Source organism: Lampris incognitus, chromosome 3 (genome assembly GCF_029633865.1).
Source record: "Lampris incognitus isolate fLamInc1 chromosome 3, fLamInc1.hap2, whole genome shotgun sequence".
NCBI classification, from domain to species: domain Eukaryota; kingdom Metazoa; phylum Chordata; class Actinopteri; order Lampriformes; family Lampridae; genus Lampris; species Lampris incognitus.
Genome location: NC_079213.1, coordinates 61,382,168 through 61,438,390, shown reverse-complemented (window position 1 = coordinate 61,438,390; position 56,223 = coordinate 61,382,168). Strand labels below are relative to the sequence as shown.

Here is a 56,223-nt window from a genome sequence, read left to right as displayed (position 1 = left end):
CGCCTTGTCGTGGACTGCATCCCACACAAACTCACTGTCCTGTTTCAGAAGCTGTCTGAGGGGTGAGTTTATCTGTGAGAGGTGTGGAGCGAATCTGGCGAGGTAGTTGATCATGCCGAGGACTGTCTCCAGCTCTGCTTTGTTCTGTGGGGGTTGCATGTCCTTGACCGCCTTCACCTTGTGTGGGTCTGGTTTGATGCCTTCGTGTGAGAGCGTGTGGCCGAAGTAGCGTACCTCGGACACGCATATGTGACACTTGTCGGGGTTGAGCCTCACCCCTCGCTCCCTTGTGCGCTTCAGCATCGCTCTGAGACGCTGGTCATGTTCCTCTTTAGTCTTGCCGAACACCAGTATGTCGTCCACTATGGCAGTCACACCGTCCAATCCTTCATATGTTTCTTCCACGCGTCTCTGGAACTCATCTTGAGCGGACACGATTCCGAATGGCAGTCTGAGGAAACGATACCTGCCAAACACTGTGTTAAATGTCGTCAACATTGAGGATTCAGTGCTCAGTTTGATGGCCCAATAGCCTGACCGCGCGTCTAACACGCTAAAGTACTCAGCTCCAGCGAGCTTTGTGGTGGCGTCCTCCAGCGTGGGGAGGGGGTAGTGAGGTCGTTGTATCACTTTGTTAAGAGCTCTGGGGTCTAAACACACTCTAAGTTTGCCTGTCTTTGGCTTCTCAACAATGACGAGTGCGTTCACCGATTCTGTGGGTTCTGTTAACTTACAGATTATGCCGCCTTTCTCCATGCTGTCAAGCTCGTCCCTCAGTTTGCTGCGTAGGGCGATGGGGATTCTGCGTGGCGGGCAGACGACCGGCGTTGCATCTGGTGTGACGCGGAAGGTGCACTCGCCTGGGAACTCTCCTATTCCCTGGAAAACATCTGCATACTCATCCATTATGCTCTGTGATGTGACATTGTTTTCCTCGCTCACAGCCATCACTATTTTTACCAAGTTTAGGTCACGGCATGTTTTCATTGCCATGACTGGTGGGGCGTTTGTGTCAATGACGTAAAAGTCCAGCATCATTGCATTGTCTCCGTACTTACATTTGAGTTTGCATGTGCCTTTCACGCTCAGCGCGCCTCCTCCATATTCAGTGAGTCTGTGTATTGCTGGTTTCAGTGTCACATTTTTGAACAGCGCCTGGAACAGGTTGGTGGGAATAGTATTGGCCTGTGCCCCAGTGTCTAGTTTAAACTTTACCTTCTGTGGAGGTGTGCCAATTCCAACCTCTACGTAAGCCTGCTCGTTGCTTTTTCCGTTGTTCTCTATTGAGATGCAGTCTATGTACAGCTCTGTCTGTTCTCCCACAGCGGTGCTCTCCACTGTAATGTTGTCGAAGTACAGTTCTTCCTGCTCTCTGTCAGTGGTGTACTCTTCTGGGTTCTCTCCGACGGCATGTACTGTGCCGCGGTAGTACTTTGTCTGTCCCTGGGAGCTAGACTTGCATACTTTAGCAAAATGATTGAGCTTCTTGCATTTAATGCATTGTTTACCCTTAGCTGGGCAAGTGGCTTTAGCGCCGTGTAGCCCTCCACAATAGCTACACGCCCTAGCGGCGGTGCTAACGTTACCTTCCCTTTGTCTGAAGTTAGCGTTAGCTGCTTTGGGTGCGTTCGGTTTGTAAGTCTTTCTGCCTATTGCGTGCACCGTTTCATGTGTGCTGCCCTGGCCCATAAACTTTAGCTGTTGCTTTGCTAGCTCGTGTGAGCGGGCTACATCTATGGCTTTTTTTAGCGTTAGCTCAGCTCCCTGGCTAAGTAGCTTTTCTCTCACTCTGGGTGAGTTGGTGGCAAACACGATGCGGTCCCTGACCATCTCGTCGGCATTTGGGTAGCCACAGTCTTTGACTAGTAGCTTTAGCTCAGTTACAAATCGTTCGAAGGATTCACTCTCTCCCTGCATCTTTTCATGAAATTTATATCTGGCATAAATCGGGTTTGCTTTGGGGGTGATGTACTCAGTGTACTTATCGTAGTACGTTTCTAGCTTCTTGGCTTGTTCTCCGCTGAGTGTCCAAGTGTTGTGCACATCGCGCCCTTTTTCCCCTATCCAGAGCAGGAGGTAGCTGCATTTCTCCTCTTCGTTCTTCCCGCGCAGGGGGCCCTTGAACATTAGCTCCGTTGTTTGTCGAAATCGTCTCCATGCTTCAGGTAAGTTCGCCGATTCCCAGTCCATCCGTGGAGCTGGAACGCCGTACGAATCCATATTGGGTATTTAAACTCCGCTACTCTGACACCATGTAATGATCTGTGCCCTCTGGCTATGTTAACTTATAACATTAATAAAGCAAGGACGACTTCTCTCGTGCTGGGTGTTTATTCACCGACCGGATTCCCACTGACCTTGTTACGTACATCACGTGACTTTGTTGTGGCGCTACGGAAAGCCGTAAGGGACATTAGCAAATCAAATATTACTAGCAAATATTACAGTGGAAGCCATGTCTAGTCAGTCAACGACGTTTTTTATTCTGTGGTCTCAATACAAACACAGTAACACAACAGCAAAGTTACAGTGCCGCCTAGCAGTCACACTGAGTACTGCACTTCTTATTCAAATACACTACATCGGCAATAGATTTCGCAGTATAGCAGACCCCATGGCCAGCTTAATCCATCCAAAATCAACAAAAATACCTGTCTGCTCCAAGCTAAGCTTGCTACTAGCTTGCTACTAGCTGATAACGACTCCAAAGAGGATAAATATCTGAGTCTCATCACCAGCCAGTCAGACTAGCTTGGTCTAGTCAGAAAGGCACGAACTGAGGAAGCCTCTTGGATGAGAGGCGAAACATCTTCACGGATATATACCAAGTCCAGTTGCACTTGATTCAACTCCTTTGGATAACCATGACCTGGATGAATGAGAACATTCACAGACACCTTGCTAGCAGCCATTATTGATAGCTAATACAGCTAACGTATTATTACTGTTACTTTTACCCAAACAATGATTATTACCATTATTAACATATCAACGTATTACTAACAAAATAACATTATTAATGTACCTGATGAACGTAACCAGCTTAGTCTGTGGCCAGAGATACCTAATTTAATGACAGCTAATGATAGCTAGCCCACTAACATAGCTTTGTTATGCTAGTCACAGGTTAGCCAGGTTCCACCTTTCATTTCAGAGCATCAAGACCCGCGGGGAGGGTCGGCTGGGATGGTCTCTGGCCAGTCTGACCTCCTCATATCCGGCCTATTTTAAACGCTTCTCCCCCTCTGGGAGCTCCAGGTGGAGACCGGTCGTTCGGAAAAGTCATACCGCCCGCGGGGGCATCTCGTTTGCCTTATTTTGTTGAACATACCAGTTCTGGTCGGAAGGTAAAAAAAAAAAATCATGTGGCGGTTCCCCCGGCCCCGGGGCATGTCCCTGGCCGCCCATACAGAACCCCCGAAAAAGCCTGGATAAAAGAACGGTATGGGGAACGTTGGCCAAAATCAACACTATAATACGGTGATGTTGACAATGGATTATCAAAAATATACCAATAATAGCTGAAATATGTAACTTACCCTACAGGGCAAGAGCACAACTGGTCCACAATGTGTTTCAGAATTAGTTGATGGGGTTTCTCATTCTTTGATTGCGACCGGTAAGCTTTACCCTCCATTACAGTCGCCCCCTGCAGCCCTGAGTCCACGCAAGTCAGTTTTACTTTTAATATTCTGAATGTGTCCCGCCACCGCATACTGTAGCCCCTTCTGCCTTTCACGGGGTGATATTAAGGCTGAATTACTCCAAAATACATCACTTATTTTCTCTGGGAATGCGCTGATTTCTTCCTTCATGTTTTGGTGTTTTCCGGCTACTTCCTCGACGGTTCTGAAATGCTTGAAGGGCATAGCAACAGTAACTAAGGGGGGCGGGACTTTGCGAAAGGTCAATTACAGGGCTAGATCCTAGGGTGTGCAACTTGGGTGGGTTGTTTGTATGTTGTAAATTGTGCTTGTTCGGCCAGAGCAGGTGGCAGACAGGGGTGATGAAATTGTAGGCTTCTCAATAAAGAGCATGACAAATGATAACTTATATTATTATTATTATTATTATTATTCAGGTTCAGGTTCAGATTCAGATTCACGCAACTTTAATTATCCCAGGAGGGCAATTCAGTAGTTCCGTCAGTTTTTATTATTATTATTGTTATTATTATTATTATTATAGAAATTATATATGGTATAGACTTTCTATATTAAATGATATTTTTTTAATAATTCATATGAATTTCTTACATTTGAAATATGCCTGTATTTGATCACGTTTTATGCCTGCGTTATATCGCCCCACTATGGTTTCAACCATTATACATTTCAGTAGGGGTTTTGACTTTTTTTGTATATATTTCGTTTATATCTATAAACGTATACACGGTCATCACGTTAATTTTCAATAATTTATATATTACAATCTATCTTAATTTGGGGAAACTCTTGAAAATTTGGTATATAGGTCATTTCTATCATTTTTTTGTAAATGTGTTGTCCCCTGGTGGCGTGGTTTCGTCATCAAGGGTCTGACCGGAAGACTCGGTGTTTACAGCGCTCCCTGGTCAACGCCGGAGTGATTTTGTTAGCAGGCTCAACGTTGTTGCTCATAAATCGCTGCTGTGGCGAACAGTCTTACTGTTTGTCCAGATTGTACGAACAATATCCGCATGTCGTTGCCGCTGATATGAATATTTCTACGCAATAGGGCTGCCGACAAGCGTTACGATGACATGCTTCCCAACGTAGAGACGAGGTTAGCCGGCTAGTGCTAGCTAGCTAACTTGTCTCTTGGTGATCCTAACGCCGTCGTGAAACAGGTAGCTGATATGACGTCATACTTGTGCGGGTAGTTTTGTCTTTGTTGAATGTCGGAAACCTCGTAGTGTTAAACGTCACGTCTGTATGCCCCCCCCCCGCCCCTTCCCCCGTCCCTCTCTCAGGTCCGTGGGTAAACCGTATCCAGGGAACCGCTATGGGCGCAGAGAGCAGCTCCTTACAGAGCTGCACCCTGGAGGAGCCTCTCCTCACCCTGCCCTCTGGACTGACCATGTACCCGGCGGTGCTGCAGGATGGAAAATCCGCTTCCGTGTTTGTTCATAAACAAGGCAACGAAGACAAAGTCAACAAAGCTGCTAAAGTAAGGGGAAAGGGCTGATGCTGAGTAGAAGGCGCTCTGCGTCGATATACCCTTAAAGGGGCAGTTCACCTCAAAATCAAAATGACACGTTTTTCCTCGTACCTGCAGTGCTTTTTATCCAGCTAGGTCGTTTTGATGTGAGTTGCCAAGTTTTTAAAATATCGGCCGTAAAGGTGTCTGCCTTCTTTCAAATGCAATGGAACTTGTTGGCATTTGACTTGTGTTGCTTTGAGCAAAATAAATAAATAATATGTTTGCCAGAACCAAACCACAGCAATGCCGCGTGGGCCACATGTTTGCCAAAGGTGGCCCATATTTGTTTTGTGATATTTGGGCCATATTCACCATTTACCACGGGGTCACATCCAGATTACATGTTGCCGAGAGCACCCCATCTTTGCCAAAAAAGGTCCGCATTTGATTTGGCATATTTGGGCCATATTTGCAATTATATTGTGAGCCACTTCAGGCTCACATCCATTCTGTCAGGGCCAGAAGAAGGTCATCAGTGCCGCATCATTTCCTGAATTGGCCCACATCTGGATGCTATCTGGGATGTCTCGTTCCAGAACTCATGACCTGGTTACTCAAGATAACCCACAGACCTTGTGAGTAGTTTCACGTAGGAACTATTTTCTTAGACCGAACTAAACCTACACGAAACTGCTCACAACAAGGTCTGTAGATTATCTTGAATAACCAGGTTATGATTTCAGGAAAGAGAAATTCTTGTTGAGTTTTTCAGATGCATTTTTTGCCACTTTGAACAACACCAGCTGAGTGCCATCCAGTTCCATTGTATTCGAGAGAAGGCAGACTTCTCTATGGCCGATGTCTCCAAAACTCGGGAACTCACACCAAAATGACCTAAATGGGTAACTAGCACGACAGGTAAGAGGAAAAAAATGTATTTTTGATTTGAAATAATCGAACCTTTAAGCTTTCTGCAAGCATGCATTGCCTACAGAAAGCTTAAAGGTTCAATTATTTCAATGCTTTTGTCAGACGCTGAGCCATGCTTAAGATGGTTATTCAAAATCTTTAATTAAATTGAATTCTAGTGTCAATAATAGTTAAAAAATGCTAAACAGAGAATAAATTATTTAATAACTAATAAATATACTACTACTACTACTACAAACCAGGTAAAACCCATTATATTCCCAAATGTGAGATGTTACTTTTTTCTTTGACACCAAGCTCAAGTTATCCATGCTGGCATTTATTCTGGTGTGCTATGACGTAACCCCCCGCCCCCCATCCCCTCCTACTCCCATCGGCTGCTGGCGATTGACTTTCCTATCTGTGATCTCAAGTAGCCACAATTAGACAGTATGAAAATAGAAACGATCACCCAACCCTAATTTCATTGCAATATCACAATGTGTCTTAGTTTCCATTAGTGGTGTTTCAAACGTTTTGCTTCCTGAAAAAAATGAGAGATTATGATAGACAATGTCAAGCTGAACACAAAAAATAATGTCATATTTGCTGTTTCATGTAGGAATTTGGACAAACTTTAAAATAACTTCTATTGTTTTAACATGTGTAATCGCATAATGATGCTGACACATTGTGTTAGTTCAACCGAGGTTAAAATGTTTTGCAGCTGATTTTTGTTGGCACTCAGCATCTGATGCCTCTCCTGTCAGTGTCCAACAATAGTCGGCCAGCAGTGATGGATTCCAGTTGCCCTGATACCTCTTTTTCATGGTCGCAATGTCCTGGTGAAACCTTTCACCATGTTCGTCACTGACTGCACCAAGATGAGCAGGGAAGAAATCCCAAGTGTGAATGCAGAAAATGAATTTTCAATGACATGTTGCACTTCATGGTTTTGTGTGCTTTAAGCATGTTCTCAAGCAGGTCAATGTAGTTTGGTGCTCTGTAGTTGCCAAGAAAATTCTCAACAACATCCTTAAATGTCTTCCATGCTATTTTCTCTGGTCCCACTAGCAGTTCTTCTAACTCCCTGTCATTGATCTGATTTGTGGACCAACAAAAATGCCTTCCTTGATCTTGGCATCAGTTATTCTTGGAAACATCTGTGTCTCAAGTCTGTGAATGTTCTCATTCATCCGGGTCATGGTTATCCAAAGGAATTGAATCCAGTGCAACTGGACTTGGTATATATCCGTGAAGACGTTTCGCCTCTCATCCAAGAGGCTTCATCAGTTCGTGTCTTTCTGACTAGACCAAGCTCGATTCAATTCCTTTGGATATCTGTGTCTCACATAGTGAAATCTACCACCTTCTTAGTTCATTGCTTTCACAAAAATTTTCATCATTCAGAGTTTTGTATGAAGAGGAGGCAGAAATATCTTTGTTGGGTCAACAAGTGGTTTACGCGCCACACTTTTCTGCCCTGGGACGAAATGCTTATGGAGCGCCTAGTTCCTTTTAATGTAACGTGACTCTTCAGCACGGCTATCCCGTTCACACAGGAAACAACAGTACTTTGTATATCCAAGCTGTATTCCTGGTAGCAGTGCCAACACTTTTACATCACAGATATTCTAGTTGTAATTGTTGTACTGTATGTGTTTCAACAACTGTTCCATGTTATTGTAGGTTTCTTTCATGTATACTGCATAGCCAATGGGTACTGAAGGGTGGACATTGCCATTGTGTAACAGGACAGCTTTCAGGCTTAACTTTGACGAATCTATAGAAAGATGCCATTGTTGTGGGTCATGCACACAACCCAAAGCCATGAACAATCCATCAATGTCAGTGCAGAAACAGAGGTTGTCAACCTGCCTGAAGAAGTTTGTCAAATGTTCTTGAGGGTTCCAAAAGATAGAGAAATGTTTGTACCTGGTGACAGCAAACCCCATCCTTGCAATCTCAAACCAAGTACTTCTGCTTTAGCTTTTGACAAATTGAAGTACCCGACCAGGTCATTTAATTCTGGCTGTGTTATCAGATGAGGATAACCAGGCATAAAGGATTCAGCATCTAGATCAGTGTTCCACATCTGTTTCATGCGTTGTGGCATCTTCATCTGCCTCATCTAGGCTCTATGGCTCTGGTGGCTCCGGTACTGGCAAACTGTCATCATGTGGCACTGGTCTCATGGCAGGCAGATTGGGGTATTCAGTAGATTTCTTATTTTCAGTAGAGAAGCCAAATACATTGGTCAGACAGAAGTAGCAGTCTGTCATGTGACCCTTCTGTTCTTGCCATATCACTGGTACTGCAAATGGCATTGACTTCCGAGTACCTCTGAGCCAAGCTCTCAGGTTGACTGCGCATGTTGCGCAACAAATGTGAGGTGCCCAGGGTTTCTCTTTGTCACCAATTTTACATCCAAAGTAGAGCTCATAGTTTTTCTTAATAAGTGCAGTCTTGGTGTGTCTTTGAGTCTTAAGCGTATACTCGCCACAGATGTAACAGAATGCATCACAGCTGTTGCAACATTGGCGAGACATTTCTGCTGTATTAAATCTTCCTGAAGACAATGAATCCTATTGTTAAGTATACTCACTATGCTATTAACTGAAGAACATTCGCATCAACATGCGTCCAAACAGCATCTGTAAATGTGAGCAGCTTTTATAGCCTGTCTGCCAGCATCTAACCTGACTAAACATGCCCAGGCTGCCCAAGACAGCATCTTCGTAGCACCTACACTGAGTGTATGCCCAGGCATACTTAGGCTGACCAAAACAGCTTGCTTTGTGAGTGAGCAATATATTAGAAGACTTAAAATATGACGGGAAATCACAAAAATAGGTGATATCTAGAAAACAGTATGTGATAAGACAATTTTAAGGTGATTTTCATGATCAGCAGCCCCAAATCCATAAAGTACACTCAAAAGTGTTCAGGAAGTAAATTATTGAGTTGTCATAATGAAGCAACATATTCGACATAATTTCGATGTCAGTCCTGATATCAGTAACAATAATAAAAGTAATAATAATGGCAATATTACACTTTTCTTAACAATGTTACAAAGTGCTTTACAGAAAACCAGACAAGGAAAAAATGAAAATAAGACCAAAGGATATGAGCAAAGAGGAGTTAACAATAAATGAATAAGACCAAATGAATAAGAATAAAAATAGAAACAGTATAAATAAATAAAAATAAATATCAAACATTCCCAAAAGCTTTCACAAAGAGAAACGTTTTAAGAAGAGATTTAAAAGAAGCTAGAGACTTAGTGTGTCTGAGTTCAGTAGGAAGACTGTTCCATGGTGTGGGGGCTCTAACCATGAAAGCCCGATCACCCTTTGTGACAAACCGTGACCTGGAATAACCAGCAGGGCTCCATCTGCAGATCTTAATGGTTGAGAGGGCGCATACCAGGTCAATCAATCAGAGATGTATTTAGGAGCAAGACCGTTTAAGGCCTTAAAAGTGAGCAATAAAATTTTAAAATCAATTCGAAATCTAACAGGAAGCCAGTGTAGGGAGGCAAGCACAGGGTTGATATGATCATGCCTCTTCGTCCCGGTAATGAGTTGAGCAGCCGCGTTTTATACCAACTACAGACAGTGGAGGGAGCCCTGGCTGATGCCCGAGTAAGGTGCATTGCAGTAATCAAGCAGAGAATAGATAAAAGCATGTACAATTTTTTGTAGATCAGCAATTGATAAAAATTACGTAATTTTGGAGATTATCTTGAGCTGGAGAAAACATGACTGAACAACATGTTTGACTTGATTATCAAAACAGAGGTTAGCATTGAATATTACCCCAAGATTCTTAGCAGCCTGCTTAAGACTATTTGTCAGACCACAAAGATTAGTACCAAAAGTGCTGATAGAATTTGGGGGACAAAACAGAATTACCTCAGACTTATCATTAAATTTAAGAAAATTTTGGGACATCCAGGATTTAATATCAGAGAGGCAAGTTGTGAGATTTATTAGGCTGCTAGGATCTGGGGGTTTTGTGGCATATATAACTGAGGGTCATCAGCATAAAAATGGTAAAACACATCATTATTTTGAATAACCTGGCCAGGAGGCAGCATGTATATAGAAAACGGGCCAAGAACTGCGCCTTGAGGGACACCACCACTCAGCTGAGCCATCGAGGGAGTAGAGTTACCCAGAACAACAGAAAAAGTTCTGTTAGAGAAGTATGAGTAATAAACTAAGAGCCGAGCCCTTGTTGCCTACCCAAGTCTCCAAGCAATGTAAGAGGATACTGTGATTGGCTGTGTCAAAGGCAGCACTTAAGTCTAAAAGAACTAAAATCGAGCAGTCACCTCTATCTTCAGTTAGCAGTAGGTCATTAGTAACCTAAACTAGAGCTGTCTTGGTACTATGAAGTGTTCTAAAACCAGACTGGAAACATTTAAAAACACTATGAGTATTGATAAAAGGTATCTGCAAAACCTGTGGTTAAAACAGTGAAGAAATTGTCCAGCGAAGCAAAGCAGGAATTGCAAGACTGTTTTGATGCAACGATTTAAATGTTTTTGAATCTGCAACTGGCAACCTGAACGAACTGACACTATGACATCTTACATGCCTACTAAGACCTTATGCACATACAATAACAAGCCATGTTTCACAGCCACACTAAGACAACTTCGGCAGGCCAAACAGGATGCCTACAGCAGTGGCGATAGAGTCCTGTACCAGCAGGCCAAAGCTCACTGATAAAGGAGTTCAACATGGCTAAAACAAGCTACACTGAAAAGCTGAAAAACAAGTTTTCAGCCAATGACCCTGCGTAAGTGTGGAGGGGCCTGCAGGACATCACAAACTAGAGAAGACCATCCCCTGATGCTGAGGCCAAGACCTGGCTGATGACCTGAATGTCTTCTAGTGCAGGTTTGAGAGGGACAAATTCACACCTCTCACCCACTACAGCCAAACGACAACAGCCCCATCAAAACCTCTGACAGCTCCTCTTCACAGTCTGTCGTGATCTTACAATGCTGTGAGTGGAACTGTTCCCCAATCCTCCATGAATAATACGCAGGGCCATTGTAACTAGTTAATGGTCACGGTAATTTGCATATGAAACCAATCATTGGTTTCGGTCGTTACGCAACTGTGCTGTATATAAGAGTGAGGATACCTGCAGTCAGTTGAGACTGAAGAAGTCATTTAGATGAGTGATGAAAGGTTTCCCAGGTCGTCCTCAGTGTGGAGTTTGCGTCTTCTCCCTGTGTCTACGTGGGTTTCCTCCAGGGGCTCCGGTGTCCTCCCACAGTCCAAAGACATGTAGATCAGGTGAATCGACCATAGTAAATTGTCCCTAGGTGTGAATGTGTCGGACCTGTGATGGACTGGCGACCTGTCCTGGGTGTTTCCCCTCCTGCTGCCCAATGACTGCTGGGATAGGCTCCAGCATCACTGCGACCCCAATTGGTATAAGTGGCTTAGATAATAGATGGATGGATGGATGAAATGTTTCATCGATCGCTCAAACGCTCATTATCACAGGAAGTTGAATCAGTCCAGATGAACTGATTCAACTTCCTGTAGTAATGAGCATATTCATAATAACCATGCCAAATCAAATTACTTTTGAGCTCAGTTTATTTTTAAATGGTGTCATGTAATGACTATCATGAAGGCATTAACTAAGGGTGTCACTTTCCTTGCAGCATTTGAAGACCCTGAGGCACCCATGTCTGCTGCGCTTTCTGTCATGCTCAGTGCAAAATGGCAGCATCCATCTGGTGACTGAACGAGTGCAGCCCCTGGAGCTGTTGTTAGACAGTCTTTCTCCGGAAGAAATCTGCGCAGGCATCTATGACCTCCTTCAGGCACTTGTTTTCCTGCACGAGAGGGTGAGGAGGAAGGGGGGGGGGTGTAAGAAAGTACATGTGTTGCTCTGGGTGGTAGTGTGATAGTTAGACGCTCCTGCAAGCTTATTAGATCGCATGAGATTAAAGGGCAAAGAGTAGAAAGAGAGGTTACCCAGAGGGTAGGGATCGCGAAAAGTTCTGTTCATGAGAAAATAATGAGTTTAGTTTTACATGTCTGTGATCTTTACACTTCTCTCTCACAAGAATTTGCCTCTAAGCATTGTGAGTACTCTGCAGGTATGCATAGTACTCACACTTCTATTTCAACACACATAATAATACATATTTAATACTTATATTCTAATATGCATACTCCTGTATATTTTTTTAAGTTTTCATCTTTCTTCACACTACAGGGCAAATCAAGCCACAACAATGTGTGTATGTCGTCTGTGTTTGTCAGTGAAGACGGTCACTGGAAACTAGGAGGGATGGAGACGGTCTGCAAGTTCTCTGAGGCTACCCCTGAAGTAAGTGGTAGAAGCACACCTTGTCTTTTAAAACTGACATCACTACAAAAATAGCTTTTTAATTCTGAAACCTGCAGACAGTGCTATGAACTTTTTGAGATCTGCGTGTTGAGCATTTGATATTTTCCCCTGTCATTTTTTGCCACGAGTAAGAAATATCTCAGTTGTTTGTATTTGTTTCACCCACCTTCTACTGAACATGTGTTCTACCTATGTATAATGTAGAGCCAAACAGTGATGCTCCTCCCTTCAGTTTATATATTTCTCTTGATCTCCTCAGTTTCTCAGCAGCATCCAGAGTGTTAGAAAGACCAACTCTGTGCCACCAGAAGAGCGGGTAAAGTGGAGACAAGCTGCTAGTGATGTGCGGGTCAGGGTTTTTTAATACCTGCACCTGCCCGACCTGTTAGGAAAGCCAATCTGCCCTGCCCGACCAGCTAAAACGTGTTAATTACCCACCCAGACCCGCAAACCTCCAAATTTAGCTTAGGCTACAGCAGAGTTAGCAGTGTTGCCCAGCATGATACACTGACTACAAGGTGTAGGCTGTTGTGTATCAGAGCCGCCAACTTTGGTAAGCTGGCTGGAGTGAGATTTTGCACGCTTTCATTCATTGCTTTCATTCTTCTCTCTGCCATGCGGATAGCGTTAGACAGCTAACAGAAGCTAGCTGGCTGTTTACGGAGCATGTGTTCAGCATGGAGATGAGCGTCGCACACCAATCGGAGAGTAAATTTAAGATGTGTCTCCATGGAAACACCCCATTAGAGAACCAGTTTTCAAATACCCAGCTGTCTTGTAGAGTCAGTCGTTCGTTCGGTTTAACCGGTACTGTACCAGGAAGACTTGCATTCACCTGTTCATCTCCATTGCTGTCACAGTGTTTCGGCGTGAGATTTGCCGTGGTGTCGTGAGAGCATGAGCCAGATCCTGAAAGCGTGACACTCACGCCAGATGCTTGAAAGCTGGCAACCCTGTGTATATTAGCCTAGCAGCGATTGGGTCTAGGCTTCTAAACAAACAGACGGATTGTTTCAGACGGTGTTCTTTATTGCTGAATAGCAGCAAAACAAGTACGCCTTCACAAGTACACCTTCATTAAAGACATGAACTCTGTCTCTCTCGCTCACACACACATACACACACAAGCTTCTTCTTTCCGACAAAAAAAAATCACTTTGGAAGTATAAACAAAAGCTACAGTTACCAGGTAGGGAAAAAACTCCTAGGTGAAGCCTCAGCACTCTAAAACACATGCACTGACCAAAACCACAGTCGTAGTTTGGTGAAGAAGCTGTGTGCATGCGGTGTTTGAATGGGCGAGACAGGGGGGAGATAAGGTGGCCATGCATGGCTAGGCAGTCATGCACTGCCTAGCCTATTGCATGTAGTGTTTCTGTAAATTATTTGCTGCTTTGTCACTTTTTGACCCGCCCGCCTGTCTGAACCCATGATATTCTCTAGTAAGCTTACCCAAAACGGCCCAACCCGCGAGTTGTGGGTTGATCCGCGCATCACTACAAGCCGTGATGAAAACATACTATACAAAAGTTGTGTTTTTGGATTTGTGGAAGTGTGCTGATATGAAACGTTGTTTGTAGGTTGACGGTTTTCAGACACTGCCTGATAAACATGCTCACTCTCGAGACTGTTTCTCCTTCGGAATGATGGTGGAGACCCTCATCCCGCTTCTTAATGGCTATGGTGAGTGCAGCTTGTTGGAATCTTAGTGTCCAGATGTGATTTTCTCGTTGTATTGTTGTTGTAAAGCATCACCATGTAGCTTGTTTTGCTTTAACATATCATTTAATTCATTTTGGTGGCATGGTGCGATAGCTATGGGAGAATGACACAATCAACCCTCATATCAGTTCCCTAGAAGCCTTATTTTCATTATGCATTTTGTCTGCCACTGCACACAAAACATCCCAAAAAATAAAGGGGTTGCATTATGGCGATTATTTCCTGTTTCCAAAGTCAGTAAGTGATCAATATCAAAGTAGAATCATTTTACTTTACCACATCTGTGAACGAAGCCCCTTTCCTTTCGCAGTAGTCTTTTTAGCGATGGCTTGAAAATAAGTGCATGTTTCTAATTGCTATGCTATGAAGGGAAAAAAGCGCCTTGGTAGTCGGTTGAGGTAAAAGATGATGCCGAAATTCAAAAAGTTACCTGGTCCAGCTTTAAATGGAAGATCGAAAATCTGTTGAGAAGTTGTGCTGTTTAATTTAGGTGGCTTCATATCGACATTATTTGATGCAGTCTTAGGAAACATTGTCAAGTTTAGTCCAAACTAGTCCAAACAGTTTGCCAGAAGTTGGGGGTCTGGGTCCACTTTCATTAGGGCTGTAGTGTGGTCCATTTCTGGTGTGAAAGCAAGGTCTAAGCCAATATGAAGAAATACTCAGTGGCAGGATGTTTGATTGATTCATTGATTTATTTTTTTTCTTTTCATTTTTATATGGTTTCCAGCCCATATGGTCAAGATTAGGGGTCGACCGATTATCGGCCTGGCCGATTATTGGATTCAATATAGCATTTTTGCTATTATCAGAATCGTTTTTTTTTTTCTCAATCCGATTGCCGATAAAATAGATTAATTTAAAACTGCGCTGCTTTGGCTCTGATGCAGCCACCTCTCTCTGTCTGTAGTCACCACTCTGTGGTCTCGAGCAATGTCCCGCCCACAGCGCTATCTGATTGGTTACATGTCACGAGTAATAGCCTATCAACACTGAAGGCTGAACGCGTTTGCGGACTGGAGCAGCTCCGGTGAGCGAGCGGAGCTGTGTTTCCAAGGTAAGGCAGCAGACATTGCCGAAGTTGCCATAAACATCACAATCCTCTACGTTGAAGTTGCAAAAACACCACAATCTTAGGATCTATTTCTATGATGGCAATCATGCCCAGTTTCCCAGTAAATGCCTGAATAATGCATTTTGTTGCAGTGATACACAGTTAAGTATTACGACATAATAGAGTTTACTTATAAGTAAGGATGGCGCCATATCTCTGAGTAGCGTTGGTGCCAGTGCAGCTGCAACTTATTTTAGCTGCCATACTGCGAACGTAACATTACCCGCCCGCATGAGCAGGGCCGACGGAAGAGCTGGGCAAACTGGGCAATTAGGGCGCCAAACCACTAGGGGGCGCCGCACCATGACCCGTTAGGCACATTTAACAGGCCTGTGCCTGTTTACTGTGCCATTAACTGTGGCAGCAGAAGGGAGAAGTTTTTGGAGTCCGCAGTGGTGTAGCGGTATAAGCATCGGCTTTGTGTCGATGCAGTTGCCCACTGGGGACCGGGGTTCACCCCTCGGTCTCGTCACATCCGACTGTGGCCGCTGTCTTCGGGAGGGGGGCGGAGTCGGCTTGTGTTCGTCACATGAGTGTGTCTCTGTGTGTGTGGGGGAAAAAGCAGTGGTTCGGCCTGGATTCGCCTTGTCACGGAAGTGGGGAGGCGTCTCCTTCGAGACTGCCGGCCGGAGAGATGCAGTTGGCGAACACATGCAGTACGAGGGTGGGAGTTTGAACTAGAATAGGGATCGATTGGCCACTAAATTGGGAGAAAAAGGGAAAAATCAGAAATAAATTCAAAAAATTTTTACAAGTTTTTAGTGTTTTAAACTTATAAAGAAGTATTTGCGATCGACAGTGTCACGAGGTCGAGTGAATGGATTGGCCGAAATTTCAATTGAGCACCAAATCTGTTGCAAATTGAATTATTCCAAGATAATTTAAAAGTTCGCAGCAGCCAAAGCAAGAAAGGGCCTCGTTTAAATGGCGAGTCAGCGGTATTAATTTCTTACACCTGTCTTAAGTATAGGGGGTATGTGATTTGTGAATATAATGTGATAAATTGGGCGGCAGCCCAGTGACTGCTGGGATAGGCTCCAGCATCCCTGCAACCCTGAGAGCAGGATGAGCCATTCGGATAATGGATGGATGGATGGATGGATGCGATAAATTGGCTATTTTTTTCTCTCTCTTAAAAATTTGAACATAGGGGGCGGCATATTCCTATCTTGCCCAGAGTGCTGGATTGTCTTCCGCCAGCCCTGCATGTGAGCGGGTGTTTCTACATGCAGGTAGTCGATGGTCGTAATAACGTAAGCCAGTGTTGAGTCTTGCAGAACTCACTTGAATGCGATCGTGAATGATGACTTAAGATGAAGATAAAAAGTTCTCTTTGAGTTAAACATATGCTTAAAGGCATTCCAACTGAGTTTTGTGTTGGAAGTTTGTGTTACTCTAAATTTTGACACCCAAGATTTTCATTTTTACCGCAAATGTATATCGGGTCCCTGTATCGGTTATCGGTCTCCTTGATTGCTACTAATCGGTATCGGTCCTGAAGAAACCTTATCGGTCGACCCCGAGTCAAGATGCATTTCACCTCTTTCTTGTGTTTTGTGAACATATGAGTTGTGGTAGTATATCCTGCCCGGTGTCACACTCTTTGTGCTGTGTGGCTAGTTAGCAGGCCGCAGCTGACAAATACTTTTTACTGCGAACACATTGCACTCATGTCACAGTTATTGTGTAATTGTGTGAAACAAATAGTGTCAGTACAGTGGTACAACATGAAGGACTAGCCTGGACTTTTTAAAGAGCGTTACGTGTAAAATGGTTCTAGCCTGGGTATGAAGTATGATGTTAACTGATGAGTTATATAGTATTAAAGTATTAGATATTGTAGTATAGTATTTTTGTCCCTCAACCTTCTTTCTCCTCCCGTTTGTTTCTGTGTTTACCCAGTGTCTGAGGAGTTGTCTGATAGTCTGAAGAGGACCCTACAGGCTGGTTTGATGAACTCTGACCCCCTGTCTCGGCCCGCCCTGCGCTCCCTGTTGACCCACGACTTCTTCAGGTCGGTCCAGTCATGTTAGCCACCATCACGTGACTTCTGGTATGTACCGAAAAGAGGAGAGTTTCAAACAGGAATTTTTCACACGCTTAGGAATGACTTTCTGGAAGTAGTGAATTTTCTGAAGAGCCAGACTCTGAAGACGGAAGAAGAGAAGAATGAATTTTTTAAGTGAGTCTCTCCCCCCATCTTTATCTTTTCTGATGTTTCCTACACAATGAGAGCAACATAAAAATGCAGTACATGTTACCGAGAAACAAGAGACTAGCTCGATCTGTGGGTTGTATGTGTGTGCATGTTTGTGTGTCTGTATAGGTTTCTGTTAGACCGGGTCCAGGGCCTTCCTGAGGAGCTGGTAGCTTCACGCCTTGTCCCCAGACTCCTCAACCCTCTGGTGTTTGCTGAACCCATGGCTGTCAAAAGCTTCCTGCCTCATCTGCTAAAGCCAAAGAATGGTGAGATAAGTCCTTTAAAGACCCTTTTAATTCATGCCAGAGTTGCTCTGGAGGACACCTCGACTGTGCAGGAAACAGTAAAAATCTCTTTTACATGTTTCCACCGAATACAAAGATATGTTGCATGGATCATTTCACCAGCGTTATCTGTTTGAATGAGCCTTTAACAAGCCCCCCCACACACACACACACATATGAAGACAGTGCATCTTTAAAACCTGTTCTGACTGACCTGTTTTATACTTTATTGTTCCGATATTACTGTAGCTTTATTTTTATTGCTTTTATCAGTTTGCTTAATGTGTGTGTGTTTCTTACTCAGTTTTCTTACTCCTTCTTTCATCCCAGATGCCATTTAATTATTTCACACAGTCAGTTTGTACCAGATCAGCTTTCTAGCAGTCTTGATGTTGAAAGAGCCAAAGTGTTGTGGCCAACAAGAACGGTAGCGTCATAGCTCGCTGTGACAGTAAACCCTTTTCACGTGTTGTCTCCCTGTTCTTCAGACAGCGGTGATGGAGTCAGCAGTGAGGAATGGCTGCTGTCGATGCCCCTTTACCGGAAACACGTGGTTCCTCAGCTTCTGAGGCTGTTCAAGGTTAATGAGGAGCACGTCAGGATTGTTTTGCTTGCTCACATCCATATCTACGTGGAGTACTTTTCCCACGATGAACTCAAGAGCCAAGTTCTGCCTCAGGTGAGGGATTCATCAGGGTCCCCCTTGAGATTTCTTTTTTTCTTTTTGGATTCAAGGTCTAAAAATGTTTTAAAATTTATAGAATTTTAGGAAGGAAGGCATTACATTTATTCTGGGGCAAGAACGGGGGAGTATATATCTAATACACTAGGCCGCCGGGGGCAGTGGGACTGGAAGGCAGTAGCTAGCGGGTGACAGATGAGGCGGGAAGAAAATGGGTAAATGTAAATTCAATCTAAAATGGTTGGAAGACGACAAATATCACTGGGTGGCTTAAACAATCCGGCAGCTCTTATGAGGCATGATGGGAACTTTGGCACAAAACATTCAAACTGCTGACAATGGGTTGTGACGCACTAGATTCTCATATGAAATCTGAAACGCACAAGTACTATGCTGTGCTAGTTATCGAGAAAGCACTGTGGCCACGGAGTTGTATGTTGAGGCCGTTGCTAGCTTGGCTGCTCATGGACCTTACAGCAAATGTGTCTGCTGCAAACACCTCCGCCCAACCTCCACTCACTCAACAAGAGCATTCAGCAGCTTTTCTCCAGCAGCCACGTTGAAGGCAGAGATACTGTGGGTGGTGAGTCTCATAAACAATACAGTGACTGCAGGTACCCCCACCCTTATAAACAATACAGTGTCATAATGACCCAAACCAACAACCGGTTTCATATGCAAATATGAGCGTATTTTCTTTTCAGACCCTCTGGCTCAAACAATTTGACGTTTCTTTGACTGTCTGTCAGTGGACCACATGTCTCATGACATGCGTCACAGGCCATCAGTCATCTTATCATTTCATCATCGAGCACAAGCAACTGCTCTCACAGTTCCTGCACTCACCTCCTCAGTGTGCTGGGTTTTGTTATCAGCGTTGCCATGTTTGTCTCTGCTAGTCTTGTGAGGTTGTTTGCTTGCTTTTGAAGGGTGGAGACACCTGCAGTCACTGTATTGTTTATAAGGGTGGGGATACCTGCAGTCACTGTATTGTTTATAAGGGTGGGGACACCTGCAGTCACTGTATTGTTTATAAGGGTGGAGACACCTGCAGTCACTGTGTTGTTTATAAGAGTGGGGGTACCTGCAGTCACTGTATTGTTTATAAAGGTGGAGATACCTGCGGTCACTGTATTGTTTATAAGGGTGGGGATACCTGCAGTCACTGTATTGCTTATAAGGGTGGGGGGGGGTACCTGCAGTCACTGTATTGTTTATAAGGGTGGGGACACCTGCAGTCACTGTATTGTTTATAAGGGTGGAGACACCTGCAGTCACTGTATTGTTTATAAGGGTGGGGGTACCTGCAAACACTGTATTGTTTATAAGGGTGGAGATACCTGCGGTCACTGTATTGTTTATAAGGGTGGAGGTACCTGCAGTCACTGTATTGCTTATAAGGGTGGGGGGGGGTACCTGCAGTCACTGTATTGTTTATAAGGGTGGAGGTACCTGCAGTCACTGTATTGCTTATAAGGGTGGGGGGGGTACCTGCAGTCACTGTATTGTTTATAAGGGTGGGGGTACCTGCAGTCACTGTATTGTTTATAAGGGGGGGGTACCTGCAGTCAGGTGAGACTGAAGAGGTCACGTAGATGATAATGAAACGTACCTGTCAGTAAAGGTGTCCAGATGAGCTGATTCAACCTTCTTTGACACTCGTGTTTGGTTTAGATTGTCAACTTTAGACCCGTCTCTATACTGCCCTCTCATGTGTATTTTGATAGCATTGTTTTCCATTTGAGCGGGTCTACCTCCATAGTTTTACTTTCGTCAGCTAACAAGAAGGCTTTTGTCAGCTAATTTGCACAGAAAATTGCTTTTATATCCACATTGAATGAAATTCATCAACAGTGTATACTGTCTAGTATGTCCATTTCTTTTTTATTGCCGTGGAAATGTATTTTTTTTCCATTTAAAAGTATTAAAAAGGTCTGAATAGTCATGATATTTCTGTTCAAATGGAAATGTAGGTTTTTCATGCTCCTGTGAAAGACTGATACATTTACTGGAATGTTCTACAAATTGCGGGTTGAGATTTGTGAATGGAGGAGGAGTTAAGAAGGGTGTCTCTTTATTCCCCGTTTTGTGCTGCAGGTTTTGCTGGGGATGAGAGACACGAACGATACTCTGGTTGCCATGACACTTCAAAGCCTAGCAGTGTTGGTCCCCTTACTGGGGGCCCAGGTGGTAGTGGGTGGGGAAAGAACCAAGGTCTTCAAACGCACCACACCCAACTTCACCAAGTCCACAGAGGTCACCCCAGAAAGTAAGGCCCACAGTCAGATACACCTTGTAGAGCTGGTGCTTGTTCTTTGTGGTTGTGTGTTTGTTAATGGCTCAAACTGTGGTAGGCTTTTGATTGGTGGGTTGCTGGATGAAGGGACTATAGATAGGGAAATAATTAGACGTGAATGAAACTTTTGGGTGTAGCATAGCGGTCTATTCCTTTGCCTACCAACAAGGGGCTCGCCGGTTCGAATCCCCTTGTTACATCCATCCTGGTCGGGCGTCCCTACAGACACAATTGGCTGTATCTGCGGGTGGGAAGCCGGATGTGGGTATGTGTCCTGGTTACTGCACTAGCGCCTCCTCTGGTCGGTCAGGGTGCCTGTTCGGGGGGGGAGGGGGAACTGGGGGGAATAGCGTGATCCTGGTGAAACTCCTCACTGTCAGGTGAAAAGAAGCGGCTGGTGACTCCACATGTATGGGAGGAGGCATGTGGTAGTCTGCAGCCCTCCCCGGATCAGCAGAGGGGGTGGAGCAGAGACCGGGACGGCTCGGAAGAGTGGGGTAATTGGCCAAGTACAATTGGGAGAAAAGGTGGGGGGGTGTTTAAAAAGAACAAAAAAGAAAAAGAAAACTAACACTACTAATGGTGTCTGTGAAGTGGCTTGAAAACTACTGCTACCAGTGTACTTGTCAAAGTAAATGGTAACCACCATTTACTTTGACAAGTACACTGAGTCGGGACGTGTACCTGATCTGCTGTGTAGATAAACTGACTGCGTGAGAGGCACTACATCATATCCTCTGTAGCGTTGAATCTGAAAGTTATTTTCCAGTACATCCAAACCAAGCCTATCTAGGGTGGACTCTGATGTTATTAAAGTTTGTGACATGATAAAAAAAGCCCCTATTTTGTTGAAATACTTTCAGATATTCAAACGAACCGAAGGCCATTTTTTATGAATCTGACTCTGTGACGTATGTAGATAATAATAATTTTAATACTAATAAAAACATGATAGTGATGATAGTGGTTCATAAGGTGCTTGGCGTCAAAAATACAGAGGTCTGGACTATCACTCAGTATATATATATAAAGATCCAGCTTCCTCCCACAGTCCAAAGTCCGGTGAACCGGCCATACTAAATTGTCCTTAGGTGTGAATGTGTGTGTGTGTGTGTGTGTGTGTGTGTGTGTGTGTGTGTGTGTGTGTGTGTGTGTGTGTGTGTGTGTGTGTGTGAGCCCTGTGATGGTCTGGCAGCCTGTCCAGGGTATCTCCCCGCCTGCTGCCGCCCAATGACTGCTGAGATAGGCTCCAGCATCCCCACGACCCTGAGAACAGGATAAGTGGTTTGGATGGCTGGATGGGTGGTTTTTAACCCATAGATATCAGCAGACCCCCTGAAATGGTCTGTGGTTCAGTTAATCTTTAATAAAAAGAAATAACATTTGGCTCATGCTAGTGATATGATCCTCTGTCTCTGTTGTTCAGCCTCTCCTGTACATATAGTCGGAGAGCCCCACCCCCAGATGGTACAACCCTCCAAAATCCTCAATCTGTTCCCTAAACCCGACGGGACAGGAGGTTTGCTCCTGGGGAACATCGACAGTCTGCAAAGGAGCAGGGACAACCACAGGACCTACCCACCAGCATCCAAATCAGGTAAGACAGTCAGTGAGTCATTAATGTCTCTATGTATTTTTGACACTATTAGAATCCACATGGTTACACTGTTTTTGTGTCTGTGGCACCATAACTCCCTTTGGGTGTTAATAGAGTTTCTCATAGCTGTGTCTGAAGCTCGGCCCTCTGTTGTCACCTGTGTTTCAGCTGTCAGCAGAGAGATGTCACTACCTCTCAATGGGTTCAGCCAAAATACGCAGGCGCAGTACAGCCCAGAGCAGCCAGAGAGACCAGAGAGCCAGGTAGAGGACTGGCCTGACTGGGGGGACCCTGAGGAGGGCATTAAAGACAGAAGTGGACAGCCCGTGCAGATCCACATCCAGGCGTCGAAAAGAGCGGCTTCAGTTGGAAGCACACTGTCTCTCACTCCCCAGGATGCCGAAGAGGAGCCTTGGGATGACTTTGAGGACACTGAACCAACTTCAGATTGCTCCCCTACTGCTCCCATACCTGACCCAGTTATTCTCGCCCCACCCAACAAAGGGGGCACCACTTCTTCACCTGTAAACCCTACACCCGAACGACTAAGATTGGCCTCGTCCAAGTCCCTCAAACTGAGCACGACTATGAGAGGCTGTGCTGTGAGCAAAGCCCCTTCCTCATGGGACAATGGGTGGGGTCAAGAGCAGGAGGGACTCGAGAAACCACACAACCAACTGTCGAACTCCATGCCCAAGCCCGCGGTGCCACGTAAGAACAGGGGGATAGGTGAGCTGGGGGAAGAGTTCACTATTGAGGTGAAGAGGAGGCCAGAGAAAGACCCTGAGCTAGACTTGTTTGCTGACATGGTACCGGACATCAAGCTGTCCTCTCCAGCTCTGCTGTTCCCGGGTGAGAGCAGTTTGAGCGATGCTGGACTGTTCACAGCTGTTCCTACACAGCTCACTGAGGCACTGCAGGCTGAATCATCAGTAAATACTTTAGCCCTCACTGCCAAGTTTGCAGCTGCAGAAATGACAGAGGTGAGTGGGTGTTTTGTTGGACAGTTTGTGCAGCTACCTCGACAAAGCACGGTTATCTGAAACACATTTTACTGAAGCGTTGTGCCAGGAGGGAAAAAGATTGGGGCTTACTTGAAGTGGAAGGACTCTTGGTGTTGGAAAAAACAAACCTCGTGTACAGTGAAAATTCTGGTTTCTTATTACACAAGTTTCTCCTAGTGGAATATGTCATAATACGGAGTATACCTTGCTGTGGTTTGGTTAAAAAGGGGGTGGGGTGGGGCTTTTATTGATCTTGAAGTAAACAGTAACGGGTGTCCGGGTAGCATAGCGGTCTATATGTTGCCTACCAACACGGGGATTGCCGGTTCGAATCCCCGTGTTACCTCCGGCTTGGTCGGGCGTCCCTATAGACACAATTGGCCGTGTCTGCAGGTGGGAAGCCGGGTGTGGGTATGTGTCCTGGTTGCTGCACTAGCCCCTCCTCTGGTCGGTTGGGGCACCTGTTCAGGTGGGAGGGGGAACTGGGGGGAATAGCGTTATCCTCCCACGCGCTACGTCCCCCTGGTGAAACTCCTCACTGTCAGGTAAAAAGAAGCGGCTGGTGACTCCACATGTATCGGCGGAGGAATGTGGTAGTCTGCAGCCCTCCCCGGATCGGCGGGGGGGGGGTGGAGCAGAGACCGGGACGGCTCGGAGGAGTGGGGTAATTGACCAAGTACAATTGGGGAGAAAAGGGGAAAAATAAAATGCTCTTAAAATTAAGACAGAAACGTGGCTATTGAAGGGAATTTTTGCAACCTTAAACTTTTGTCCTCCACCACTGATCCCTCACTGATCTCACCTCTTCCTCAGACTGAAACGGACGGCTGGGAAAACGGAGATGATTTAAACTGGGAGGATGACAGCGCTTGGTAATGAACTCTGACCTTACCGTCTGACACAGAGCAACATGTCAAGAGATTTATCACTGGAGCGTCTAAGCTCCTCTACAAAACCCACTTCACAGCCCGCCAGTGGACCGGAACCCGGCTCCCGTCTGAGGCTCGTCCATCACGTCACCGTGTTGCAGTCATGTACAGAAATGAATGACTTGAGGCCTCAATACTGAGATATTATACTGTGACTCACCAGATGTTTCATATCAGTGACTTCGCTCATCAAGGTAACTTTACTTTCATACTGGAAAGATGAGCTGTTTTTCGGGTGGTGGCGAGTACCAGCTAGACTGGGACACAAATGAAGCCATTGGTGATTTTTTTCTTTTTCTTTTGCCAAATTGTGAGGAAAATAGTGGATTATGGTGTAAATGGCATCTTTTGTTTGCATCTACTTCCTTAGTTTTTACTATGTCATACTTTTAAATTGCATCGGAATTTGAAAAGAGCTTCTTGGGAGGACATTGATGAACTTAATTGACGGGAGACTGGCACTTTGAATGAATGTGAAATAGATTGACATAATTTATTGATTACTTTCTAGCTATTGAAATAAAGAGCTTTATGGTATCCAAGTGACCCAGAATTCAAGTTATTTTATTTTATTGTCCATTTGTTTCAAGGGAATTTTGCCTTGTTGGCTACGTTGACCAGACTAGCAGCAGCACAGCGGCCTCTTTCTGATAATGACGTGCTACAACAGTTAGTCCCATGAAGATCATCTCTGTTACTTCTGTCAAGACCATTCAGGGACTGACAGTTCGCTGAGATTTTAAACATGAAGGCCTAATAACTCCAAGGCAGCACAGTGGCGCAGTGGTTAGCACTGCCACTTCACAGCAAGAAGGTCCCGGGTTCGAACCCTGGGGTTGTCCAACCTTGAGGGTCGTCCCAGGCTGTCCTCTGTGTGGAGTTTGCATGTTCCCCCCGTGTCTGCGGTGGGTTTTCTCTGGGTGCTCTGGTTCCCCCCACCATCCAAAAGAAACATGCAGAGCATCCGGGTAGCATAGCAGTCTAGTCCGTTGCCTACCAACATGGAGAACGCCGGTTTGAATCCCCGTGTTACCTCCGGCTTGGTCGTCGTCCCGAAGGACACAATTGGCCGTGTCTGCGGGTGGGAAGCCGGATGTGGGTGTGTCCTGGTCGCTGCACTCGCGCCTCCTCTGGTCAGTTGGGGTGCTCGTTCGGGAGGGGGGGTAGTGTGATCCACCCACATGCTATGCCCCCTTGGTGAAACTCCTCTGTCAGATGAAAAGAAGCGGCTGGTGACTCCACAAGTATCAGAGGAGACGGGGTAGTCAGCAGCCCTCCCCGGATTGGCAGAGGGGGTGAAGCGGCGACCGCGACGGCTCAGAAGAGTGGGGTAATTGGCCGGATACAATTGGAGAGAAAAAGGGGGGGAAAAAGAAACATGCATGTTAAGGGGTAGTACTCCTGTCTTTGCCCCTGACCGAGGCAATGGCAAAAGACCTGGAGTTGGTCCCCGGGTGCTGCACGGTGGCTGCCCACTGCTCCTAGCTACACAGCCAGGATGGGTTAAATACAGAGTATAATTTCCCTTCGGGGATCAATAAAGTATCTCAAATGAGCCTCAGGAAGTTCAGATACATTGGAAGGAAATAAAATCCTCAATACGAACTTCATACAGGCACCAGAAACAACAAAGCTCTGGTTGGTTCACTTTGTTCCGAATCGGGGATGAATTTCTTACATTGTTGTAGTTCCCCATGGGGTCGGTTTCATGTCATGTGGCAATACATCCAAGTGAATTGGAATGTGTTAGCAAATGATTTCCTCACTGATCCAGTTTCTGTGCAGGAACTTGACCGTCTTCTGGGATAAACACAAGCGGTCCTTTTGCATCAGGTTGGCGTCAGTTTTCCAGTTTGACAGACTGAAGGTATAACATGGAGCATCGGCACCAGCTGAGTGAACTGATCATCGTATTTGCTGTGATCTCTTATTGCATGCCTTCGGCAGTCCATCGAAAACGATGAAGACTGATGCAGCTGAAGCTCGGCAAGCACGCCTGTGGGCCATCAGGCCGCACTAGAGCGACGATATCTTCCGTTACATGCTCTCCTCGCAAGTGCTTTTCCCATCGAGCTCTCCTCACATCACGCCTTGCACAGTAGTTAAGACAGGCAGTGTCGTGCCCCCGTCGAACAGTCTCTCTGGACCTCATAACCCATTTCTAAGCGGTACACCATAGTCCAACAGGCTCAGTAGATAAAGAGGTTGCCCCGCAGTGACAGCTTACTTGTCAAGTGATGTCATCCACTGACCAACAGAGTGGTTCCTCTGCACGCCATCTGATGTTTGTGCCATTGGTCCGATAGGGCCCATGATCCTATTGGGTTCTTCTGCCGCAAACACCATCGAGCGCCCTGCTGCCAGCGCCTTCATGGATTTGAATTCGGAGTTACCTTCTCCTAGCCTTTGCCTAGAGGCAAATCTATAAGGCAGTAGAAACAGATGCAGATAGCGCCATCTACTGTCATAATGGTAGCAGCAAAGGGTGACCTGACTTGGCACTATTTAACCATCGCTGGAGGCTGGTTCATGGGCATCAGGGAGTATCCACACACCGGTGGGCCTGCGTACCGCACGTCTCCAGTATTGCGTACCAGGGTTTCAGAGTCAAGGGACAGCCTCAAACATTGTTGCGCTGCATCTCGTTGTTTGGGTCAGCACCCCGATCAGACTGTGGTCACGCACACCTGCAGGAACAGAATCCAGCGTGGAGACGGTCAAATCCAGTCAGGTGTGAAAACGCCCTGACGTCGTGTGTTTGATGAGGACATGCACGACAGTAGTTGACCACGGTCTCTGGCGCCTGTGTGTACATAAACAGTCCCTGGCGTTTTGTGCAACTGCATTCCCCACCCCCTGACTTGTAGAAATGGGTTTGGACTCCAGGATCATGAATTCAGAAATAAAAGCCATCTTTAGCTTAGTTCGGTACACACACTTAAAAGTTTAATAAACAATTGGATATGACTAAAGACTAACCATAAACTGACCCTTTGCCTACGTGTGACGTAAGAAGGGAGAGAGAAACAAATACCCGAAAGCGGAAAAAAACAAATATTCTTAGCAAAGGGGGCTGCACATTGTTCACAGGCATATCTTTAAAATCAGAACATTTACAGGCGGAAAAGAACAGCGCAGCCGTTAGGTAGCCCACTGGGCCGCGCTGATTTGTGTTATCAAAGTCTGCAGCTCCTGCAGCTTGGATTCCAACCATTGTGGAGCTGCCATGTCGGAGTCCGCCTCAGCAAGACCCAGCAGAGCTTTCAGAGCCGCCTCGGCCGTCTGGACGTGATGACTGTACTCCACCTCACTGGTCTCATGTGGCGCTGTCTTTGGACAAGGCTGAGAGGAAAGGCACGGGTGGGGTCATTATATGAGTAATCTTATGGTTCGTTGGTTTAAACACTCACTGAGAAAACACATCATCATTACATTTCATGGCTGGCAAGGTGGGAGGGCTCACTTTTGTTTTCAGCCAAACATTTTTTTGGCTTTTTTTTTTCTCCATCAGACAGCGACAGTGGAGGCAGACAGGAAATGAGGGAGAAAGAGGGGTAGACATGCATCGCTAGCTGGATTCGAACCTGCGATGATTGCAACCATGTGGCCATGTAACCATTCGGCTACGGAGGCGCCCCAAGGTCTCTCCATCCATCCATCCATTATCCAAACCAAGCTTATCCTGCTGTCAGGGATGCTGGAGCCTATCCCAGCAGGCATTGGGTGGCAGGCGGGGAGACACCCTGGACAGACCGCCAGTCCATCGCAGGGCCCACAGACACACACACACACACACACACACACACATGCACACACACACCTAGGGACAATTTAGAACGGCCGATTCACCTGACCTACATGTCTTTGGACTGTGGGAGGAAACCCACGCAGACATGGGGAGAACATGCAAACTCCACACAGAGGACGACCCGGGATGACCCCCAAGGTTGGACAACCCTGGGGTTCGCACCCCGGACATTCTTGCTATGAGGCGACCGTGCTAACCATTGCGCCACTGTGCCGCCCGCCCATAAAGTCATCAGCAATAAACAAGGAATGTGATGTCTTCATATCCTGTGGTGCGCAGGACAGCCCGTGGTTAACATTGTATTTTAGGTGGTAATAAAACTCTGATAGTGGGCTGCAGTGGAATATTTTTCAGATCGCTTTCTCATTTCCTAAGGTCCCTCTTTTCATAAAAATATCCCATTGAGCTAGAGCCCCTGGAGTACCTTTTAGTCACTGGTATTGTGCACTCGCGATGTTCAAAAGGGTTTCACGAAAACTTTTCCAAAAAAATGACACAACAGATACCGCTAACCTCTGAGTCAGTGACGGCTTTGGCAGGAGATTCGTTCATGATATTTTCCTTATTGGTCTCAAGCCTCTTGTTGTGTTGCTCAATAACAGAAGTCTCACATCTGAGCCTCTCCAGCCGCGTCTCCGCCGCTTCCCGTGCACAGACAGTCTACAGACGACAGACAGCCATAAGTCCCATTTATGTCTAGCTCGGGTTTCAGCAGGATCCTCATAGTACACGCTGGCTTTGCTTACCTTGCTGAGGTAATTCACCAATTTGGTTTTGGTCTCTTCCACAGACAAACTCTGGGAGATCACCTCCTCATGATTTGTGATCTAAAAACAACAGACCCGTTCATTAAGGTTGTATCAAGGCTCCACCAGTGCAGAGGTCTAGGCCTGTACCTTTAGTACATCACTAGACTATAACATGAGATGTGACTTCTTGCCCCACCTCTGCAAAGTTGGCAAAGGCCTCCATGGCGTGCTGATGTAGCAGCCAGGATCTCTCGGCGAGCAGGGCTCCGAACAGACTACTCAGCCTGGGCAGGACTTGGTTCTGTGGGACAAAAAAAAAGAGAATCAGGGCATCTTAAAAAGGATGACAGCTGTTATTAACTGTCACTGGAGATGCGGGGGGTCTGGGTAGCGTGGCGGTCTATTCCGTTGTGTACCAACACGGTGATCACCAGTTCAAATCCCTGTGTTACCTCCGGGCTTGGTCGGGTGTCCCTACAGACACAATTGGCCGTGTCTGTGAGTGGGAAGCCGGATGTGGGTATGTGTCCCTGGTCGCTGCATTAGCGCCTCCTCTGGTCGGTCGGGGCGCCTGTTCGGGGGGGGAGGGGTGGACTGGGGGGACTAGCGTGATCCTCCCACATGCTACGTCCCCCTGGTGAAACTCCTCACTGCCAGGTGAAAAGAAGCGGCTGGCGACTCCACATGTATGGGAAGAGGCATGTGGTAGTCTGGAGCCCTCCCCGGATCAGCAGAGGGGGTGCAGCAGAGACCTGGATGGCTTGGCGGAGTGTGGTAGTTGGCCAAGTACAATTGGGGAGAAAACGGGGGGCAAAAAAGCCACAAAAATAAAAAAAACCTCACTGGAGATGTGCGAAAGGGTGTTGGAAGTGATTTTGTTCCACCCTGGTGGAATGTCCATTTCTTAGTCTCCAAATAAAGTCATACTTGTACATTTCTGCTGACTTGCATATTTACAGGCGGTCCTCCAGAGCGACTTACAGTAAGGCGGTCCTCCGGAGCGGCTTACAGGAAGGCGGTCTTCCTGAGCGGCTTACAGGAAGGCGGTCCTGCAGAACGTCAGGCGGTCCTCCGGAGCGACTTACAGTGAGGCGGTCCTGTAGAGCGACTTACAGTGAGGCGGTCCTGCGGACAGACTTACAGTAAGGCCGTCCTGCAGAGCGACTTATAGTAAGGCGGTCCTGCGGACAGACTTACAGTAAGGCGGTCCTCCAGAGCGACTTACAGGAAGGCAGTCCTGCAGAGCGACTTACAGTAAGGCGGTCCTCTGGAGCGACTTACAGTAAGGCGGTCCTCCAGAGTGACTTACAGGAAGGCGGTCCTGAGGAGCGACTTACAGGAAGGCAGTCCTGCGAACAGACTTACAGTAAGGCGGTCCTCCAGAGTGACTTACAGGAAGGCGGTCCTGAGGAGTTACTTACAGTAAGGTGGTCCTGCAGACAGACTTACAGTAAGGCGGTCCTGCAGAGCGACTTACAGTAAGGCGGTCCTCCAGAGTGACTTACAGGAAGGCGGTCCTGAGGAGCGACTTACAATAAGGCGGTTCTGCGGACAGACTTACAGTAAGGCGGTCCTCCAGAGTGACTTACAGGAAGGCGGTCCTGAGGAGTGACTTACAGTAAGGCGGTCCTGCGGACAGACTTGAAGTAAGGCGGTCCTGCAGAGCGACTTACAGTAAGGCGGTCCTGCGGACAGACTTACAATAAGGCGGTCCTCCAGAGCGACTTACAGGAAGGCGGTCCTGCAGAACGACTTACAGTAAGGCGGTCCTCCAGAGTGACTTACAGGAAGGCGGTCCTGAGGAGCGACTTACAGGAAGGCGGTCCTGAGGAGCGACTTACAGTAAGGCGGTCCTGCAGAGCGACTTACAGTAAGGCGGTCCTCCAGAGCGTCTTACAGGAAGGCGTTCCTGTGGAGAGACTTACAGTAAGGCGGTCCTGCGGACAGACTTTCAGTAAGGCGGTCCTGCAGAGTGACTTACACTACCGTTCAAAAGTTTGGGATCACCCAAACAATTTTGTGTTTTCCATGAAAAGTCACACTTATTCACCACCATATGTTGTGAAATGAATAGAAAATAGAGTCAAGACATTGACAAGGTTAGAAATAATGATTTGTATTTGAAATAAGATTTTTTTTACATCAAACTTTGCTTTCGTCAAAGAATCCTCCATTTGCAGCAATTACAGCATTGCAGACCTTTGGCATTCTAGCTGTTAATTTGTTGAGGTAATCTGGAGAAATTGCACCCCACGCTTCCAGAAGCAGCTCCCACAAGTTGGATTGGTTGGATGGGCACTTCTTTGAGCAGATTGAGTTTCTGGAGCATCACATTTGTGGGGTCAATTAAACGCTCAAAATGGCCAGAAAAAGAGAACTTTCATCTGAAACTCGACAGTCTATTCTTGTTCTTAGAAATGAAGGCTATTCCATGCGAGAAATTGCTAAGAAATTGAAGATTTCCTACACCGGTGTGTACTACTCCCTTCAGAGGACAGCACAAACAGGCTCTAACCAGAGTAGAAAAAGAAGTGGGAGGCCGCGTTGCACAACTGAGCAAGAAGATAAGTACATTAGAGTCTCTAGTTTGAGAAACAGACGCCTCACAGGTCCCCAACTGGCATCTTCATTAAATAGTACCTGTTAGAGCCTGTTTGTGCTGTCCTCTGAAGGGAGTAGTACACACCGGTGTAGGAAATCTTCAATTTCTTAGCAATTTCTCGCATGGAATAGCCTTCATTTCTAAGAACAAGAATAGACTGTCGAGTTTCAGATGAAAGTTCTCTTTTTCTGGCCATTTTGAGCGTTTAATTGACCCCACAAATGTGATGCTCCAGAAACTCAATCTGCTCAAAGAAGTGCCCATCCAACCAATCCAACTTGTGGGAGCTGCTTCTGGAAGCGTGGGGTGCAATTTCTCCAGATTACCTCAACAAATTAACAGCTAGAATGCCAAAGGTCTGCAATGCTGTAATTGCTGCAAATGGAGGATTCTTTGACGAAAGCAAAGTTTGATGTAAAAAAAATCTTATTTCAAATACAAATCATTATTTCTAACCTTGTCAATGTCTTGACTCTATTTTCTATTCATTTCACAACATATGGTGGTGAATAAGTGTGACTTTTCATGGAAAACACGAAATTGTTTGGGTGATCCCAAACTTTTGAACGGTAGTGTACAGTAAGAGCAATGCAACAGTAAAACCTGGTTACATCAGCCACAAGTAAGAGTGCATTGCCAGGATGTGAGAGTCAAAACTACTGTAGGTGATGGTGTCGTGGTGTCAGTACCTGGCTGTCATGAGGGACAAAGACCTTCCCCAGGGATGCCAGGAAATCCAGGGCAGCCAGCACCACCTCATCAGGACACTTCTGGGAAACCAGAGCGCTCACACACGCCAGCGCCTGAATCACAGACAAGAAGAATAACATGGTCTACTCGCCACAGCGCAGGTTTTACTTGTAGGCCTCAAATTCCAGAAAAGTCTGCAGCACAACGTGCTAAAAAATCATGTCAAGTGTCTTCAACAGCATAACAGTGTTGAACCACAACAATAACATTTCAGGGAACTCTTAAGATGACGGCGCTCCATTTGTTATACCTGTTTCTCTGAAAGCCTTTAGAGCGGCTCATGGGAACTGCCGCCCAGCGGCGGCACACTGTCGCTCAGATGAAGAAAGAAAATGATTGTGGATCACAGCTCCTAACGCAGTGATTTATCGTATTTATGTGATTTTTGTATAACCAACAAAATCTGAAGGGCTTTTTACACCGCCTCGGGAACGCTGTGCCTTTAATCTGCCTCGCTGTTCTGTGGAAAACGTACACACATGGAATGGGGGGGGGGGGGGCGTTTTTGTTCCAGCGTTAAGCCAGCAGTGGAGGTAGTCACAGAGCCGAACTGACGTGTGTGTAAAGCGGACAGTCGGCAGGACGAGACAGCCGACGCTGTTGTGTTACGTCGTGACGCCCCTCCTTCCGGAACGCCGGCATGCTGTGTAAAACCACACACCGGGGCGGCGTTATGCCGCCTAGGTTTGGCTCAGTGTAAAAAAAAACAAAAAAAACAACAAACAAAGCCGGCATAAAGACAGGTCTTTATTATGGCAGCATTGTGAGATCTTGGTGTAAGAACACCAAGTAATTGATCAGTTGAATTAGTGTAAATACACCAATCAGCCAAAACATTAAAACCACTGATTATCTCGTTGCAACGGCGTCAGTCTGGGGTGGGATATATTATAGCAGCCAGCAAGTGAACAGTCAGTTCCTGAAGTTGATGTGCTGGACACAGGAAAAATGGTCAAGTGTAAGGATCCAAGTGACTTTGACAAGGGTCGGATTGTGATGGCTAGAGGATTGGCTCAGAGCATTTCCAAAACAGCAGGACTTGTGGGGTGTTCCCGGTATGCAGTGGTCAGTACCTACCAAAAGTGGTCCAAGGAAGGACAACCGGTGAACCAGCGACAGGGTCACGGGTGCCCAAGGCTCACTGATGTGCATGGGGAGTGAAGGCTAGCCCGTCTGGTCCGATCCCACAGAAGAGCTACTGTAGCTCACATTGCTGAACATTTTGATGCTGGCTATGACAGACAGGTGTCAGGGCCCAGTGCATCACAGTTTGCTGTGTATGGGGCTGTGTAGTCGCAGACCGATCAGAGTGCCCATGCTGACCCCTGTCCACCGTCAAAAACGCCTACAATGGGGACGTGAGCATCAGAACTGGACCATAGAGCAGTGGAATAAGGCAGACTGGTCTGATGAATCACGTTTTCTTTTACATCATGTGGACGGCCGGGTGCGTGTGCATCGTTTACCTGGGAAAGAGATGGCACCAGGATGCACTATATGAGACGAAGGCAACATTCTGCTGGGAAACCTTGGGTCCTGGATGTTACTTTGACACGTACCACCTACCTAAACGCTGCAGACCAGGTACACTCCTTCATGGCAACGGTATTCCATGATGGCAGTGGCCTCTTCCACCAGGAGAATGCGCCTTCCCACACTGCAAAAATGGTTCAGGAATGGTTTGAGAAACATGAGTTCAAAGTGTTGTCTTGGCCTCCAAATTCCCAGATCTCAATCCGATCAAGCATTTGTGGGATGTGCTGAAAAACAAGTCCGATCCATGGAGGCCCCACCTCACAACCTACAGGACTTAAAAGAATCTGCTGCTACCATCTTGGTGCCAGATACCAGAGGACACCTTCAGGGGTCTTGTAGAGGCCATGCCTCGACGGTTCAGAGCTATTTTGGCGGCACGAGGGGGACCTACACCATATTAGGCTGGTGGTTTTAATGTTTAGGCTGATGGGTGTACAACACACACTAGATAAATTCTATTTATGTCCATAAACCAGTTAAGACTCTGCAGAAAAACACAGGATGAACTCAGCAATCAACAAACAGGCAAATCCTAATAACAAAGTTTAGGATTTGTTTTTTGTTTTTGTTTTTTTTGGGGGGGGGGGTCACACCAAAAGCAATTAAAACATAAAAATATTCCTTCAAGAAGCTGATCGATCAATGAATAAAATGGAGAGATACCTGACAAATGACCTGAGCCTCAAGGTTTCTCACCACAGCGGCCGATATCAACAGAAGGAGCCTCAGAGTAGCTTGGAGCACAGGCTGGGTCTGGACCTGAGGTGTGTTCGGGTAAGGGGACAGCTGTCATGTGTTGGTAGTCGTGTGTTTTGTGTACAGTAGTGTCTGTGTGTGCACGTGCTTCTATCTCACCTGGCTGGGACACATACGTAGCCAGACTTGTGTGAGTATCCTCACTGCAGACAACGTATGCTGCCCTCCAGGGGAGGGGTCTTCTTTAACCACTGCTAGCAAGCACAACAGCACCTCATTCTGGAGACAAGAGGAACAGAGAAATCACACTGCTGTTCCCACACATTTTCATTTGACATGTCCGTTTCCAGACCTTAACCAGAAATTGTCTGTGTCACGTGTATGCTGACACGCCAGGACACCAGACGCCTCTCTAGCACAAGCTCCTTCACAACACACATGTAGCGGGTAACCAGGCTGGTTTATTTACGCAGATACACAACTGCCAAAGTCATGTGAAGGATGATACTCAACAATCACAAGATTGATCAATCCCTGAAAAGCATTTCAAAGAATATAGCATGTGCCATAAATATGAAATATGTTTGATATTTTTCCTGGAAATGAGTAAAATTGTAAAACTTGATCATAAACTATTTTATTAGAATTTCAAGACTCTTCAGAGCTGCTTACAAATCTTGTGAAGACACCCATTTTTGGCTTCTCTGCAGCCTCCTACAGACTGAGATTTTAGCAGTCCTGTAAGTTCACTGGAAGCCACACGGTGCGATATGGATCTAATGAACCAGGGTACGACATCAAGTGTGATGTGTGTAGACTGTACAATGATAACACTACTGAATCGCAGGCTACGACGCAACGCCACAAAAACGCCATCAGCGTGCGTGCCGCACCAGCGCACGTCATCGATCTACGCCGCCAGTAAAGCAACATGATGCCAAGCAGGACTCGAGTCCTTTCAGTAGTCACCGCAGCTCGTTGTGTTGCTCGTTGTGTTGCTCGTTGTGTTGTGTTGACTCCATGGCATTTGGGTCACAGATGCTAACAGCGTGTTTGTTTGTGTGTAGCGCCAGCAAAGATTGTGCGTGGCGTTGATCAGTGCGTAATTTCGTGCTGTATTTCTATTGGTTGGTCAGTAGGCGTAGGTCGTAGCAGCAGTCACATTGTGAGATGGTCGTCCTACATTTCTGACTCTGTCAGACTTTTGTCCCAGGTTATCTTCGGTCACAAGACTGTAATAATGGCCGTCTTTGAACCTGTCTCACAGTGCGACGTAGGACCACCGTTCTGGAGCCACGACCAAAGATATCACCACGTTTAGTCGTCTGTCATCTGAGACAGCCCACATCATACCGTCTGTAGGAGGCCTGAGGGAAAAACTCTAACCAGACCTGTCATCTTGTTTCCACATGCACAGAGGACCAGTCAAGAACAATCCAGACTATGGCAGAGAAGCTGCAGGTCAGGGAGGACTATGAGAAACTGATTTCAACAACTTTCCAAAATCTGTCCAAAATGTTCTGCCACCCAATGTAGGCCTATGTGGCCTACATCTACCAGCTGCACGGTACTTTCAACAAAATACAGGATTTTTTTTGTAAACATTATTTGATCCAGTTTGCCTCCCACCTGAACTTCTTCCATACAACGGAGTGGCTTCATTTACAACAACCTTATTCATCTGGTTTGTTCTCACCCTTGAAAACAAGCTCATCTTAACCTAACGTCATCTTAACATCACAGATAAGAGGTCACGAGCCCGCGGCCCATTTTTCTTTCAATGCACAATGGCAGGTCAGCCGACCCAAGCTGTTGCATACACAATAAGGTAACCTTGTCCTTGATGTACATGAAGTGCCCCTTTTGTCTCCCCTCTCTATTGCATGTCACACTGAATGAAGAGTTTCCTATCCAGGAGGCCAACTGTCCCACATCAGAGGTCATCCTCACCACTTTGTCCACGTGCCCAAGTTTGTAACCCCCACTCTGCCAGTCAGCCAGGGCTTTCTGAGTCAGCGAGATGACGTCTGTCGCTACTCGGGCGCAAGCATCTGGTGAGAGGGCTCTGAGGAGGACGTGATGCCAAACCGGCATGTTCTCCATCTCAGAAGGGGGGAAACGCTCAACCAGCTCCACCTAAGGAACACAAAAAAAAGGACTGCATCATGGGACAAATGAGATGACTTCAACACATAAGAAAAAGTAATTTATGGAGATTTAAACACTCATATGAAATATATGTGTACTTTCATAAGAAATACTTCTTTGTAGCCTGTTGGCATCTTCCCAGAGTATAACAACCCAAAAAGGGGAAATTAAAAATGAACTCTCAGCGTTAAAGTCCGACATATTTACGCCGTAAGTCATGAGGGATGTATTCTTTTCTTTTTTCTTTTGAGTTTGCAAAGGTGAAATGCTGAGAAACACTGTTTTCAACAGTTATTCAAACATCTGAGTGGAGACTAACTTTGTGGACAGCAGGGCTGGGTATTTGTAAGGACCCCACGATACCATACGTATCATGACACACGGCTCATGATACAACTGTATCACAATACATTGCAATACTCTACATAATTTACTGAACATTTTAAAATATAGCTGAAAATACTAATTGCTGTGTTCCACCTGGGCAGTTTCATATTTACATCACATTATATTTTGAACTGAAATATAGATGCCATATCATGTGAAAATAAAGTGCATATTAAGTATTCTTGTGTCACATAACACACTGAACCCAACTGCAATGTAGATACCATAACATTATAAAATAAAGCACACATTAAGTCTTCAAAGAAGTTTCAATCAGCTCATCTGGATACATATATTGACAGATATGACTGAAACCGGTCATTATGTAACTGTATTGTTTATAAGGGTGGGATACCTGCAGTCAGTTGAGACTGAAGATGTCACTCAGATGATGATGAAATGTATCTGTCAATAAACATTGTATCCAGATGAACTGATTTACCTTTCTTTGATTTTCTTACCTGGATTACTAAGCATGCATCAAGATATATTAAGTCTTCTTATTGTGTCAGTGAACTGACTCTGTTTAAAACATGCATAATTTATTTTTTTTTACATATCAATACAAGGGGCTGGAAAATCAAAGTATCGTGTGAAAAAAATATTGCAATATTGAGCTGTATCGGAAAATGGTGGATTGCTCCCTCCGGGTTGGGGATGAGTTGTTGCCTCAAGTGAAGCAGTTTAAGTATCTCGGGGTCTTGTTCATGAGTGAAGGTAGGATGGAGCGGGAGATTGACAGGTGGATTGGTGCAGCATCAGCAGTCATGCGGACGTTGTACCGGACTGTTGTGGTGAAGAGGGAGCTGAGCCGGGAGGCAAAGTTCTCAATTTACCAGTCAATCTTCGTTCCAACCCTCACCTATGGTCATGAGCTTTGGGTAGTGACCGAAAGGGCGAGATCGCGGATACAAGCGGCTGAAATGAGTTTCCTCTGTAGGGTGTCTGGGCTCAGCCTTAGAGATAAGGTGAGGAGCTCAGACATCCGGAGGGAGCTCAGAGTAGAGCCACTCGGAGTAGAGCCGTCATGTTGAAAGGAGCCAGTTGAGGTGGTTCGGGCATCTGATCAGGATGCCTCCTGGGCACCTTCCTTTGGAGGTTTTCTGGGCACGTCCAACTGGGAGGAGACCCCAGGGTAGACCCAGAACTCGCTGGAGGGACTACATGTCTAATCTGGCCTGGGAACACCTTGGGATCCCCCAAGAGGAGCTGGAGGGCATCGCTGAGGAGAGGGACGTCTGGAGTGCCCTACTTACCTGGCTGCCACCGTGACCCGACCCCGGAGAAGCAGCTGAAGATGAATGAATGAATGAATGAATGAATGAATGAATGAATGAATGAATGAATGAATGAATGAACTGTATCGATTTTTTTGCGCAGCCCTTGTAGACAGACGATACAGTGGTCACTGCAGGCTTTCATTAGGGTGTACCTTCTTTGATGAAGGAGTCAGGACACAGCATACATGCATGTATCAACTGAAATGCAGCTGAAAAATGTTTGAGACGCTGCCTCGAGTCACTCTGAAATTGCTTGTATACAAAGCGGAGTTTTCAGGGTTATGGGCACGTTTTCTCATTTGTATGTATTAGTAAGATTAAACATAATTCAAAATAAGAGTGTGCAGTCCACTCATCTTTAACACTTAAATTAATTTAGCCATTTGCAAAGTAGAGAGAGACAGAGAAGGGGAGGAACAAGAAAAAAGGTAGCAGGGCATGCTCTTTGGCAAGCAGTGTGAGACAAGAAATAACCACTCATCCATCTGTGACCGTGAATCACTTTCCTGCCACACTGCCAAGATTTTTCCCTTTCGCAATTCTGGTTTCAGCCGCTGGAATAGGATTTGATGTATTGCTGTTAAAGGACAAGTGTATGCCAGTTTGGCTTTAGCATGGATTCAGGGAACAGAGTACAAAATTGTGTTTTTGAGGTTGCTCTAGGTGGTGCTTTCTGGATGAAACATTCCCGTTTCAGCTCGCAGGGCTTTCTGACCTGATGGTTGGGCATCATGAGGAACAACATGCGCTTAAGCAGCAGGCCCAGGTTGGACAACTGGTAACAGTCCCGCCTGCACTTTTTCACCTGAGGGAGGAGAGGCAGGAGAGGGTCAAGAGAAAGAGAGAAGAAAGAAAATCAATTTATTTTGTCATTATAGGTTATAATGAAATTTGTTTTCTGCATTTAATCCATCCCATAGTATAGGAGCAGTGGGCAGCTGCAGCGCCCGGGGACCAACTCCAGGTCTTTTTCCTATCGCCTTGCTCAGGAGCACAGTCAGGAGTATTAACCCTAACATGCATGTCCTTTTGATGGTGGGAGGAAACCGAAGCACCCGGAGGAAACCCACGCAGACACAGGGAGAACATGCAAACTCCACACAGAAAGGACCTGGGACGCCCTGGGGTTCGAACCCAGGACCTTCTTGCTATGAGGCAACATTTGCTAACCACTGGGCCACCGTGCCGCCAATAAGATGGACTACAGAAAGTGTGAAGGCTCAGGTGGAGTGGATGCTTTCATGGAGAGAAGGAAAAAGATAAAAGAGGTTATTTTTGTGCAATTTTTGGCTTATTTATACGCCACACTGTGATGGGACTGTTTGTGGTCAGATGTTCCAGCCACCCCAGATCCAACAATACCAATCATCACCCACTATTGGGGGGCTGCAATTGGCAGGGTGAGCACTACCAATTCCTAGTTTATAGGGAATTTATAGCTCTTCAAAGGGGTGCACAGAGGTCATAAAGATACACATGACTCATGACCCCTGTGGTCTCTACCCAAGTTGGCCAGCAGCAATGCTCTAGGCAAGGATGTAAGCCAAATCCGCTCGAGTCTACACGATTACCATGTTCATGGGAATATTCTCATTTGTCTCTGTGGTGCTGTATACATTTCTGAATCAGGTAGAGAATTACAAAAAGTCTCAAATCCATTAACCCCTGTTGATCATCAACTTTAGTCTGCTGACTTGGTCTTAACCTACCAGGTGTGCTATGACGAGGACGTTATGTAGACAAAGTTCTGCTGTCCCATACCTAAGGATAGAGAAGTTACAATTAGCTGGCTCTCACTACCTCTCAGTATCTGATTTTTACTGATATGGGTCAACATGAGTCTCATAAATTCCAGACAATCACAGGAAACTGGCTTGAATTTTCAATACTAAACTCTCGGTCCCTGGTCAAATGTTCTGACCTTATCTAAATGTCCTAATGCAGTATACGCTCAACTACCCAGAACATTAATCTGGATAAAACAAATGTTTAGAATTACTCAACAATAATGTTTCACACAGACAGGTGCACAGCATCAGAAAATGTACTCCAGGTGATGACAGTTAGTAAGCTCAGTCCTTGTGTCCTCGTTCTCACCGTGCTGTGAAGCACCATACGTCTGTAGCCAGCAGGGCCGTTTGCGTATCTGGCTGCAGGACAGCCTCCAACAAACAACACTCCTGGAACAGAGAAAGGAGGTGAGGGAAATGGGAGTAAGAGGAAAAGTGATACCAAGAAATCAAAGAGAAGTGAAGAAATTGAAAGTGAAAGGCACAGGAAAATCAGCGCCAGGAAATCCTGCACAAAAACACAACAGTTTGGTGGCGTCTGATTAGACTCTGTAATGAATACCAATTCGACACCTTAGACCAGAAAAGCACAGCACCATCAGGCAACTAACCGAAGTGGAAAGTCCTTTGATAAGATCTTTTTAAACAAACGCATCGCATCTTGGCTTGCCGTCTACATACACAGAAAAGCTCACCAGAACGGGGAAGTACAGTGGGGGAAGCATGGCCACACCGGCGCAGAGCTGCACGCATACATGGTGGTGTAGAGTGACCCTGACTTGGGCGTGGCCGTTCATCATCACTCCTGGCAAAAGCACGGGCACCTTACGCTCCGTATAGCAACGCCGGAAACTATCCAACACAGCCTGGTAGAGAGGAAGCCTAGGGACATGTGGGACAGGAATGTAAAGTTCTGCACTTTGTCCAACTTCACATAGCAGACGTTTTTATCCAAGCGATGAACACCTGAGAGGTAATACAACACAAGCAAGGCTCTAGGCAGGAGATAATAATAATAATACGCATCAAAAAACTAGGGTCAGGGCATCTATTCCGTCGCCTACCAACATAGGGATTGCTGGTTCGAATCCCCGTGTTACCTCCAGCTCGGTCGGGCGTCCCAACAGACACAACTGGCCGTGTCTGCGGGTGGGAAGCGTTTTTTTTTTTTTTTTTTTTCAGATACTTTACTGATCCCTGTGGGGAAATTCTTTCTCTGCATTTAACCCATCCTTGCTGTGTAGCCAGGCGAAGTGGTCAGTCGCTGTGCAGCACCCAGGGACCAACTGCAGTTTGTCTTGCCATGCCTTGCTCAGGGGCACAGACAGCAGTATTAACCCTAACATGCATGTCTATTTGATTGTTTGATAAGTTTTTTGCATGCACAACACTTTGGGATATTTCCAGCACCCTCCTGTTTTCCTATGGACAGGATAAAAAGCTACAGAAGTAGGCGTGTACCAACTACTAAATGTACAGTAATGTGAGTGGGTAACCATGGTAGTTAACTGACAGCTGTGATAACTAATAGGAAACCGATTAACGTAAATGATAGACAGAACGAGGAAAGTTGGCCTTTTATAACAGTTTTACTACTTTATTGTTTCCGTTCTTTAGAATTCTAGACAGAAATGTGGAAGTAGGCTTATTCCTCAGGTGATTAAGACAATAACATATGAGTCTGAGGTAAGGCAGGTGATGACGGTTCATTACCTGGGTATCTCTTCAGAGAACTGACTGCCAGCGTACCAAAGCTGCAGCACCTCTTCTGGCTGGGTGGCCAACTGACCCAAGACGTTCACCAGCAGAAGGCACTGAGGAAGCTCATACTTGGGACTCAACTCTGAAAACAGAAAAAGAAAAGGGTCTCACAAAATCTCGTAGACTTTACTGTTGACACAACTAAAACTAAGCCCTGTAAGAAGTGCATCTGTTAACTAGAATCTAACGGCTTGGCTGCCAGTATGTTTCGGTGAACATTCAAGTCACTACAAAAGGTTGCCATGTGTGCAGCTAGACTGTCTGCTTATTCCAAACAAGCCGCACACTTCCTAAATCAATCCCAAACAGGTTGAGCTGATAGACTGCATGTCTCCAATGGACTCCGGACTGCTGGAGTCAGCAAACTTGTGTCCATCCAGACATGTGTGGCGGTGCAGAGAGGACACCATGAGAGAGATTATGTCACAAGGTCTCCAATGCTACAATGAGAGGTGGCTGGCCATCCATCATCCCCTCTATACTCTCTGCACCTGGGGCAAACTGAGGGCAAAATTTGGCACTCACGCTGCTCCCGTCGGAGGACAACCTCAGCAAAGGGCCGCAGGGGCAACAGCTGAGACAGGAGGGCCTCCATGGGCACCAGGGCCACCACATTCAGCTCCTCAGACAGAGGGGAGGGCAGGGCTGGGGCACCCAAACACGGACCAAACATACTGAAACAGGAGTAGATGTCATGCATCTCATAATACACATCTGGCCAATGTATGAAATCCAGAATGCTGAACCGGAGCCTACATCAGACACACACAACCAACACAAACAGAAAACAGAGTTTCATCTACCTTACGATCTGGAGGTAAAGTTGATGAAAGCGGCTGCAGTACTTTGCCAGAAAAGATTTGAATTCCTGTTCCAGGGGGTGAAGAGGAGAATCGGCGATGTTATGAAATGAAAAGCAAGATCAGGTTTTTGCTGATGCTGAATATTCAGGAAAAAAAAACCATGGCTGCGGAAGGACTCCGGTTTTTCTTACCTTTATGTAATGAACTAAAGTGTTGGCAAAGAACCTGCACATCTTCATGGTTTTCTGTAACAGTTTGTAATCTGGGCTTTGAGCATTCTCCTTAAAAAAAAAAAACAGACACAAAAAGCAGGAAAATGGGGTGATAAAGCACATCCCTGCCAGGGATGTGTTCACTTCACCTCTACCCTTCACATTATGTTGAAAACCCCGAGGCTCATCTCACCTCATGCCAAGAACAAAAGGGAGCAAAACAGGAAAACGTCTAAATTTGGCCAAAAAAATATTAAAAATTAACACTCAAGGACACAAAAATATTCACTACTGTAACGTCTCTGCTCGTCATCAAGCAAGTCACTACCATGCAGTGTTTACATTTACATGTCAATCATCTTGCCATTGTCTCTAGAGTGACATATAAGGATTTAAGCTTTTTCTGCTATGTAATGGCAGGAAGTGCAAGAGACAAAACAACAACCACCCCCCCCCCCACACACACACACACACACACACAAGAAAAGCAACAAATTAATTCTCCAACAACGGGCGCCCCTGTAGCAGGCATCTTATGAACTAATATGAACACACCGGATCAGCATTTTATCCGAGGTCAAGGTTACCGGCAGGCAGCCAGGTAAGTTTGTGCTTTAGGGATTTGTCTTGGTTGGATGCTCAAGATAAGACAGGGACGCAATGTTTCAAAAAGAGGAACTAAGCATATCTCATATCCATGAAGAATCATCAGTGTACCTAAGAATGTCCAAATATCTATACAGAGCAAATTCAACATTATGTGGGCACTTGGGGGATTGTGCAGCACTGACTCGTAGATCTTTCCTACCTGCTGGCCGGCTTGTGTTATCTGTTCACCCAGCTCCAAACACCTGCTGAAGTAGGCCAACAGATTGTCAGCCAGACTGTTAGTGATGTCCCCGTGACGGAGATGTTCCTCCACCAATGACTGGTACCTCACACTCTGTCTGAACACAGCAGCTGAGCATCATAATCACATTATTGATCAATCTGTGTCACTTATTAAAAGCTGTAAGTGTTACTAAACTACACTACACAGTGAACCAAGACTTAGCATGCTTGGTACTGACTTAATTATAAATTTCCAGGTGTTGGCGTGCATGGCCATGTCGAGGCTGGCGATCACAACACAGACATCCAGAAGGCTGTGAATCACTGAAAGAACACAACAAAAACACTCGATGAAACAAAGACTGATTGATGATGTATAGCTTCATATCGTATCACATCAGAGCCAAGATTGCATGACGTCAAGTACAGTTAATGTTTAATCAATTAAACAATGGATAATTACCAACAGCAACGGAAATAACAGATTCATAACACAAATTAGCTGAGCAATGCCTCAAATCATCATTTAAGTCATAGTTAGGGCATTCTATGACTTAAAGTAGGCATGGGAATGGACAGATTTTCACTTTTGTTAAAGGAAGTAAACGAGTCTGTTGTCCTGACAAAAGACGTGGTGCACCACAGAATGCACTTTTGGGGCTAGGGGGCAGAAAAGACTGGAACTAAATCGAAACCCGACTGAAATGGACATAGACAGTAGCCTTACAGAATTGAACGACAGCGAGAGCGGTTTACTTGTTAATATAGGTTTGCAGGTAAGTTGGTGCAGTTCCTTGAGCTGTCAGAAAAGACAGCAGCGAGAATGAGGATTTTATGTAGGCAGCAGCCAGGAACTGTGCATCGACAGGTTGAGAACCAAATGTGCAGTACATAACAGGGCCATGCACATGTATGTAAATGTGCAGGCGTGCGCGCACGCACGCACGCACACACACACACACACACACACACACACACACACACACACCCATGACAATGTCAGAAACCTCCTCTTCAGAGGTGCTGGTATCAAGGGAGATCCTGTCCAACAGCTCCATAACGCCTTTCTGTAGGGAACAGGCCTCCTTGAAGAGGTCCTGAAGTAGGTCAGCTAACAGGGACAGGCAGCCACAGTAGATTTCCTGACTCTCCTGAAAGCAGGAAGCCATAGTTGACACATGGAGAGTATTGACGGTGTGGTACAACTTTAATAAGGAAATAAGCAATTTGACCCTGTGAGAAACATCAAAAAAATAAATATGCTGGGTGTATAAATTAAATTTCAAGTTTTACATGTGAAATCATTGCTTTTTCTCCTCGTTACCAAATCAAAGAATTGGTATGGCCAAGCTCAGCAAAACATTAAGGATTATGCACTGCAGGAAATAAGCGAAAGCTTTGATACAGCTGATTTTGCATGCAAGTAAATGCTTAAACAAATGCCATTAGTGAAGTAAATGACGTACCTTGCAGTGCTGGAAAGTGTCCTTAAGGATTTTGATGATGCAGGAGGGTAAAGACCGAATGGCTCTAAATTCTGGGGCTTTCTCGAACGAGGAGACATGGCGTACACAAGCAGACATCACCTCTATTATCTGCACCATTGCCTGAATATAAGCAACACAGCAAGCTCTTGTTAAAACAGGATGTCTGACGGGAAAAAATACTTTCAAGCAATGAACACTGAAGAAAAAGATATACATGTTTAAGCCCTCTCAAGTCAGTGTAAGGGTCATTGGAAATGTTTCATTGGTTCCAAATTTGAAATCTGCTGCTGGTTCGTATACTTCTGTGATACCTTTCTTTGGCTTCAATGATGAAAAGACATTATGCAGCAAGGCAAATAAATTGCAAAGTAATATTTACTGATTTTAGCTAATCTCCAAAGACTCAGATGACACTCAACAAACTTCTTCAACACAAGCAGCTGTATACTTGGATAACTTACTTAGCGACATCGTGAAATTGAAAATAATAAAATGTAAAACATTACAATAGAAAAAAGAGGCATCTCAATATCTTTTCATCATTTAACAAAGTCAAAGTGTTTATTTATGCAGTTAAAAACAAGTTCCCCTGTACAATGAAATTCTTCCTTTTCCTTCCACTCTGAATGCCATTATCAACAAACACAAAGAATAGAAATAGAAAATGAAAGAACAATAACTAAATGAATATCTGCCGAAACAAAAAGAGAATAAAAAAAACTATCTGAAGAATAGAATAATGTCCCTGACAGATGCATTGTGTATGGCACCTATGGGTTATTACATTTAAACATCAAGGCCTAGTCTCCAGTGGTAAATATAAATACATAGAATGAGTCAGGTTGGGGAAAGCACCTGCAAAATGTTCCTCAATAATGTGCGCAGTTCTGTGTTTTGACTGGATAAGCCTCCAACTTGGTTCAAGATCTCTTTGGTCAGACTGTTAAACATACTGACTGCCTGAGGACATAACAGAATATATTCCAGGGTTGAGTCAAAATCATTTTCAAATCCAATGTAACCAAAAGCTGTGACTTTAATCTAAGGATGTCATTATTCCCACAATATGAGGTCATGAAACAGGATATCGGTTTTTTTTTGAGGTAAAACTTATGTTTCTAATTCCCTGTATTTGATCAAACTTGCCCAACCCCTGATATTTACTATTAAATTAAGTCTAGAGATTACATCCACATTTAGTCTGATTAGAGGAATTTGAGTTAAGTGTGAGCTTTTTCACCTCAGGCAGGATCTTAGAGAAGCACTCCTCCTCCAACTCTGACAATCCAATATGGGGGAGGAACATGTCCGCGATTATCTTCCACACACCTAAAGAACAAGTCAGAGTATAATGAGTTGAAAGTAGATTGGCTAGCCACTCATTTCATGTGAACATCCCCACAAAATAAGACATGACGTATGCAATGTAGATACTTACGTATATGATCATCCCAGCTCCCAGACTCATGATATAGAGAGTGCAAACTGGTCAAGGACAAACATTATAACAGTTTACCTTCTTTAGACTAAGGTAAGATGTAATAATATTCAGTAATGATGTTAGAGAGATATCTTACCAGATATGTTGACTGCAAAAGTACATTTGACTGGACAGATCAATGAAAGTTAGCATTACATGAATTAAGAGTGTTATGCTCAAAATGCCATCCCTCTTAAACACCTTGTCTTCTTAGCTGGATGTAAGGGCTTTCCCCCGGCGTTTCAGGGAGTTGGAATCAAGTTATTTGAGGTGAAAGAGAGACAAAAACTCCAGCAAACGTGTTTAAAAGTGAGCTGAGACAAAGCCAAAACATTTTCCCCAAACTTTGTGTTGAATATTTCAAGAACAGGAAGTGGCATTTTGCAGACTTGTGTGACACACCATCTAAAGACTTGTGAAAAAGGTGACATTTCAAAAGATATGGTGAGTTTGGGCAGGACGGATTTGAGCTCATCGCGACAGGTGTCGTGACTCCAGTGCCGTACCTCCTCTAGGAGAAGGGTCTGCGACATGGTCGTCTCAGGTGCAGTCTGTGTAAACCAGAGAGAGACAGAGGACACGTTTCACTACGTGATCAACCATATACACATTTTGATCCAACAGGAAGATAGAATAGTCACTACGGAAACAGATCCGGTGAGTATGTGGTCTGAAGTGGGCTTAGCATTAGCCTACCGACTCTTGTGTTTACGTTAGCGGTTGACGTAAAGCAATTTATATGACTTACCATGGAGACGCGCTGGTAACCTTTATTCACTCGGTTGGACCATCTGCTGTTGTTTCCCTCTGCTCATGGGCTGTCTTTGTTGTTGAGGGGGCAATGTTATGAAGGGAATAACGGAAAGAAAGACAGGCTGACACCAATGGGGAAATGTCCATAGGCAGACGACTAGAACTAAATTGCGCGCTGTTGTTTGAGCCGGATATGACGTTCGCGGAAATCCTATGACGTAAATCTGTAGTCCGACGGGGAGCTGCGCATGGCCCATTGCTATTTCATTTCTACTGCCAGGGTGTAGAAAAAAAGTAAAGCCCAAGATTAAGGCATTTTGTTCAAATTTGACAAAAAAAATTGGCTGAGAATGTTACATATGTTGAACACACATTCATACATACGTTCAACCTTGTTCTTTATGGTAACTCTTACATATATGAATGTAAATGGAATCTTTCTTGCTTATTCATGTGGTGGACACGTATTGGGGACAGAATTCAACCCAGGAACTAAGGGTTAAGTCATGGTTGCCCTGGCAGGTTAACGCAGGGTTAAGTTATGGTTGTCCAGCCAGTTTTCTGGTTATTCTTGCCACCTCCGCTCAGTCGAGCTGTGGGTTTTGTTTGTCTCGCTGATTTACCGTGGATTAAAGAAAGTTGCCTACACGGCTAAAGTGTGAACCTACGGTCTTCTCCGTTACTTCGGCTCTACACTGGTGACCCCGACGTCGGTTTTCGGATAAGTTTTCTGAAACCACACACATTATGGCTACGAACGCCGTTGCAATTAAACTGCCGGAGTTTTGGGAGTCTTCCGCGGCTACATGGTTCGCGCAGGCTGAGGCACAGTTCGCGCTCAGAGACATAACAGCAGACGAGACCAGGTACTACCACGTAGTGGCAGCGCTGGGGTGCGCTACGGCTTCCAGGATAAGCGGTTTCATAACCAACCCACCGGCCGATGGTAAATACGCCGCACTTAAACATCTCCTCCTTGACACTTTTGAACTGTCAGCAACGGAGAGAGCACGTCGCCTCTTCGCAATTCAGGGCTTGGGAGATGGCAAACCATCGGAGCTAATGAGCAGGATGTTAAACCTACTGGGTCAAGAAAAGCCATGTTTCCTGTTTATGGAGCTGTTTCTGCGCAACATGCCGCCCCACGTCCAGACTGCGCTCGCTAACTCCACCATCACTGATCCCCGTGAGCTGGCAAAGGAGGCTGACCGATTCTTCGTCGCTACACAACGTTCCTCCCATGCCGGGGTGCTGGCTCCTACCTTCACTGGCCCCCCGCCGACATCGCGGGCGTGGCCCGACGGTGGCGCCACAGCATCAGACCGCTACAAACCCTCTGGACTCTGTATGTACCACGCTCGATTTGGTGCGAAAGCTAAACGGTGCCGTTCCCCCTGCAACTACAGGCCGACGGGAAACGAGAGGGCCAACACTCAGTAGTGGCCATGAGTGTTGGCGATACGAGCAGGCTACTCTTCATCCTCGACACCATCTCCGGTCGGCGATTTCTTTGTGACACGGGCGCACAGAGAAGCGTGCTCCCTGCTACTGACGTCGACATCATGGGCGGGGAGCGGGGTCCCCAGTTGGCGACGGCTGACGGCAGCCCTATCCACACCTACGGCGTGCGGTCTGTAGAACTGTGTTTTGGTGGACAACGTTTCACGTGGGAGTTCGTCATGGCCAATGTAACGCTTCCCCTCCTCGGAGCTGATTTTTTGTGCGCTTACGGTTTGCTAGTGGACATTCAGAACAGCCGTCTGGTCGATGCCTTAACCTTCTCCTCCTTCGCATGTACGCGGAGGGAAGCGGCCTATGCAGGTCTAGCCAACTCTCTCTCAGAGGCAGACAAGTTCACCCGCCTCCTCGCTGAGTTCCCTGACCTCACCCAGCCTACCTTCTCTGCACCCACCGCTAAGCATGGGGTGGAGCATCACATTGCTACGAAGGGGCCCCCGGTCTACGCCAGAGCCAGGCGTCTCGACCCCGCCAAACTCGCCATTGCCAAATCTGAGTTCGAGCACCTGGAACGCATGGGGATCATCCGCCGCTCTGACAGCCCGTGGGCGTCCCCACTCCACATCGTCGCTAAGCCTGATGGAGGTTGGCGCCCATGCGGGGACTACCGCCGACTAAATGACGCCACCACGCCTGACCGCTATCCTGTCCCGCATATCCAGGACTTTTCTGCAAACCTGTCTGGCAAATGCGTCTTCTCAAAAGTCGACCTGGTCCGTGGTTATCATCAAGTTCCCGTGCACCCCTCAGACATCCCCAAGACAGCGGTGACAACCCCATTCGGCCTATTTGAATTCCTACGAATGCCATTTGGACTCAAAAACGCGGCCCAGTCCTTTCAGCGGCTGATGGATTCAGTGCTCCGTGGCCTTCCTTTCATCTTCGTCTATTTGGACGACATACTCATCGCCAGCGCCTCCGAGGAAGAACACCTGTCCCATCTTCATGCCCTCTTCACACGCCTCAGCCAGCATGGGCTGATCGTCAACCCGGCGAAGTGCCGGTTCGGGCTGACAGCCATTGATTTCCTCGGGCACCGCATCACTGGGGACGGGGCAGTCCCCCTGCCCTCAAAGGTGGAAGCGGTGGCGGCCTTTCCGCGCCCCCAAACAGCTCGTGCGCTCAGGGAGTTCATCGGGATGGTGACATTCTACCACCGCTTCATTCCTCGAGCCGCCTTTATCATCCGGCCACTGTACGAGGCGCTGAAAGGCATGTCCCCCAACCAGGCGGTCGACTGGACAGCAGAGCGGGACCGTGCGTTCACCGAGACTAAAGCTGCGCTCTCCCAGGCTACCCTGCTAGCGCATCCTTCACCTACAGCGCCTATTTCCATAACCACGGATGCATCGGACTATGCTGTTGGTGCGGTTCACGAACAGTGGGTGGGGGGGGCTTGGCAGCCTTTGGCCTTTTTCAGTCGCCAGCTTACACCCCGAGAGCGCAAGTATAGTACTTTTGACAGGGAACTCCTCGGTCTCTGGCTCGCCGTCCGGCATTTCCGTTTCCTGCTAGAGGGCCGCGAGTTTACTGCGTACGTGGACCACAAGCCCCTCACGTTTGCCATGTCCAAGACGGCCGAGCCATGGTCCGCTCGCCAGCAGCGACAACTCTCCTACATTTCGGAATTCACTACCGACATCCAGCACGTCGCTGGTAAGTCTAACCAGGTAGCTGACTGCCTGTCTAGGGCAGTGATTGGAGCGGTCCACCTAGGCCTTGACTATGCACAGATGGCTGCTGACCAGGCCACGGACCCGAGCATCCTCCGTCTCCGGGCCTCCGACACGGGGCTCCGCCTGCAGGACGTTCCTTTCAGCGACACAGGTGTCACCCTCCTGTGTGACGTCTCCACAGGACAGCCCAGGCCCATCGTCCCGCACAGCTGGAGACGCCCCGTATTTGAAGCTGTGCACGGCCTCTCTCATCCAGGCGGTAAGCCATCCGTGCGCCTGACCTCTGCTAAGTTTGTGTGGGAGGGACTTAAGAGAGACGTGAAAGCGTGGGCCGACTCGTGTGTTGCCTGTCAGCGGGCTAAGATACACCGCCACATTAAGGCGCCCCTGGAACGCTTCGCAGTGCCGGAGAGACGATTTGACCATGTCCATGTCGACCTGGTTGGTCCCCTACCCCCCTCCCATGGGTTCACCTACCTCTTCACTGTGGTGGACAGGACTACGCGCTGGCCTGAAGCTGTTCCCCTGGCATCCACGACGTCTGCTGATGTGGCCCGGGCTTTTATTGGGTCGTGGGTCTCGCGTTTCGGTACGCCTTCCGACCTTTCATCTGACCGTGGGCCACAGTTTACCTCAGAGCTATGGAATGCTGTGGGTGAGGCTCTGGGCGTCAAGCTTCATCGCACTACCGCCTACCACCCTCAGGCGAACGGCCTATGTGAGCGCTTCCACCGGTCCATGAAGGCTGCGCTTCGGGCTACTCTCAAGGACTGCAACTGGGTTGACAAGCTCCCATGGGTCATGCTGGGCCTGCGGACCGCCCCGAAGGAAGACCTACAAGCCTCCTCTGCGGAGCTGGTGTACGGCATGCCGCTGCGAGTCCCAGGCGATTTCATGCCCAATGCAACGCGTCCCTGGTCAGCTGTGGACCAACGAGCCTCCTTGCTGGACGGGGTCAGAGCTTTCACACCCGTCCCTACCGCCCAACACGGCGCTCCGGTGTCCCAGGTGCCCCCAGGTCTGCAGTCAGCGGACTACGTGTTCATCCGTCACGACGCACACCGCCCCCCTCTGCAACCCCCTTATGACGGCCCCTTCCGCGTCCTGGAACGGGGAACTAAGCACCTGGTGGTGGATTTTGGGGGCACGGCCGAGCATGTTTCAGTGGACCGAGTTAAACCCGCACACCTGGACTTGACGCAGCCGTTGGAGTTAGCCCAACCTCCTCGTCGCGGTCGTCCCCCGGCTCCGCCTCCTCCCCCCGTGGAGGCCCGAGCTGCCTCTTCTGCTCCTCAGGCCGACCTCCACAGGCCCGCGTCAATGCCTCCCACAGACACTCCGGCCCCTGTTATCCGGAGCCGCCGCGGACGGCCTGTCGTCCACCCGCGCCTGCCTGACTTCGATTACTAGGGCGAATTCTGGGGGGGCTCATGTGGTGGACACGTATTGGGGACAGAATTCAACCCAGGAACTAAGGGTTAAGTCATGGTTGCCCTGGCAGGTTAACGCAGGGTTAAGTTATGGTTGTCCAGCCAGTTTTCTGGTTATTCTTGCCACCTCCGCTCAGTCGAGCTGTGGGTTTTGTTTGTCTCGCTGATTTACCGTGGATTAAAGAAAGTTGCCTACACGGCTAAAGTGTGAACCTACGGTCTTCTCCGTTACTTCGGCTCTACATTCACATGTTTTTGTATAAATAGGCTTAATTCTGTAACGGACACAAACTAGAGAGAACCTCAAGTCAAGTCAAGTCAATTTTATTTGTATAGCCTGAAGTAATACTTGGGGTAGTATTGGTAGGGGATCAGTGACCACACCGGGTTATAGAACTTAGGTTTAATCGTGGCTCAGTAGGCAGACGTAATAACCATACATGGTAGTGGTGTAACCATAATAACAGTCCGGGTAGTACATAACACCTAGTGTAGTTCCAGTGGATATGCATAGCATTATATCACTACATAGCCCAATATCACAAATTACAAATTTGCCTCAGTGGGCTTTACAGCAACACAACATCCTGTCCTTAGACTCTCGTCGGATAAAGAACAACTCCCTAAAAAAAAAAAAATTCAACAGGGAGAAAAAAAACTTTAATAGTGGGGGGGGGGATAGGAAGAGACCTCAGGGAGAGCAACAGAGGAGGGATCTCTCTCCCAAGATGGACAACGTGCAATGGATGTTGTGTTTACACAATTTACACAATACAACGTTGAAAGAGGATAAACAGAATTATAATGGACTTGTAAACATTTGTGAAAATTATCAATCTTTTGTAGTCACATGCTATTTTAATCTATGATCATGTGCATGTGCGTGCTTTATATAACTTTAATGTTTGCTTTTCTCTACCTTGATTCTGTTGTGATAATATGAACAGGAAAAAAATCTTTCTACTGTGATGTCTGTGGAGAAAGCGGTGAAATTCATATAAATTTACAAACATTATTACTACATGTACCATTATTACTACATAGTGTACAATCTGTATTTGGTTGTATCACTGTCGCAGAAAACCTCACGGCTCTTGGCTTTTTTAACTCGAAGGGAAAATGAACTGAGTTTTGTAAAATGGCTGAAATAAGGCATATGGCCAACAGAAGTGCAGAGATTTTGATAGTCAAGTTAATAATCTCCACAAACGACCACAACTTTGCAAGTTTATAAGCATGAAGACTGTTAATGAGAATAAAAACCTAGTGTTAAACCTATCTGTAAATGGTGTTTTATACGACAGTGCCAGTCAAAACGTTGGACACACCTACTCTTAATTGTGATTTCTATTCATTCAATCGGGGGTGGCCAAACATTTGACTGTTACTGTATATATTATATTTATCTATTCATTTATTTATTATATTAGAGGTAGAGCTGAGGGAACACGTGGCTCATAATGTTGACTTACTCTTGGTTTTAAGGACTCATTACTGGACCACTAAAGTGATGACATCAGTTTGTTTCCCTGAAAGCACATTTGGATTCCGTTGGCCGACTGCTCTGTCCCTGAACAACATGCTATGGTAAGTACAGTAAGTATAGCACAGCCATTAGACATCATTATAGGCAATCTTTTCACACCACTGTGCATTTTCCCTTTGACTCGAGACACTGATGGATCAGTAATCTGATGATCTGGACGTCGAAGAGGCACACCACCGTGGAGGTCCATTTGTTGAAAGGTCACCAGAGTTGGCATTTAAATCTAGAATTGTGAAGACTTACATGTAAACAAATTTACTTTTTGACATTGATACTGATACTGATGATAACTGGTGTGTTTAGGGTAATCAATAAAACCAAATTCAAAATTCATGAACACTTTTGTACTTGTTCCTTTTATTAATTACTGTTGGATAGCGCTCTCCCCGGGAAACAGGATACGATGCTTTACAGACGCACAACAGCATCACTAGCTAAAAGTCCGGTTTTTTTTCAGTGGTGAGGAAGGTGCCGGGAAAACACTTGTCAACTCTTTCATTTGAATGGAGCTCTTGAATTTCCTCCTTCTCCTCCTCCTCCTCCTCCTCCTCTTCTTCTTCTTCTTAGACTTAGACTGCTTTTATTTGCCATTGCCTTATATGCATGTCTCATACATACAAGGGCACAAAATTACATTTCACATGGACCTCGGTGCCACGTAAAAACAAATAATGTGCAATAAATATTAAAAACAAAAAGTGCTTCACAGACTTAAACATCACAAGCACATCTGACATGGACAGTGAGTAAGAAGGTCGAAAAGCCATTGTGTGGAAGGTCTAAGTGTTCAGGCTGCCGAGGAACCTCTCAGCCTGAGGAATGAAACTGCTGCATAGTCTGGTGGAGGCAGCACGAATGCTCCGGCACCTCCTGCCAGAGGGTAGGAGGGTGAAGTGGATGTGGGAAGGGTGGGTAGGGTCGGTTTGTCACAATGCTGAGAGCCTTCTGGGTGCACCGTGCATCATAGATGGCCTGGATGGATGGGAGAGCAGTTCCTGTGATCTTTCCAGCTGTCTTCATTATCCGCTGTAGGGATTTGCGGTCGGAGGCCCAGCCATCCAGCAACTCTTCACTACCACCCAGTGCCTGTCTTAACTCCTCCCTGACCTCTACACTTCTTCCTTCTTCAGCTTCCACCATTTGATCCTCGGGGCTCTGCCTTCACTCTCTTCCTGTTATTGATCTCCAAAGTCAACCTACAGACCACCTACATGCATACACCTACAGCATCTACAGATGCTGCCTAGCTACGTTCTGCCCATCACCACCATGTAGTCTCCAATCTCTTTCAGATCGCACTCCTGCATAAGATATAGTCCACCTGTGTGCACCTCCCCCTACTCTTGTACATCACCCTGTGTTCCTCCCTCTTCTTGAGATATGTGTTCACCACAGCCATTTCCATTCTTTTTGCAAAACCCACCACCATCTGTCCTTCCACGTTACTCTCCTGACACCATACCTACCCATCACCTCCTCATCACCTCTGTTCCCTTCACCAACATGTCCACTGAGGTCCGCTAAAATCACCACTCTCTCCTCCTTGGGTACCCTCTCCACCACATCATCCAACTCACTCCAGAATTCTTCTTTCTCTTCCATCTCACACCCAACTTGCGGGGCATATGTGCTGATAACATTCAGCAATACACCTTCTATTTCTAGCTTCATACTCATCACTCTGTCTGACACTCTCTTCACCTCCAGCACTCGGCATAGTCTTCCTTCAGGATTAACCCTACCCCATTTCTCCTCTCATCCACACCATGGTAGAAGAGTTTGAACCCACCTCCGATGCTCCTGGCCTTACTCCTCTTCCACCTGGGCTCTTGCTCACACAGTATGCCTACCTTTCTTCTCTCCATCATATCAGCCAGCTCTCTCCCTCTACCAGTCATAGTGTCAAAATTTAAGGTTCCGACTCTCACCTCCTCACTCCTACCCTTCCTCCTCTCCTGCTGCCTCCGCACACATGTCTTCCCCCTCTCCTTCACCCAACAGTAGCATAGTTTCCACCAGCACCCTGCTGGCCAACAGTACCGGTGACGGTCGTTGGTAACACGGGCCTCAATTTATTTAATCAATTTAGGGTGAAAAAGAAAGCACCTGGGGTGAAAATTACAGTTAGATACTTAAGAAAGAAGAGGGACCATATATGGAAGGTGTTTTTAAAGGAAGCGATTTATACATGTGGCGAGTGTGAGGAGGGTGGAGTGTACGTGCAGCTGAAGAAAGGTATGGTGAGAGGAGTGTCTGAGTTTTACAAGGAGGTACTGGGCCCGAGGGGAGAGGTTGTGTAATGTGTGCAGCATGAATGTGAGAATGTGAAGCAGGTGTGGGAACAACCAGTGTTTTTAAATCCAAACATCACATTTGAGGGGAACACAGTCTACAACAGGGGGATTTGGAGAGCGGGGTTTAGGAAGATAAGGGATTTAGTGTATGAATATGTACCAGGGTTTATGAGGGCACAGGTAGTGGTAGATGAAGTGAGGGGAAGGGGTGATTAAATGTGGTTGGGAATGGCGGAGAGGATATTTGGAAAGATCAAGGGGGGATGCCGAGAGATTGGGTCAGTATGATGGAGAGAGGCTGTGTTGGATGAGGAAGGAGGGATAGAAATGTGTGTGGGAGAAAGAGAGAAGAGAGGGAGTCTGGTGAGGGTGAAAACGAGAGTGATGTACAGATGTTTAAGAGGGGAAGAAGTGAGAAGACCAGCTGCGGAGAAAGTGTGG

General features: G+C 46.3%; 2 protein-coding genes across 4 annotated transcripts; one reads left to right on the top strand and one right to left on the bottom strand.

Annotated features, from left to right (window-relative positions):
• Positions 1 to 4,568: 4,568 nt before the first annotated feature.
• On the top strand, positions 4,569 to 24,783 carry scyl3 (SCY1-like, kinase-like 3). 2 transcript variants are annotated; one of them, XM_056277094.1, is made up of 14 exons: positions 4,569 to 4,828; positions 4,952 to 5,148; positions 11,723 to 11,908; positions 12,283 to 12,396; positions 12,677 to 12,733; positions 13,998 to 14,100; positions 17,156 to 17,267; positions 17,358 to 17,435; positions 17,580 to 17,719; positions 18,226 to 18,416; positions 20,517 to 20,688; positions 22,142 to 22,312; positions 22,481 to 23,295; positions 24,130 to 24,783. In XM_056277094.1, exons 2-14 carry the CDS (start codon positions 4,984 to 4,986, stop codon positions 24,190 to 24,192), a joined length of 2,367 nt encoding a protein of 788 aa, XP_056133069.1. In that variant the 5' UTR covers positions 4,569 to 4,828; positions 4,952 to 4,983; the 3' UTR covers positions 24,193 to 24,783. The 2 variants fall into 2 exon arrangements, with proteins under 2 accessions (XP_056133069.1, XP_056133070.1); XM_056277095.1 differs by lacking the exon at positions 12,677 to 12,733.
• Positions 24,784 to 27,182: 2,399 nt separating this feature from the next.
• On the bottom strand, positions 27,183 to 46,406 carry firrm (fignl1 interacting regulator of recombination and mitosis). Of its 2 annotated transcripts, none has more exons than XM_056277618.1 (22): positions 46,318 to 46,406; positions 45,941 to 46,037; positions 45,065 to 45,205; positions 44,587 to 44,749; positions 43,838 to 43,922; positions 43,576 to 43,714; positions 42,747 to 42,836; positions 42,556 to 42,620; positions 42,278 to 42,426; positions 41,705 to 41,834; positions 40,687 to 40,873; positions 40,299 to 40,381; positions 39,911 to 39,962; positions 38,917 to 39,006; positions 36,337 to 36,522; positions 34,546 to 34,665; positions 34,354 to 34,449; positions 32,094 to 32,207; positions 28,999 to 29,103; positions 28,800 to 28,880; positions 28,567 to 28,713; positions 27,183 to 27,587 (listed from the first exon to the last, which is right to left on the bottom strand). In XM_056277618.1, exons 1-22 carry the CDS (start codon positions 46,389 to 46,391, stop codon positions 27,387 to 27,389), a joined length of 2,595 nt encoding a protein of 864 aa, XP_056133593.1. In that variant the 5' UTR covers positions 46,392 to 46,406; the 3' UTR covers positions 27,183 to 27,386. The 2 variants fall into 2 exon arrangements, with proteins under 2 accessions (XP_056133593.1, XP_056133591.1); XM_056277616.1 differs by having other exon boundaries at positions 45,941 to 46,045; positions 46,326 to 46,406.
• Positions 46,407 to 56,223: the final 9,817 nt, after the last annotated feature.

What these genes read in the sequence shown, in the direction of transcription:
- scyl3 (XM_056277094.1), top strand. Translation starts at nt 4,984, where the DNA reads ATGGGCGCAGAGAGCAGCTCCTTACAGAGCTGCACCCTGGAGGAGCCT. An exon ending in TCTCTGAGGCTACCCCTGAA is followed by an intron (nt 12,397 to 12,676) that starts GTAAGTGGTAGA and finishes TGATCTCCTCAG; the next exon opens with TTTCTCAGCAGCATCCAGAG. An exon ending in TTGACCCACGACTTCTTCAG is followed by an intron (nt 17,268 to 17,357) that starts GTCGGTCCAGTC and finishes TCACACGCTTAG; the next exon opens with GAATGACTTTCTGGAAGTAG.
- firrm (XM_056277618.1), bottom strand. Translation starts at nt 46,391, where the DNA reads ATGTTCCTCCCCCATATTGGATTGTCAGAGTTGGAGGAGGAGTGCTTC. An exon ending in ACCTGGAAATTTATAATTAA is followed by an intron (nt 43,715 to 43,837) that starts GTCAGTACCAAG and finishes TGCTGTGTTCAG; the next exon opens with ACAGAGTGTGAGGTACCAGT. An exon ending in TGTCCTCCGACGGGAGCAGC is followed by an intron (nt 41,835 to 42,277) that starts GTGAGTGCCAAA and finishes TTCTGTTTTCAG; the next exon opens with AGTTGAGTCCCAAGTATGAG.